Source organism: Cyclopterus lumpus, chromosome 8 (genome assembly GCF_009769545.1).
Source record: "Cyclopterus lumpus isolate fCycLum1 chromosome 8, fCycLum1.pri, whole genome shotgun sequence".
Classification (NCBI taxonomy): domain Eukaryota; kingdom Metazoa; phylum Chordata; class Actinopteri; order Perciformes; family Cyclopteridae; genus Cyclopterus; species Cyclopterus lumpus.
In genome coordinates, this window is record NC_046973.1 from 20,693,789 (window position 1) to 20,751,950 (window position 58,162).

General features: G+C 42.9%; 9 protein-coding genes across 16 annotated transcripts; 3 read left to right on the plus strand and 6 right to left on the minus strand.

Moving 5' to 3' along the window:
- Positions 1–1,882: 1,882 nt before the first annotated feature.
- Positions 1,883–14,311, minus strand: mosmoa (modulator of smoothened a). The gene is made up of 3 exons (XM_034540335.1): positions 13,983–14,311; positions 6,351–6,563; positions 1,883–2,283 (listed from the first exon to the last, which is right to left on the minus strand). The coding sequence occupies exons 1-3, from the start codon at positions 14,086–14,088 to the stop codon at positions 2,099–2,101; spliced, it is 504 nt and encodes a 167-aa protein (XP_034396226.1). The 5' UTR covers positions 14,089–14,311; the 3' UTR covers positions 1,883–2,098.
- Positions 14,312–15,723: 1,412 nt separating this feature from the next.
- Positions 15,724–21,338, minus strand: LOC117735575 (cytochrome b-c1 complex subunit 2, mitochondrial). Its single transcript, XM_034540268.1, has 14 exons — positions 21,205–21,338; positions 19,942–20,043; positions 19,695–19,844; positions 19,481–19,545; positions 19,312–19,368; positions 19,095–19,219; positions 18,567–18,664; positions 18,419–18,476; positions 18,002–18,097; positions 17,683–17,882; positions 17,494–17,574; positions 17,329–17,405; positions 16,807–16,960; positions 15,724–16,041 (listed from the first exon to the last, which is right to left on the minus strand). Exons 1-14 carry the CDS (start codon positions 21,235–21,237, stop codon positions 15,958–15,960), a joined length of 1,380 nt encoding a protein of 459 aa, XP_034396159.1. The 5' UTR covers positions 21,238–21,338; the 3' UTR covers positions 15,724–15,957.
- Positions 21,339–21,868: 530 nt separating this feature from the next.
- On the minus strand, positions 21,869–26,740 carry si:ch211-256e16.3 (kelch-like protein 20). Of its 2 annotated transcripts, XM_034540399.1 has the most exons (12): positions 26,561–26,723; positions 26,103–26,381; positions 25,860–25,994; positions 25,565–25,756; positions 24,841–24,984; positions 24,549–24,735; positions 23,929–24,075; positions 23,659–23,787; positions 23,266–23,442; positions 23,024–23,170; positions 22,775–22,940; positions 21,869–22,488 (listed from the first exon to the last, which is right to left on the minus strand). In XM_034540399.1, the coding sequence occupies exons 2-12, from the start codon at positions 26,358–26,360 to the stop codon at positions 22,365–22,367; spliced, it is 1,806 nt and encodes a 601-aa protein (XP_034396290.1). In that variant the 5' UTR covers positions 26,361–26,381; positions 26,561–26,723; the 3' UTR covers positions 21,869–22,364. The 2 variants fall into 2 exon arrangements, with proteins under 2 accessions (XP_034396290.1, XP_034396291.1); XM_034540400.1 differs by having other exon boundaries at positions 26,103–26,740.
- Positions 26,741–27,356: 616 nt separating this feature from the next.
- Positions 27,357–29,953, minus strand: anks4b (ankyrin repeat and sterile alpha motif domain containing 4B). The gene is made up of 2 exons (XM_034540094.1): positions 29,793–29,953; positions 27,357–28,488 (listed from the first exon to the last, which is right to left on the minus strand). The coding sequence occupies exons 1-2, from the start codon at positions 29,951–29,953 to the stop codon at positions 27,357–27,359; spliced, it is 1,293 nt and encodes a 430-aa protein (XP_034395985.1).
- Positions 29,954–31,210: 1,257 nt separating this feature from the next.
- Positions 31,211–35,674, plus strand: LOC117735065 (peroxisomal membrane protein PMP34). 2 transcript variants are annotated; one of them, XM_034539483.1, is made up of 9 exons: positions 31,211–31,592; positions 31,702–31,762; positions 32,152–32,218; positions 32,436–32,590; positions 33,153–33,269; positions 33,362–33,507; positions 33,856–33,951; positions 34,311–34,393; positions 34,481–35,674. In XM_034539483.1, the coding sequence occupies exons 2-9, from the start codon at positions 31,717–31,719 to the stop codon at positions 34,626–34,628; spliced, it is 858 nt and encodes a 285-aa protein (XP_034395374.1). In that variant the 5' UTR covers positions 31,211–31,592; positions 31,702–31,716; the 3' UTR covers positions 34,629–35,674. The 2 variants fall into 2 exon arrangements, with proteins under 2 accessions (XP_034395374.1, XP_034395373.1); XM_034539482.1 differs by having other exon boundaries at positions 31,212–31,600.
- A 438-nt stretch (positions 35,675–36,112) lies between these two features.
- On the minus strand, positions 36,113–39,835 carry dxo (decapping exoribonuclease). 4 transcript variants are annotated; one of them, XM_034539481.1, is made up of 8 exons: positions 39,580–39,835; positions 38,852–39,094; positions 38,625–38,749; positions 38,290–38,516; positions 37,249–37,468; positions 36,994–37,129; positions 36,726–36,820; positions 36,113–36,633 (listed from the first exon to the last, which is right to left on the minus strand). In XM_034539481.1, exons 1-8 carry the CDS (start codon positions 39,589–39,591, stop codon positions 36,498–36,500), a joined length of 1,194 nt encoding a protein of 397 aa, XP_034395372.1. In that variant the 5' UTR covers positions 39,592–39,835; the 3' UTR covers positions 36,113–36,497. The 4 variants fall into 4 exon arrangements, with proteins under 4 accessions (XP_034395372.1, XP_034395370.1, XP_034395371.1 ...); XM_034539479.1 differs by having other exon boundaries at positions 38,625–39,094; positions 39,628–39,835; XM_034539480.1 differs by having other exon boundaries at positions 38,625–39,090.
- A 110-nt stretch (positions 39,836–39,945) lies between these two features.
- Positions 39,946–42,791, plus strand: LOC117734493 (serine/threonine-protein kinase 19-like). Of its 2 annotated transcripts, none has more exons than XM_034538530.1 (7): positions 39,946–40,205; positions 40,909–41,004; positions 41,136–41,226; positions 41,333–41,568; positions 41,705–41,802; positions 41,932–42,079; positions 42,525–42,791. In XM_034538530.1, the coding sequence occupies exons 1-7, from the start codon at positions 40,186–40,188 to the stop codon at positions 42,568–42,570; spliced, it is 735 nt and encodes a 244-aa protein (XP_034394421.1). In that variant the 5' UTR covers positions 39,946–40,185; the 3' UTR covers positions 42,571–42,791. The 2 variants fall into 2 exon arrangements, with proteins under 2 accessions (XP_034394421.1, XP_034394420.1); XM_034538529.1 differs by having other exon boundaries at positions 39,954–40,205; positions 41,084–41,226.
- Positions 42,792–43,431: 640 nt separating this feature from the next.
- LOC117734495 (ras-related C3 botulinum toxin substrate 1) lies at positions 43,432–48,556 on the minus strand. The gene is made up of 6 exons (XM_034538531.1): positions 48,160–48,556; positions 47,140–47,211; positions 46,664–46,781; positions 46,342–46,404; positions 45,203–45,362; positions 43,432–45,117 (listed from the first exon to the last, which is right to left on the minus strand). The coding sequence occupies exons 1-6, from the start codon at positions 48,192–48,194 to the stop codon at positions 44,987–44,989; spliced, it is 579 nt and encodes a 192-aa protein (XP_034394422.1). The 5' UTR covers positions 48,195–48,556; the 3' UTR covers positions 43,432–44,986.
- A 938-nt stretch (positions 48,557–49,494) lies between these two features.
- Positions 49,495–51,524, plus strand: LOC117734496 (small integral membrane protein 10-like protein 2A). Of its 2 annotated transcripts, none has more exons than XM_034538532.1 (2): positions 49,495–50,123; positions 50,790–51,524. In XM_034538532.1, exons 1-2 carry the CDS (start codon positions 49,876–49,878, stop codon positions 50,836–50,838), a joined length of 297 nt encoding a protein of 98 aa, XP_034394423.1. In that variant the 5' UTR covers positions 49,495–49,875; the 3' UTR covers positions 50,839–51,524. The 2 variants fall into 2 exon arrangements, with proteins under 2 accessions (XP_034394423.1, XP_034394424.1); XM_034538533.1 differs by having other exon boundaries at positions 49,673–50,055.
- Positions 51,525–58,162: the final 6,638 nt, after the last annotated feature.

The window sequence follows — 58,162 nt, forward strand, 5'->3', positions numbered from 1 at the left end:
AAACTCTTCGGACTCCGTGAATGATCCCACACACACACACACACACACACACACACACACACACACACACACTTCAGGGCAAGATCTCTTTAAATTGTTATGAATGCAAACATGTAAAGAGATTGTTTTTATTTGGTACATATCGTACGTGGAGGAGCGATCAGAACAAAATGAATCTACAACAATATCGGTGATGGATTGTGAATCTGTGGGTTACGGACTGGTCCGCTGACAACTGAGCGCAATTCAGTTTAAAATAAATCTAGTTGTTTGAAGGAGATGTTGTTACAACATAAAAAGATATTAGAGATGGATTATGATCTAAGCAGCTTATTAAAACTACTCGTGACAAGATTTGTCTTAATCCACCAATATACAATCTTTTATTTTCTTATCATTTGAAGTGTTTTTATAGGAAGAAAACACTAAAAATTACTATAACAAAGTAAAACAATTATAGTTGTTGGTGGTTTAAAGAAAAATATAGAGTATGTTGCCTTGTAGACCAGCTGTATAATCAAACAAAAGGGATCTGTATCTACCAGTATGGAAAATCAATGATCATCAATCAGTATCGGTGACAAAAAAATGTGATCAGGGCTCTAAAAGTTATATTTGCTCCATTTTGTGCCGATCAGTGACTCTGATCCACGACCCGAACCGTGGGTTCTATGATCCATTGAGCCTCTACTTAAGATTTTAAAACTACTCTGCACCTGTGTGTGTGTGTGTGTGTGTGTGTGTGTGTGTGTGTTTCATTCACGGGCCTCCAGCGCAGCACACTGAGGCCCAGCCTCATGCACGGGCCTGACCTGCAGTCCCGCTGCCTCCACGGTTACCACGGTTACACTAAACAAAACAAAATGCTCCTCGCTCGCTTCTTTTCTATCCAACATTAAAAAAGGAGAATACCACCAATATTCAGCATTCACATGTTATTTTCACACCTTAATGTAGCTTCCATTTATAAAAAGTAAAATACTGTCTGCTATAATTACCGATATAGATTCATCTCAACCCGAAAATGTAACACCTTTGAACAGGCCACTGCGTTTGTGGCAAAATGATTACTACAAATACAAGGTGTGTTTATGTTCAGATGATTGTTCTCTAAAGTCAGTCTTCTAGTTATTGGCAAAAGATGTGCATTAAGCGTTTAGCTTAGCGAAATAATACTCACAAGTACTCTGTTGCCATCCGTGTAATTAACATAATGCGAGGTCTTACATTGAGTGGCATTCTCCTTTATGGTACTTGACCTCCTGTCCTGCTGCCGGAGGAGGTCGCCCCTCGTTGCTGCTACCTGCTCCTGAGCTGCAGCTGGTTGGACACCAAGAGGCGTCACACCGGCGCCTTCCTCTCGTCCACCGCAGCCCGTGAGCTGGCCCAGACGGCCACGCTCATGGCCGCTCGGCCAAGCCACAGCCGCGTGGAGCGACGGCGGAGGATAAATCCTGCAGAAAAACACCCAGTTCCCCTCAAGGATTCAGCTCAGTGAACCTCAATTACACTCAATCTACTTTAGTGAAAAGGCGTGGGGTGGGGGGTGGGAAGGAAAAACAAACAAAAAAGGGGGAAAAAGAACACAAAATGTACAACAGAGAAAAAACACACACACACACACACACAACTGAAATAGCTAATCGAAGCCAAAAATAGCAACAGGAGCAGTCGTGACGGCGCTGATGTGTGCTGAGGGCGGTGCAGCGGGCGGCCGAGTTGAAGGGAGGCTGCAGTGGTCCTCAAGAAATGTGCGCCAGCATTGTGGCCGCAGTTGCCATGACAGCAGCATGTTAAGCACCCTTTTCCAGAACAACAGAGACGGCCATGTTTTAAATCAACACTGCCCCCCCCCCCCCCCCCCCTCCCCCTCCCTCCTCTCTCCACTTTAGTGTTTTGTTCGGTTTCATTATTTTTTTTTTAGCGTTCGGTACTCCGTGGTGCTGCGGTCCCTTGACACATAATCAAAGACTTCCCCGTTTCAGGCTTCTGGCCAGAGTTTGTCGTTATTGATTTTCAGTCATTGCGTGTTTTTGTCAATCCCATAACATCTTCAGAGCCTCTTGCGTCAGTCCAGAGGCGGGTCGTAGTCGAGTCCTCAGCCTGGGAGGCAAACTTTGCCTGCAAACAGAAGTCCCACTATGGTGAAGAAGATGGAGAGGACAAACAGCACATAGGAGGAGCCGACCACCGTGTTGTTAGGCAGCTTGTACGGCTGGCCGCCCACCTCGTTGATATAGAAGCCTATGGGGAAGATGAGCGCCGCCATACAGAACAGGATCACTGCAAGGAAGGAGCGAGAGACAACATGTTAGTGTGCTGCCCACTTAAAGATCGACTATCCTATGATGCTGTACAGACTTATCACACGTAAACCAAACTAAATGCACTTCAGGGCAAAACTCATTTTAATAAATGCACACTTACGGTGTTAAAGAAAGAAATGAAAACCGACACTCAAAAAAGTAGAACCTCAGTCATCATTTTGGCCTTTATTCTCCACACAAGATGGAGAAAATAAAGCGTGCGCTCACTCAACTTCAGCAGGAAGCGGAGGAATAAAATGTCGGTCAGCTAAGGAGCGACAGCGCCTTTCAAATGTCTTTTACACAGATATCATAGAACGCACGAGAGAACACACCGAAACAAACCCGCGATTTGACCTTCAGTCACATGTCATCTATGCAATTAATGTTTCAACATTTTTCGTAGATTATACATTATTCAGAATATCGGGCAACACATTTGAGTGCCGGTACATCTTTTTTTTTACTTCCTACCGGCCTGCAGAAAAAAATAAAAAGACAAATTTTACGACAACGTCTTTAATAGAAGAGAATTGTGGAAAACATTGAGTTCATGATCCCAACGGCAGCAATTGGGGAAAGACAATATTTGACACCAAGATAATGTTCAGTGCTTGAGCTGCAACTTTCTACGCGCCCTGAATGTTCAGTGAGTAAAGCAAGACAACCTCATTTAAAATCTGCTTTAAGAACTACAACAAAGAAACCTTTGAAAAAAGTTTTCCATGCAACGATATGTCGCGTGGCTCTCTTCATATTTCAAGTACAAAGGTTTTTTGCAGAGAAAACGAATACAATATCGTGGATTGTTGCATAAAGTCACGAACACCATCTGCAATAAGCTCTTGGCCTTTGCAGCGTCTCAAGTCCAGACATGTCTGTAGTTACAGTAGTTTTCCAGTCCAACTATACAGTAACTTACAAATAATGTCAAAACAAAAATGTTGCTGTAAATCCACTAACTCCTGTATAGATAACCACATAATACAAAACACACAATTCAAAGACTAACAAGTAAAACATGACGTTATGTTTACCATTCTGTTGGGTTGTTTATGCACATCCATTGTAAACTTAATATGGATGATAGGCCCTGAAGGCAGCATTCCTCCACAGTGAAATGTTTCCCCGAGGATGCTTTGATCTCAGCTTTTAAGTTCGTAAAGTCAAGCTTTTTAATTGGCTTTTTAGAAGAACACATGTGCATGACAACAACTTCACAGAGGAAAAGTACCCCTTTAAAAACCAATGAGCACGCTGTGAGGACGTGCACAGCGTGCTCACCGCCCGGCAGCGTGAAGCCATTACAGGCTCTAAAGTCCAGGAAGTAGGCGTCTTGTGATTGGATAACAAAGTTGTGACTAATGAGGATATCTCTCTTTTTCCTTTGATCACGTCACCACAGACGAGTCCACTAAGCCAACCGTGTGACTCTTCACAGATCAATGGCTGATCACTTCTTTAATGCTGCATTCAGAGAGCACCACAGGATGTCATCTCTGCATTTAACTTAATCCTTAGGAGCAGTGGGCTGCTGTGAAGCGCCCGGGGAGCATCTGGGGGTTCAGTGCCTTGCTCAAGGACACATGCAACTACGGGACGACCTCTCTCCCCCAGGATAACAGTGACCCGTGTCGTGACAGCAGCTTTGACCTTTTCACTCCTGCTCAGCACCTTTTTGTCTCAAAGATCTCACTGATGTTAGTTTGGTAATGTCCTGCAGCTAGGAGGCATTTACAGTAGTATTGGGATTTAAAGACAATTTGTCAATATGAGAGATTCAATATCTAATTAGGAATAGGAGATATGAATCAAATAAACAGAAACAGGGATACTTCTTTTTGCTAATCCAGCAATAAATACCTAACAAGTCAAAGTGTTTTATTCAATCTTTAAATCAATGATGAAAGTATAAAAATAAAATACTGCCATCAGTCCTACTCGTGTATTTTGTTACACTAACTACATGGGATGCCAATCGTGGTATAAATGGTATTCTCACAATATATAATCATAACATTTCCACTCAGTTATTTTATCTGAATATGATTAACTGGAGTGTGACATTCAGGATTCTACTTGCTTCACTAATAAACTGGTTTATAGTGTTATGGTCATTTTAACCATTTTTGTCAAAGTTATTTCTGTAAAACTTTAGATATTTAATAACGTGTTGAGAAACAATCCAATCAAACTAATGTTGTGCGGTCAAACGTCCGCGAAGCTAAAGCGGAGCCAGACATTTACAGCTCAGCATTATTCCTGCAAGCTTCACCAGAAAGTTAATTGAAGTGCAGCTCGCGGCTTCGCTAACGGATTTGAACCGACGACACGCGGCGCCTTGCTCATCTTAGCCGATATGAGTAAGTAGTTACTAATATATGGAACAGAAATGACCCGAAACAATTAGTCTATTGATTGAGAAGACAGGAAATTAACCTTCAACTATTTTGATCATTTCTTTTTTATGCTAAATTATTAAAACTAGCTTCTCAATACTAAGAATTTGCTGGTTTTCTTTGTCTTACATGAAAGCAAAAGGCATATTTTTGCATGTTTATGTTTAAAGAATCAACAGATAGTGTAATAAAATGACTGTACAGTGGATTTAGTGTCATGTTACTCTTTAATATAAAGTTTATTGACCGACCATACAGGTATTTGGGGCTGTAGAGGGTAAGGAAGATATTTCATCATTAATAACCACATTTTCTGAAGTTACTGTTGACTCATATTTATCAGCCCCACTTTGAACCCACTGTGTGTGTGTGTGTGTGTGTGTGTGTGTGTGTGTGTGTGTGTGTGTGTGTGTGTGTGTGTGTGTGTGTGTGTGTGTACACACAGAGGTGGGTCTGTGCTGGTCATACAAAGCTGGCCATTCAGGTGCCAGAGACCTGGAGCCAGTTACACCACAGACTGCCCACCTTCTCTCGACCTTCACCTGGTCGACCCGACTGCACCGCCCCCAGATCCGGAATACAACCAGCTTCACTTCATTCCGTGTCCACTCCACGTCCATTCCTGTCTTTACGTTTGGCTCTTGACCAGCGCAAACATGAGTATTCACTCAACTCACCTTCTTTACTCCACTCTTCCTAAACCCCCGGCCATTTCACTGACTTAACCGCTCATCACAGCTACATGTTCAACAACATCAGAGTGGAAGAAAACGCTTATTTAAAATCCCAATTGTACCTTATCGTGACTCTTACACTTTAAACAGGCTCTTGAAATACAAGAGGATCGCAGTCTCTAGTGTCAGCTAATGTTTTAAAACAAAATAAAAAGATTTACCATCTTTTCTTTCTCTTAACATACTCATCTCAACATCTCCCTTTCACCTCAAATATATCAGCATTACTTCCTGTGTGATAATCATCATACTTTAACCCCCTTAAAAATAGCAACAACAATATACCTCTTGTCTAACATGGCCCAACGGAAACTTAACAAGGGGACAACGGCCACAACTGCTCGCCGTTTCCATGGCAACCGCTTTATTCCCCATCAAGTGTGATGGTTAAACAATAATGTGACTTGTGACACAGATTTGTGTTTAACCGGACATACAGACCCGTCTGTGGAGAGGGCGGTGACTCATCGGGAAGTGATTAGGAAGCATTATAAAGCCTAATTATGAACCTGCATTTAGCATGGTACAAAAAAATAAAAACTTGCAATGGGTGTTTGTTCAAATCTGCAGAACAAACAAGCCAGTGTCCTAAAAAATGCACCCAGCTTTCAAACAAGAATACAGAGCATTGTGTCTTCACGGGCTGCTCCATCCAATCATGCGCCGCCCTCCGACACAGCCTCACGAAACCGGCCGCGCCGCACGGGGTGAATGCCGGCTTATTGTCGAGTGCTGGAAGTGAATCTTATAGCGAAAACACTTGAGAAAGCACTGCGGCACACAAGCCACCTCCTCGGGTATCAGAGGAGCTGCATTGCTCAATAAATTAGCTTAAGGGAGCAAGAGGAGTCGTTAAGCATGCAAGAGAAACGCTGCCAACGCAGCAAAGTGGGACTGTCGGGCTCACTTACTGCCAGTGAAGGCGATCCAGCGGGCATATTTGGTGGCTTCTCGGCGCCAGTGCGACGCCACGAGGAGTCCACAGGTGACCGTGAGGGAGATGATGCCCATGATGATGAAGAATAGAGTGGTGACCCACTCCGGGGGCAGCCGAGGTGGAATACAGGTCCGGTCTCGTCCGTGGATGGTCTGGCATTGCCGGACTAGACCGACTGTGAGGGCACCTGCAGCGAGAGGAGTTGACCGTTTTAATTCAGCCGTTATAATTAATCGTTTGCAGCACACAAAAAACACTGATTATTAGTGTTGAATGATCAGTAAACGTAAACACAAGAGAAGCAGCTCCGTCTACACTGTGGGGGCAAATGTCAAAATATGGAGAGACATACTGCCCCCACGCTTCTTACATGAGGGCCAACTTTTGAGCATTCGCTCATAGACGACCCGATATCCTTCAGGGTAACCTTTTAAAAAAAAGAATATAGGAGAAAAACAGCGAGTGGAAAAATAAGACTGAAGCTCTCATGCTGAACAGTAAAACCTTGATCTACCACAAGAGTCAGTGAGGACGGGAAACGAGAGAGAAGCTCCTTAAATCACACTGGGGGGGGCTTCTCTCGTCACACTTGGGGGGGCCCCAATTACGCCAGCGAGTGGCCAACATTTCTTCTTGCACCTCCACACTCCACAAGAGAAAGAGAGGATTAAATCCATCCTGCCAATTACTGAATCTATCCCACGCAGGTACGTGAAAAGGACACTTAACACCGACACACATCTGTGAGAAGTTGCAATGATCACACAGATTTGCAGCAGCTTTCGAGATCCAGTACTCATAACCATCTCTGCCTAGGATATTATGCACATTGGCGGCTTGCTGTACCCATCAGTGATCAGACGGGGAGTCGAGGCCTCACGCCTCCCTCTGAGTCAGGAGCAGAGCGCTGCTAAAGTTAGAGTGTGAAGTACTCGGAGCAGAAACACGCTTCAGTGGTGCAATTCAATTAGAGCGCGTCCTCAAGGGGAGTTTCTACCCGAGTAAGCAGAACAGCGTCCCATCACTCAGGCCTCAGAGGCCGTGAAGCGTTCATTTGAAATGTATAGTGCTCTACCTGGATGGCAGAGGAGCTGCCCTATACCCTAATGCGTTGACACTTAGCATATGCACACACATAACAGGCCACTGAGAGACAACAGCACTGCACTCAAAAGCCACAAGGCTGGTGCACAAGGCTGCGGCAAAGAAAGCAGATTAAGTTTAGCCCCGCTCAGATTTTGCATCATCATCATCAACCAAAGCGAAGCAAACTCTTCCAGGACATTAGTTTGAAAACGTGAACGAGATAATTCTGACTCTTATGTGCGTCTCACCAGACGTTAAAGGACACAAACACATTTTCACCTTTAAAAAAGGTGCCCTGTGGAGTTTTCTTGAGAACGAACAAAAGTGCATTCAGTGTTAGCCAAACTCATTGTGTGTATCCTTGACTTTAATCCCTCCACATATTTGGGGCATACAAATAAATTGCGAGTGGTTAACACTTTTTTCCACTGACCACAAAATAACCCATTCACTGAAAACGTAATTCTTTGTGGGCAACATTATAAAAGTTCGACAGCGGCTCAGCAGGTAGACGCGAGCATGAGGCAAGCTGGAATGTCAGAAGGTTAATTTCATAACTGGTGGACTATAACCCTCTCTCTCTCGACACATTGAATATATGACGCTGCCGATAACTATATTGAGTCTAAAGCACTTACATACAAACAGAATAGCAAAGTGTGTGAGAAGAATGCTCTTCTTGCCTCAGGGGTGTGGTGGGCTCTGCAGCCAGTCCAGAGGAAATCCTGTCCCCTTTGTAAAGAACTGCTTTTACAGTCACAACCCACACAAACAATGCAAATGAGTCAAAAGAAATGCCTTTGGAGACTGTAGATGTGAAAGTATGATAATAAGGACCTGCAGCTAATCGTACACACACACACACACAAAGAATTAAAAAAGTATGTTCTCAGTCTCAATACTTATGCTATAACATTGAAGTAAAGAGTGATAGAAGACGGTCGTGGCTTGAGACAAAAATGGCACCTGGCTGTCGGGTAAAGGCTCACCAGCCTAGCCCTGAAGTCGGCACAGCGTTACCTCCAGCCAATTAAGTACAGGGGGCGGAGCAAAGAAAGCAGCAACCGGTGCTGGGAATAAGGTACGTTTAAAAGCTGCAGTTAATGGCGCCAGTTTATGATCGTTTCCTCTGGATCCTCTGGCCTCCTGCTGTTTCACTAGCTCTCTGTGGAGCCTTACAAGAAGCAGGCACGCCATGGCACACGGACACAGGTAAACAAGTCAACAGGCGCACACACACAGAACGTTCTGGTTAATGTCCGACCGGTCGTGATAAGTACTTCTCATTCATACGCGGGAGACTTCACTTTAGCCGACGCCAAACGTTCAACTGTGCCGTGCAAGAAGAATGTGCATGAGGATAAATAGTTTGATAGTTTAGGAAATACGTTTAGAGTCACTGGAAATCATAGACAGTATATTTTTATATACACATTTCACTGTGACGTCAACCATTGGTTACGGTTTTAAAGCCTCGAATTTGGCCATTTTGGCCGTCGCCATCTTGGTTATTTTCGCCACCAGGTTTAATACGAGAGGCTGGAGGTAAATAGAAATCAGACAAAATGTTACAATTAACTGTCAAAAACTGGTTAAAGTAGTAACAGGACAACTCACAGGCCGAGATTGGCGCGATAGGGACTTGTCAATCCCCCCATGTAGCCACGCCCTAATGAATACACTGCTTTTATCCTCCGTTTTACTCTAAAATGGAACCATAATTTACTAAATGAAAATCAAAATGTGTTGAAAACGACTTGAAACCTGCGATTGAGACCATGAACTCAATGTTTACCGAGTCGTGATGCACCAATGACACTTTTTCCCCATCCAAGTGCAAAGTGGTTACATTTGAGTATTTGCGAGACCGAGACGAGTACTTATTATTAGTACTTATTATTAGTACTTATTAATATCATTACAGTTCCAACAAGGATTTCGAAATCTTTTATTTTTGTTTTCATTTGATCAGATGATGGGGGAAGACTAAAGCAACATTTTTGAGGTTGACTTGACACGTTGCAGTTCTGGTATCGGTTGAGGTTTACGAGTACATGAGTATCGGACGCTGGTATCGGTATTGATGCATCCCTCGTACTGAGGCAACAAATTAAGCAAGAAGTAGGTTATTTTTCTCATAAACTTCTATACATATAGACTTCTTTCTGATTGGCTATTCTTACGTTGGCCAATCCCACTCCAAACCCAACCAAAGCAGAACTATTAAGCAGAGAGATCATAGACAGTCTGTGAGAATGGAGTTGCAGTGTGCAGTCTGATAGCATCTCTATAATAATAATAATAATAATAATAATAATGACCAAAAAAAAATCTGTATTTCTATTGGCTGATCATGCAAACTCCCACCAATGTTAAACAAAAGGTGAGCTCTGACCTACAGGTTAACCAAAACAGGAAAAGAAATGCTTGGACTCGCCTGTTGCACAGGCTTCAATTGAAGTAAATGGGAGGCTGAGCCTGCCGGAAACGGTCAAAGTCGATTATTTTTAGAAAACAAACTAATCTGTTTTGGTTAGAAAATAAATGGACCACGTCTCCATTTTGGGCCCCTGCATATTTCCACGCCCTCATCGTGCTCGATTAGCCTACGGTGAGCTCACAACGATCAAAAATACTCCTCTCAGCGCGCATCGGTCCAAATGAGAGGAAATGAGGACCGTGTCTGCACATCTTCAGCATGGCGATGCCGTCATCGGTGGAGTATAGAGGGGGGGTGCTGTTGTTTTAGAAGCTCTGGAGGGATGAGTCAAACAGGCCTCTGAACTGTGGTGGGCGGCATACAGGCAAGCTAAAGCTGCCGACAGCTGCATCTTCTGCTGCTGGAGGCTTTTACAGCGCCCGCTTGCATTGCAGGGCCACTGGAGCACGGCTGATGTGCACGGTCCAAACGTGCACGGTAGACAAACCCACGAGAGTATCGAACTGAACCTCAGTGCTAAATGATGAATCTAGTCTAATCTACAACCCTCAACTGTGTCAAAGCAAAAATAAGCAAGTAGGCAGCATTTGAAATGCTTCCACCACAACAGACAATGAAAGTAATGTCTGCTTCAATTATTTTAACACGTGGGCCACTTGCAGGAAATGAGTTTTAGGCTCACGATCAACACTCAAGTAAACATCTCAATGTTCTAAACACCGTCATGTTTACATCTGCAGTTCTGAATCAGTGTTTCTGTACACAGGGTGGACTGAAGTGCTGAATCTGCATCTCTGGACAATATTACTGTGGCTGGTTTCAGTTGCTTTGCATCAATGACACCGTGTGTCCTTGTGCTTTGAAAAGGGATGCCTAAAATAACAATGTAATATTCTCCAACGTTATCTATTTTAGACATCAGAAAAGCATACAGTAGCAGTGAGCACCAATTCAATTCACTCGTGTCTCTTTAAATGTTATCGTTTCTGATATGCCCGTCACCAACATCTAACTACAACCAGCTCCAAGAGTTCCTTTAGTATCTGGTGTGGCGATTATTCATAATCAATTATGAAAAATGGTCAAAATGCATTCCGTCATATTTTAAAGAAACTGCTTGCTTGAAAAGAGAAAGTGTCCATCACAACGATCACCTTGTGGTCTCCATATTTCATTCGGCAGCTCACTGCATACAGTAAAACCTGTTGCAAACTAAAATCAGGTGATACTAAGTTGGAATAGTACACAAAGTTTATTCTTAAAATGAACGTTAACTGGCCAACGACCCAAATGAGGTTTGAGACTTTCTAGGAAACCTACATCTTCTTGAAAAACCGCGGCACAAGTCTCACGGTTTGTTTACTTGCGAAACTGCCCGGGAGAACATGTCTGTTTCTCCACGCTCGGAGCACAAAGACGACTCTTTGGACTAAAAGAGGGCAGGTTGTGCAGCACTGAGCCCCTCTGACTAGACAACAACACCGCTGGGTCAGCTGATGGAGATAACACAATGTGGGGAGTCACCAGGGGTCCTACTTCAGAACACGTTCAAGCGATTCACGAGTCAGTTAACGGCGTGGACGAAACAGCAAACAGCTCATGCTAAACAACTCTGAAATAACACAAACACAGCAAGAAATGTCTCTTAATCCCATGTAGCGTCATGTCACCTGTGACAGAGGACTCACACTAAAGACTGTTTAACAGAGCCCCAAAGAGAAGCTGTTAAATTATGTAATATGCCATCTTAAAATACCCAACAGGCCAAAAAGAGGAACCAAGGTCACAAGAAATGTGAAATAATTGGGCAACATGCAGAGGGAATGAAAGCCAATCTTTAGCTTTATATGTTTGTTGTTATGCCTATTTACCTGCTGAGAACACACATGTGTCCAGGGAAGCAATATGTACAAAGATAAAAAATGGTACAATACCATAAGCATTTTGTTTTTAAGCATTTCCTTCAATAAACACAATTTGAAAAGAATCCTCCATTTATAATCACTATATAATCATTAAATAAATTGTTCACGACAAGGCATCAAGCAGATGAAGTCTTTGTTTGTATCCAGTATTTGTTCTACTGCGAAAATATGTTATATTACAACTGTTTTTTAAATTTTATTTATTATCCGTTTACTGCAGTCTCGACTACACAGTTATTAGCAAATAAAAACACTTGTTTATTTCCGCTTGCAACATATTTTAGCTCGTTTAATTTTCTATTATCTTGTAATGACGAAATCAATTCCATTTAAATGCCCTTTTAAAATCAGTTTAATTTGCATGTTGCGTCAATGCTTTCTGATGTTTTATGTAAAGCGCTTTGAACTATAAATAAACTTGCCTTGACTTACAACTACATTATATTGATTCATAAATAATTAAATGTACTATTCATTTGATAATTTGGTTTAATAAAATAGGTACCACGATCGTGTGTGACGGCACACTCAACCCATAAAGATATAACATCTTTAAACACTCAAAGTCTGTCACAAATAACTGCATTTCTAGTTATGTGCACAATCTAATCTAAATAGACTGTTAAAAGACCAAAGATGAAAATGTACACACACACACACACACACACACACACACACACACACACACTTTCCTTTACAAGCAAACTAACTGCCTTTCTACACCAAATACCATTACATAATATGGACTGGATTAAAAACCTGTATTCATTTACTAACATAATGTAATCCAAAACCGAGGCTGGTACATTCTTAAAATGATGAGAACAGGGTGTGAACCCGAGTTGTAGTCCATTGCCTACGTGTCTCATAAAACCATAAAAGAGAAGTTACATCGAAAGAGGGCCATGACAGACATGTGGGAAGTGAGGGGAAGTGAGGGGAAGTGACACAGCGACAGCAAGGTGGCAGTCGGTCGCCGTTTGAAACCCCCTCGACAACGCCCATGCTCAGCACAATGCACAACACTAACTTTAGATGGGAACTCTGGTGGCTTTATCGTATTTCTATCCCATTAGCACTACTTTCTTAGTACAGATGGCGCATTCTGTAGAGCCAATGCAGCCTGGGTGTGCGCCGGTGGATGATGGACCCTCCCTGACCCAGTTACTAAGCTGTCATCCTGCCCAGGGAACAAAGAGGAGCAGCTGTCTATCAATAGCCCGAATGTGTTCTCGGGGACTGACACAAATAAAAGAGAGGACTGGCAGCATGAGCTTCTGTCCAAAAATCAGCAGGGACGCCACAAATAAGCACCTGCCTTGGATCCTCAAGTGAGCGCTGATTGGATCGATCACATGGAGGTCACTTCAAAATGTCAAGTCGCCAGAGAAATACAGGAGGGGAAGAACTTTCAGTGCTTAAATGATAAGCCGCTGAATCAATAAGTCAGTTGATAGAAAGAAAGGCTGTAACTTGTGATTAATCTGTTGCTTTTTACCCCCCCCCCCCCCCCCCCATTAAATCAACTATTAGTCTATGGCTTTTCCCCTGGAGCACATTGTCAAATCCCAACAATGTATTTTAGTTTCAACAGGTTTCCAAACGCAAAATTGTTTGGCAACATAAAACATAGAAAAGCAGCAAATCCTCCATCGAAGCAGCTATGACAAGCAAGAGTTTGGCATTTTTAGGCTGAATTCATTAGTCGATCAATCACTTACCTGCAATGAATTTCCTGATACTTTGATTAAACAAAATTTCAGCAAAATGTCAAACATTATCTGGTTTCAGCTGCTTTACCTTTTTAAATATCATTGCAAATTAAATGCGTTTACACTGGTTGATTATAATACACCGCTTGTCTTTTCACTACTTCATAACCTTTTTATGGACTAAAGATGCATTTATTTTTATTAAGAGTCCTGCAAATAATATCGAGTTGCTGGCCTCAAAGCAACATTAGGCCCGTGATGCTGATCAATCAGGTATGAAATTGTAATTATCGGTCTCATATTTCAAGAGTGCACAAAACAAACTGCTGTGGAGACAAAAGATGCTGCTGCAGATGACCCCCCCCCCTACAATGGAGCCACTGGCAAAACAAAACCCCCTTAAACCATTACAGTAGTTCTGAATCGGGGCCTGCTTCGTTTACCTGCCGACTCGCCAGTGTTGATCCAGTCCGGGTTCGCAATGCTGGCTATCGCAAAGATGTCTGCAGCCAGGAACAGGCACCCTGAAATGATCGTGAGTTTATCCATCGCGCCGGCCGGACGTGGGTGAATGTGGCGGTTCGTCCGTCCGAAGCGTGACCCCGAAGTGCGGGGCTGGTGTCGGTCTAACCTCGCCCCCCTTCAACGGGAGCCCGTTGCGGTTCTGCTGTGCATTGTTGCAGCGACGTTAGCTCCTTCGCGTCAAGCAAGCGAGAGCCTCCAGCTACAAACGACTCAGACACGAAGCGCAAAAGCATCACATCTCAGAACCCCCCCCCCCCCCACCACCACCACCCCTCCACCGCCCCCACCGCCCCTCCCCACCCCCAGTCGTAGTCCGGCAAGGTAAACCAACAGCTCACTGGGCTCCGGGGCCCCTGCACCGCTCGCGTCGTCTTTCGGATCCGTGTTCAGCGGCAGCGGCATCGGGCACCGCTGCGGCTAGCGGACGGCTAGCCAGCTAGTTCCCAGATTCGGGCTCGGTGTGCCGAGCTGCGGCCCGGAGGCTGCTCGACGGCCGAGACCGCAACATGCTCCGGCACCAATGTCACACAATGCGGGGGAGGCGGAGGAGAGGAAGCCGAGCCAGTGCCCCCTCGCGTCGTGGTATCGGTGCTTTCTGCGGGGAGGTCTAGCGCATCACCGCTGGAATAGCCTCCGGTGCTTTCTGTCCGTTAGCTTCACCTCGGCTGCTTCTTCTTCTTCTTCTTCGGCCGCTTCTTCTTCTTCTGCTGCTTCTTCCACTTCGGACGAACGTTATTTAGCTCCCACGGAGACGTCGCCAGTCCCGGTGTCCGGTAAAGCGGTCACGTTATTGTTGTGCTTGCCACCCGTTAGCTCAGCCTCCCTTTCTGCCAAATGACATCAGGCGAACACCCCCACGCAGCGAGTCTCTCTCTCTCTCACACACACACACACACACACACACACACACACACACGAGCTCAGTATCTTCACGTTCAGGAAGGGGGCTCCCGTTCTCTTCTCGCGATACTACGCAAACATCGGGGTTCAACCAGCTCAAGACAAACTATCGCCAGTTCCAGAGTAAGTTTTGTATGTATGAACAAAATAAAGTATCTTGAAATTAAACGAGCTCTGAGAAATTATGATTTGATAATTCACACCTAATCTTGCATTTTATTGATAAACAATTAAACAGCTTAATCGGTAATACTTTGTTTCAATCCTAAATATATTTACCATAAACTAATAACATTGTAGTATTATTCCATCACAAGTACTTTGAGTCTCTGGGCAAAAAGGCAGCAAATTGTTTTGCTCCAGGTGCACCAAACACAAATTAAACATAAGAGCTTCTTATTTTTAGGGTACACCTTGTATTTTATACCTGTTATACTTGTTTAAGTAAAGCACGTATATTTTGATTGTTTGAATATATTTAGCTGGTATTTCCTTTTACTTTAGTAAATTATACTCTTACTTATTCCACAACTGTTCTGCACAAGCAAAAACAGGAGAATGTTCAACATTGGCAACTTTCAATCCTGCACGTTTGTTTTTGGGGCCCCCTACTGGTCACCGAGTGAAACAACATATCTTGATTGCTAAAAATAGCTGCAGCCTGAACAGCTCTTTAAACCACTTGATGACCCTCATACTCTTTATGCAACAATGAATATCTGAATTTATGCCAAAACACAAATCCATGCAACAACCAGCAGTTATTACGGTCTTTAATTTACATAGATATACAGTTAAATTGACAAAAACAAACCAAAAGAGAAATTGCATCATGATCGTCTGGCTCTCCGTTGGTGCTTACAGGACGGACTACAAATGATTGGTGACATCAAATGAATTGTTGCAGGAGACTGTGGCTTTAAGGTCCTCTTTCCTCTGCAAGCAGCCAGGCACAGCAAGACCAAGTTAGAAATCAATACTTTGACTTTATCTTCATACTTCATCCACAAATGGTGTATTCGCCAGTTGTCCACTAGCTGCCATGGTCTTCTTGCCATCAACAAATGATTTTGCAGCCTGTAAATAGAGAAGAGAGGGTTTTAAAATGTACTGCTTAGTTAGTCATGTTGTGTATTATAACTCAAACAGTACATAACTCCATTTACTGTCATTAAAAGTAGTATGTACAGTATATGTAAGTTTGAACACACAAATACATCTGCATTCTTGGATTAATACATTTTTGTAACTACATGTTTCTGCATTTATCTCAAGTTATTTCTGTTTTAAACACACACACTGTTACGTTCGTCAAAAAGCTTTGGAGTCTTTGACTAAAAGTGAAAATAAAAGACACACATAGGAGAGGTTTTCTTACAGGGCTTTCTGCCAGAAATCACCTTAGGAATATGCAACAAATCAACTTAAAACTAGCTTTAGGAAAAGATCATGGTTTGGGTTAAAACAAATATTTCTGGTAGAAAGCCCTGAAGACAAAATTCTCCCATTTTACATTAAAGTCTGGTATGTAAATAACGTAAAGCTGAATTCATTGTTATTTTTTCTGTAAGCACAACAGCGACACATTATCACCATATAAAGCTGTTATCATGAACAGGTTAGCAAACACTTGCCTATTTACTCATTCAGCAGATATGAAGCAACATTGGCATGTGGACTCGTGATTGAAAAGCTGTTTCTGGGCTCCACCAACTCCTCAGAGAAACACCTGTTTCTTTAGCTTATTAAAGCTCCACTATGTTCACCAGCTAGTCGCTTAATGTGGGCGTCTATGTGATTTGAACACGATGATTCAAGATAGGCAGGAGAGGAGACACTCACCATGATCACGTCGTCATGGGTAACGGCATCTACAGCCTGGAAAACCGCATCAGGGAGCTGGTACGCTGCGGTGTTCAGAGCCTGAGCTCCGATCTCCTCCAGCAGACTGTCAGAGCTTTCTATTGACATCAGGTACTCTGATTTCACCTGGTTCCTATGCAGAAACACACACACACACACACACACACACACACACACACACACACACACACACACACACACACACACACACACACACACACACACACACACACACACACACACACACACACACACACACACACACACACACACACACACACACACACACACACACACACACACACACACACACACACACACACACACACACACACACACACACACACACACACACACACACACACACACACACACACACACACACACACACACACACACACACACACACACACACACACACACACACACACACACACACACGTTAATATTATGGTATACAGCTGCTTCACCTCCATGTCCAGCGTTACCAAGTGGACTCACTTTGCTCTGGTGACGTCCGCCTCCGATACGTTCCCCTCAGCCACGCCTCTCACTTGAGCAACGGCAGCTTTGATCACCTACACAGACGACGGCAACAAGCAACACATTTTAGATGCAGTTTCATTTGTTTCGTTTGTCTTCGAGAGGAGTGGATTTAAAAATCACCTCTCCTGCAGAGTCAGCTTGTGCAATGGTGTAGACGCCGAACAAGCCGGAGTCAGAGTACGAGGTGTTGAAGGCTGTGGCCTGAAAGACATCTGACATTAGGAGACAAACTCTGCATCTATAACTAATGCAACACACCCTCCTACAATAAACAAATAATGCCTTACTGCTTAAATTGTTTTTACTTACATCAAAGGGCTGTGTGGTAGCTTTGGCAATACCCTGGCTCAGTTTGCTAGTGATGTTTGAGCCCCTCTTTACATGTGGCCCAGCTCCCAAGATCCTGTGCAACACGCTGAAGGCATTAGCCTCCGCGCTGCCCATCACACCACCCTCACTGGTTATCAGCGCGTGCACCAGGTCGTCATTGTTCTGCACCCGCAGCTCCCCTACACACACACACACACACACACACACACACACACACACACACAGACGCAACATAGCATCATGACAAATCGATAGATCTCAAAAGATGTGATGTCACGATTGAAGTTAAGAGTTTTACCTCCACGGTACACAGCCTCAGCCACAGGCCCTCCAGCCCCACTGCGGACACTCAGGAGCCCCTCCCCCATCTGCCTCAAGACGGAGTGCTTCACACCTGAACGCACAGATCAGATGAAACTAACTTTAACATACAACTGAAGTGGAACACAGATCACCTTCGCAAACTGAAACACACCCATGAAACACATCCAGAGGAGCATGATGGGCTGAGTCGGCATTGGGACATGTTTAAAAACCCACATTATCACTGCTTGCTTTGTGGATCCTACACCTCTATGTCTTTGGTCAGAGGCCTTATGACATGTCAGAGGAGACAGTTTACTTATTATTATTTTTAAAAGAGCAGTGAGAACCAAAACCTGATGAGTTTGGGAAGCAGCAGTGACAAATCCATGCGGTCCGACGAGACACTCACCAAGTCCCACAAGAGCCATTCTGCCAGTGGTGAAATTGTCCTCCACAAATGTCTGCAGCTACAAGGAGGCGATACGGAGAGGTGTGAGAAAGGTGTAAGAGGCCCCGTTCGGATTATTCACACGCCGTGCAAACAAAGATATCCATACCTGTGTGGAGGAGACGTGACCGACCATGAAGTCTGGGCAGTAAAGAGAGTTGGACAGGGCGTTTTTGTACGCTGCTTCATGCAATTTCTCAATTACACCTGCGAAAGAACATAGAAAAGTTATTACACAAAGCAAGTCACCCTTAAAGTCTGGAGTGTCTTTAGTTTCAGTAACGAGACATAATTCTCCTCATCTCTCCATGGTTAGGGTTAAATGAATGAATTACACCTCCAAAATTATACTTTATTATTATTTTTGACACATGTAACAAGAGAGAAAACAATTTGAAGTTGGAACATTAACTGTGTTTAAGCATTATTGTTAACATGATCATCAACAACCCACTATGCACAATTTCTGTTCCCTCCAAAATTAAGAGGCCAAATGAGAAATTGCCAGTAAATAATGGACATGCGTTTGTCAGATCGGTAAAATGTTGCTCCAATTCAACTGAACATGCTAGAAAAACCCCAAACAACAATGTTTTGCTGAAGTTGGTTAGGAGCTGAACTGTTTACCGTTACTGACCTATCTGAGGACACTGCTGAGCCAGAGCCTTGTCGATCTTCACCCTGGACGTCAGGTCGCTCACCTCCCATGGCCGGAAGTCCTGAGCTGCAGTCACGTTGACCAAAAACTCAAATAATGAATCTCTGCGCACACATACAGATAAAGCAACATTAAAGCATACTGAGGCACCAACACTGTAGTAGAACGACATTAGAGACTTGACATAAGGACTCACAGGTGATCTCTCAGGCAGTCTGCCGTGTAGACGGTGGTCTCCCTTGATGATGTCACACTGGAGATAAACAGATGACGACACAGTTGGTTCAATGTGGTGGGCTAGGTCACACTGGTATGTATTTATAGCAGGAACGCAGGGACGTTCAGTGTGTGCATGCGTCAGTGACCTCAGGCTGCCCCCCAGTGCTTCTACACCGCGACAGATCTTGAAGGCAGACGTACCCCGAGTAGTCTACAAAACAAAAAGTTGTTGTACAACAAGATCTAAAAACAGGTCGTGGGCTGGGAGACCCTGTTTTACGATACACACTGCAAAAGGTAAATGAGAGCAAACTGTCCCCCACAATAAGCCGCCAAGAGAAGACACGCTCACAAAATTACCAGGTTTGCTGCCAGTCGCAGCACATGAGCGACGCCCTGATTTTCCACAGTCTCGTATCGACTCCCGGCTTTTACGAACACGCCGACGCTGGACAGGGGAGAATTGTTCTCCAGCGATGCGATAACCAGACCGTTCGGAAGCTTGGACACCTGAAGACGCAAATAGGAACATGTTACTGAAATATACTGAAACACATACATGTTCAGTTTGACGTGCAACAGCCGCATAAGCGAGAGCGGCACCTACCTGGACATTTTGGGGAGGGAGCGGTGCCGGTGAGGGCGACGCGCGGCCCGTGAGGGGTTCAGTCAGAGAGACGCTCCTCCTGGCAGCGGCATAGCAGCGTTTCTGTGGGAAGGGAACACCAGAGCCCTCAACTCAACCAAACAGTGTTTCTGGGAGAAAGTGGTGCAGCTTCAAGTTGTGCAAAAACATTTGGGTCCAGTTCAGTAGCGGACTGGAAGAGGATTTTACTTTCTTGCAAGCGCTGCACGAGAGCAGGCTCACATTAGATCCCTAAAGAGTAACATGACATCTAACGTTTCATAGCAGCAGCTGTCGCCTACCTAACTCGGATTTAAGGACACAAGTGCTTGAGAGATTCCAGAGGTACCCTTTCCCCAACACCTCCTCCAAGTAATAATATATTTTTTTAACATTACGTTCCTTTTATCTTACTTGATAAGTGCACCCCCTGTTGCCTCTGAAGGTTATACAGATGAGATAAGGACCAAAATAAATAAATCCCTTTCCGATTGACCTGGTTATAACCAACATACAAGATGTAACTATACAAGGGAGACACCGATTATGTTTGATAGTTTTACTTGTTGTGAATCAACCCAATGAATACTAACGCTTATGCACCATATAACGGTCTATATATGCACTATATAAGGCTTAACAGACATTGACAGCCTCAACATTAAAAGGAGGGTAACGCCTACACCTACACACACACACACACACACACACACACACACACACGCACACACACACACCTGTCGTAAAGAGTTGGCTGCGTCAGTATAGTGCGACCCAACATGACCCGTGCAAGCTTTAGACACGTTACACCAAGACGTGCACGTACGTGTGTCCTGTAAACAAGGCTGCCAGTTTAAAATACCCGGATGTCACTCAACTACAGAGGGTGGTTTACCTCTAGACATCTCGATCAAAACAAGTGATGCGTGAAGTTCAGAGATGACCTTCAGGTCGCATCCGGATGAACCACGAAAACAAGCGACAGAGCTAAACGCAGACTTCCCACACAGCACGCGCGCCTGACGGCACATCCCGTGTCGGTGTCAGGGAACGAGTCCGGGGTGTTGTACGATAACCCTGCATTCAAACCTGACGTGAGACAGCTAGCTAGCTAGTTATCTAGACACATCGCGAGCTAACTTAGCCAGCAGGCTAACGTGGAGCTAAACGCGCCTCGCGAGCAGGACGAGAGGAAACCAGCGGAAAGGGGTCAGCTCGGATCGGACGGGACCCTACGAGACTCACGGGGAGGACGTTTAGAGACCGTATTCCTCTCATGGCTCCAGACTCTCTCCTTCGACCCGTACCGAAAGACAAATATGGCGGCGGACTGACGTCTACCCACAACCCACTGCGTCTCGTAGCCGATCAAAGACGACAGAGGATCTCAAGATAAACTCTCACGGCAGGTGGAGGGTTTGTCGTGTCTGGATGGTTAACCGTCGTTTCAGACATCTGTTGAATGCAATTCCTTCATCATGCAAAGTAGTTTCAAATTAATAATAATAATTTAAAAACCTGCATGTTTACAATCCATTTGTACTTGTCACGTCTCGTTTATGGTCTCTTACGTGTAGAACAGTGTAATATTCTGAAACCATTGGTGTCCACTGGCTGTTTAAATAGTCAAAGTTTAAATATATATGTATATTTTTTTTTTTAAATAGTCGGTCTAGGTTAAAACAATTAAAATGAACAACGCAGGGCTCTTGGATTACATGCAATGACAAACAGTTATTTGCATTTCTTGACCAAGTCCTGCGTTTGTTGTTTTTAAGCCATTTGTGAAATAGGGGAACATCTTTTAAATAAAAGAAATCTTTATTTATTAGAGTCCACATTTAAAATTATTAAAATGTATGACGCACATTACAAAAATATACTCAACATATTACAAGTGGCAAGACAATCATTCGTACAAAGTTTAATTACAAAACACTGCTCATGTTTAAACAACTTTTTCACAGTTGACCTTTGAAAAGTAGATTCTTTGGCAAATTGAGCATCTTTTGACAGAGCAAAAATGTTTACTTTTTTTTAAGTCTTCTTCACAGGTAGTAAATAAATACAGCACAATATAATACAAAAATAAACTTTAAATAAGCTTTTTGGCTGAGAAAGTGCTCAGACATTAAAACAGCACCATAAACATACAGCGTTAGTTTGGACTGCTCACCGAGTTGTCAGTTACTTACTTCACCGTGCCAAAAGAGGGTTATTCCACAAGCAGTCGGATTCTTTTTTTAAAAAAAACTTCTACTCTTTGGCGCCAGTAACAGCTCAAACAGCGCTGTGCCGAATCCAGGCAGCATCTCCGTTGCTGAGCTTTATGGTGTACCGTCCCTTGCGGATGGTGCAAAGAATGACCATAAAAGAATTCCTCCGACGCCGACGCCGCTCAGTTGTCACTCGGCGTCCTTCCTCAGCTGGAGGGACACACAGCTGAGCCAGCTGCGACTGGTGGGCATCTCCCCGACGATCTCCCACGTGTCCGTCTCGTCACAGTACCTCTCGATAGTGTCGTGATATCTGCGCGCAACAGGTGATCAGCATTAAGAGTTGTTTTTTATGCACAGGAACTACTTCAGCACCCTTTGCACACTTTTCCTTTGCATTTAAACTGCACCATGAAGATTAGATAAATTAGTCAGATTTCCAAACACAATTCTTTATATTTCTTGTTGCGTGACTTTGATGTTTGAGTGGATGCACAGAGGTAAAGCCAGTAAATTCCTCCTGCACAAGTTCCTGCTGGCATTAGAGGAGCATTAGATTCACAAGCACATTTTTAATGTTTCCCAAATTGGCCCCTCACCTGTCCCAGCCTTCTTCTCCTCCCAGGACGTAGATCTTTCCATCTACCACGGTAGCGCCAGGCCGGTAGCGTCGCTCCTTCATGGGGGCGCACATGGTCCACTGATTGGTCTTAGGACTGTAACACTCCACCTTATCGGTGTTCTCCGTCGAGGCGTGCCATCCACCTGGGAGAACAAGAGATTTAATTGGATTTCATGAAAGCGGTTGCTGCGTTGTTGTTGTTGTTGTTGTTGTGCGCATCACAGACCTATCGCATAAATCTTTCCTTTGAGCATGCAAGCAGCTGAACCAGAGCGAGCGATCTGCATGGGAGCAACCTCTGTCCACTCAGAGGTTTTAGGGTTGTACACTTGAGCGAGGTCTGTGCCGTCGCCATCGTCTAGAACCGCACCACCTAGCGGGACAGAAAAAAACAAATGTGTGAATCCAATAAGTAAAAAAAAAAAAGACAACCAAGAGAAAAATGTGCGTGTAGACTGCATTTCCTACCAGTGACGTAGAGCAGTCCGTCCATGGCCACCACAGCGGGACTCGTGACGGCCATCTTGACAGACTTCGTGAACTGCCAGGAGTTGGTGTGAGGGTTGTAGCACTCCACCGAGTCCAGACGAGAGCGGCCCTCCCAGCCTCCCACTGCATACACAAAGCCGTCCAGCATCACCAGGCCTGAGTGTGAGGAAGATTAAAGTCCAGTCGCTGATGACACCATTTTACATAAACTACCAAGAGAAGGCTCAGTTTGTTCCAAGGCTTTCTTGGGAGAGATTATAGACTATTGACAGTGAAGATTTACATATTTTTACAGTTAAGAGAGTACTTTAAATGAGTGTAAATAAGGTCAGAACTCGTGGGTTATGACACAAGGTACGACGACTGCCTTACCCAACTCAGAACGAGCGACATTCATGGGAGCCATCTCCATCCAGGAGTCGACGCAGGGGTCGTAGCGCCACGCCTCCCGGCTGGCCGAGCCGTCGGGGAACTCTCCTCCAGCCAGATACAGGGTGGAGTCTCCAGAGACGCAGAGGACGGGAAGGATAACGTCACCGTCTGAGCATCGCTGTTGCTCATTTCACAATATGGATCTTTATCCACTCAGTCATTAACTTTTTTAAAAAAAAAATTATGTAACAGAACCTCGCGTTTCCTCACCTGACACGACCAGCCCGTGTTTGCTCACAGCGAAGGGCAGGCAGGCCAGATTCTTCCACCGATTAGTCACGGGGTCGAAGCTCTCGACGCTGCGCAGCACCACCTTGTCATCCTCCCCGCCTACTGTCACGATCACTTCAGCCGTCCCTGTCGTCATGGCAACAGGGGTAGAGGAACAGAGGAGTGAGCCGAGGCATGCTGGCCTCTGGACATATAAATTATCCCTCTAGGATGCAACATGCTCGTGTGTCGGGCTGCAACTAATGATTATTTTCATCCATCGGTTTTTTTGTAGATTTTAAATAAAAACATTTAAAAACTTGCGTGTACTTCTTTATATAGACATGAAACCAAATAGGTCTAACTTACGTCACTTGGACCTCATTTACACCAGACAATAAAATCCAGATTGTAGCCACGTAATTCTTGAATGTGGATTGAAAATGAGATTACATTTACACTTCGGTCTGGTGGTCAAGCTCTATCAGATTTCAATTCCATCACCCAAAATACATTATAGTGTAAGGTGCGAAGGGGGTCTAAGATATGAAACTAGAAAGTTAAGCAAACGACGCAGCCTCTACCCATAATGAAAGCACATGCGATTAGTAGGTAGACACCTGTGGACCTGCGTAGCCTCGCTCTGGGGCAGTAGAGCTCTCCACGGCGGTCCTTCAGCAGCATGTAGTCCTTCGCCTCAGAGATGAGCTTCTGGCACGCCTGGTTCTCCTTCACCACATCCAGAGACTCGATCACATCATGGAGGTAGTACGGGCTTATGAGCGGCAGCCGGATATGTTCGAGCACCTTTGAGGAACGGATAGAGATCTGATGACACTGACGGGTATCAGTCACAGGGCTCAGTCAAAAGTATGTTATAAAATGGATGCACCCGAGCTTGTGTGAACTGACCTTTTCAAAGCTCTGTTTGCGAGTGGTGCATTTATTCAACCACGACATGGCGGCCTCAAACACCATCTCCTCTTTAGGCACATTTAGAAAATCACTAGCAATGACTTCTGTGAGTTTGTCCACACAGAGAGACAGGAACTCCTCCTGGTGGAAAAAAAGGCCCGAGAGAACAAAGAAGTGTGAATGACAACCGGTTTGACTGCTGACCACCAGGTAGAGCATCTTTGATGAGCTCCTTTCACACATGAAACCCACGACCGGGTTCAATCATCCTGTTGAGATCAGCCAACACATGTTCAGGGCTAACACAATCTTATCGGAAGTATAATTGTTAGGTGTGAAATCTTTACATTGAAAAATGTCCCCCACAAAAGCAAAAATAATGCCTTTACTTGTTTTCTCTGACCATCAGTTGAAAACCCAAAGATATTCAACTTCATATCGAATGGGAAACAACAATGAAAAGCAGCAAATCCTTCACATTAAGACGCTACTTTTGCTTTAAAAAAAAGGACTTTTACCACGATTCATTTCTGAGAATCGGACAGCGGCAAGCGAACGGCACTCGTTCGGCACCCCTGGTATGTTAGTTTAATTGTATTTTGTCTTTTATTAAATGGAAAAATTATTATTATTATATTTTTTTTAACTAAACTAATCACCCGTCCAGAAAATGTACAATGACAGAAGAGGCATTAACCATGTCCCTCCGTCGGCGTCTCACCTGCTGAGAAACGCTGCTGAAGTGCTCGTGGATGTAGTCCATGCTGTGTTTCTCCAGCACTTTGCAGGAATGAGCCTCAGCGAAGCAGTGGATGCCCACACAGTTCATCTCGTCCATCTGACGCTCCATGAAACGACAACAGGCTTCCTGCACGGCCATCACGTCCAGCAGGTTAGCCGCTGCCAGCAGCGCCTGGACCGAAAGAATACAGCTTCTGCAAACGCTCGGGAACAGTGACACCACAACAACAACAACAACAACAACAACAACAGGATGATAAGGGCAGCAACTTTACCTGCACATTTGCTTTAGAAATGTAGACCTCTGACGTGTAGGCGTAGCTCACCAGCATGCCAATCATCTGAGGCTCGACTCCATTGATGGCTACACGCTCCTGTTTGGACTCAATCAGGTCAGTGGAAAACATGGCCTGGGGAGAAGAGAACGACTCAATGCAGAGAGGATTGCATGTTTAAAACAACTCTTTAACATCCGGTTTCCTCGTGCCCGCCCCTGACAGACAGACAGCGGGGTGTACCTGGAAGTAGGAGCTGAAGGAGGCCAGCACGATGCGATGGCACGGGAACTCCTGCCCCCCGCAGCACAGGGTCACGTCACAGAAGGCGTTGTTGAGCCGCAGGCTGTTCAGGCCCTGCAGCACCGCGTTGGGGTGCCAGGCCTCCACGAACAGGTAGTCCTCGCAGCTCAGATGGAAAGCTCCGGCGGCGGCGGCGGCGTCGTCCTCCTCCTGCAACACCGTGGAGGGCGAGGGCGGCCCAGCGCTGATTTCAGCCATGTGTCCCTTTGCGAGCGAAGCCTGGGAGGTTAGCGGAGGCACACGAGACATGACAGTTACGGACGGTCACTGTGGATGAAACCGCCGGCGTGGAGGTGGCTCTCAAGCGCTCAGCGACGGGCAGCGAGGCAGAGAGAGGAGCCGAGGTTGTTTATTTGCTCACTAATGACGCTCTGCGGCGGAGGAAGGAGCCTCGTTACCTGTCGAGTTAAAGTAGTCCGTCGGCTCAGCGACACACACACACACACACACACACCGGGTGCGGACAGGTGAGACCAGGCGGCGACCAGCTGTCACGGTGACGCGTATTATCTGGTGGACATAGTCGTGACCGCCGCGGCGCGAGCACACTCCGGAAGGACCAAGATTTAAAGGCTCTCACGCCGGAAGTCCCGCCCACGGGTCGAGAGCAGTTGCGTCGGAGTACTTCCGGCTTCGCTTCGGCGCCTGCGCGTTCATTTAATTTGGACCTTTTGATTGAGTGATCACTCGCAGTTCTGTTTCTCGCTCAGTTGAAGTTATTAATAAAGTTACAAATCTGTTTACAACCTGTTTTCAACTCTTTATGCTGTGCACGTGCAATTGTCTTTCTTTCTTTGCTTGTGCCTTCCTCACTTGCATGTTGACCCCAAATGGTCACAAAGTCCCCACAAAGTAGTGAAAACTAGACACAGACACGTCTATTAACCAGGAGGCAAAACGATTTGAATGTTTCATTTATTTGACATCGTGTATCAGTACAAATCTCTCTGTTATCTCATTTATGGTGAGGACCAAAACATCTTTACAATGATAATGTGGCTTTAAGGTCATGCTGTTTGTACGTTGATTTTTATGTTATGGATTACAAGGGTTATACTTTTTGCAGTATACATAGTTGTTGAGAGAAACAGTTTGTTTTATACAGAAAATTAAACTCTTGGCTCTATTTACAGTAAGTACAGACTCATTTTAGGATTCAAACTGGATTATAAATCTCTGGTAATGTGTTTTAGATCACATGGAGCTGTCCTTTACGATGCCAGGGGTCTCCAATATGTTCTTTCTACGGGAAACAGCTTCCATGATCTTCTTCCTGGGTCCCAGCTGGATGCGAATGCCTTTCAGGTCTTCATCAGAGCAAAGCATCAGCGCCTCCAGGTCTAGGTGTTCTCTGCTGAATGCAAGGGCAAACTCTGGCAAGGAGATGGCAGACAAGAATGCATCCAAAGGAGAAGTTTCCTCATCATCCTCATCATCCAGTCCCAGATCTTCTTGATCCCAGGGCAGATCAGCATCACCATTCCCCTCGAAGCCAACACCGTCTTCCTCTCTCTCAAACAACTCATTCTGAACGAGGTAGCCGAGACTCCCGTTGTTCTCACTCGGGATGTCCTCTGACTCCAGCCCTATTTTATTCATGAAAATCAGACCTCCAAGACCGGGCCGATTGAAGATGGACTGTTTGACTTGGCCGGTCTCGTCGTTGTCATCGTCATAGCCTGCCATTCCGTCTTCGTCTAACATGCTCTCATCCTGCTCATTGAAGACATCCAGAAACTCTGGCTGCTCAGAAGCTCTACTCTCCGGTTTGAGGAAAACAACGTTCCCGTCCCCTCCCAACCGCTGCAGTGTGCCTTTATCTTTCTTCCCAAGCTTCTTCTGGAGCGTGCCCTTAACCCGGGCTGAAAGGGAGCCCGATTTATCAGCAGCACTAAGTTTGGAGAACTGCTCATTGACGCTGGACATGGTGCCGCCGTCTGAGAATGCTGATGTCCTGCTGGCCTCTGAGAGGGACCCAGTATTGCCCGCTCCGCGTTGCATTTTATCCATCTTGCTCTGGTGTTTCTTCTTCACCTTCTCACAGAGCTTTGCACGCTTCTCCGCTTCTTTGATGGCCTCCTTCTTTAGATTGGCGACCTTCTTGGGGTTTTGGTTGGTCTGCTGTGAGGCGGCGGCGTCTAGAAAGCGCACGCAGTCCATGCGGTCGCGAGACGCAGCCACGTCCATGGCTGTGTGGGATTCATTGTCCAGGGCAAAAAGGTTGGCACCAAAGTTGACCAGGAAGCTGAGGATGTGCATGTGGCCGTTCACCGCGGCGTGGTGCAGCGGTGTGTTTCCCCAGATGTCACTCCGGTTGGGGTCTCCTCTGTGTGACAAAAAAGATATCTAAGTCAAAAAAGTTCATTTTTGCCACTCTCTATCGTATAATAATATATAATATATTTATCCAGTTGATAAGGATTACAAAAACAAAATGTTTTATTTAATTTATGATTTGATCTACAAAACACACTTATTAAAACACAATTATAAAGTAGGAATATGTATTCATAACATCCTGAAATCTAAAGTACCTCAGATCAAACTTTAAGAAAGAATACACGCAAATACAACAACAAATACTTCAAATTATTCCTTTAAATGTAAGGAAACAATTTTACATAAAGTATATTATACACAAAATATACTCACAACATAATAACTAAATAATATCCAACAGATAGCCTAATAAGTAAACTATTAAGATGTAAAGTCCTCCTGTGCCGTGCCTCATTGTCACAGCCATAAAAGTTGATTGTCATAAATTCCAGTGACCGAAGCGGAAAAAGCTTCAGTCAATTTTGGCCACGTAGGTTATGAGTGTGTTCCACCCCAATAAATATCCGACACACATCTTTACTTAACCTAATTCTTCAGTAAGAACGTTGTTCTAGATGTAAGCCAGTCTTTTGTTGTGTTGAATGAAGGCAGGAGGTCGGCTGGGGTCGTGTGCAAAGATAAAGGGCTCTTTTGTTTCAGGCTTTCTTTGGCTGATTAAACATTTGGCTCAGCTCATCGGGAGGAAAGTGGAATTAAGTTTTAGCTCATTATATTATTATGAAAAATGTGTTATGAAAAACCCCAGATTGAGTCATAAACAACTGTTAAGTGGTAATAAAAAATAAAAAAAGGCATCAAACACGTCCCTTTTTCAGCCATTGTATTCGATTGATTTGAGTTTAGTTTAGTTTTAGAGCATTATACATACAATAGGGCAATTTGAAATAAAATGTATATATTTATCTGTCTTAGTAAGATAAGATAAGATAATCCTTTATTAGTCCCTCAGTGGGGAAATTACAGGATTACAGCAGCATTGCTCACAGTAATAAGTAAAAAACAAGTAGTATAATAACAGAATTAAGATAAAAGAGTAAAAAACAAGAAGAATATTATATATACAGACGGAGTAGAAATAGAATAAAGTGGATAAAGTGTATAAAATAAATTTTTTAAATGTTTTTAAAAAATTTAAAAAGTACTTAAACGCACTGGACAATGTGTAACAATACAGCCAAAAATGCAAACATTTCAATAAGCATTAGAGAACTGAGGTGATAGTCATGGAGATAAAGTGTATTTAATTGCGAAATGAAGCCCAGGAAGTAAAGAGGAGTGTAGCATGCTTACTCTCTGCTACATATGAGCTGAAGCGCATCGACATGTCCGTGGAAAGCAGCGAATAAGGTGGGAGTCATGCCATCTTCATCCGCAGTGTTCAGGTCCTTCCTCGTGGCCTCTTTTAAGAGGTCCAAGTATCCATCAATTGCTGCCTTGTGGTACCTAGACATCTCGTCACAAGAGCAGAAAAAGTCCAAACAAATCTGTCACTTTCTGTCCCTTTTTCCTCCCACACTCGAAACAGATTCTCAGAACGACTCGATCGCAGACCCGAGCAAACAAAGTGTCCACTGGGCGTCAACAGATCAGCAGCTCAGAGCCATAAAACAAAAGCAAAGTCCAGTCCACTGCTGTCATCTGCACCATAGATAGCTAATATATACATATAAAGATATAAGTAAAGCAATATAAATTATAGAAATGCACAACATATCCAACAAATAGAATTAACAAAACAATAGTGCCAAGATGTAACCAAACAAACAAGTGCAACGGTGTTATATATAGATCTGGCCAGAGGTGATTTATTATAAAGTCGAATTGCAGTGGGCAGGAATGATCTCCTGTATCTGCTCTTGTGACACAAGCTGGATGAGTCCATAGGAAGGAAGTGCTCCGCTGTCCCTGCAGCAGTGGGTGGAGAGGGTGGTTCTCCAATATGGATAACAGTTCCTTCAGCGCCCTCCTCTCCAACACCTTTCCCAGACTTTCCAGTTTGCAGCCAGTGATGGAGCCGGCCTGCCTCACCAGTTTGTTAAGTCTGTTGGTGCCTCCGGGTGCAGTGCTGCTCCCCCAGGACACGATGCGGAGAATTGAACTACTACAGCTTGAGATCATCACCAAGAGTTATTTAAAGCTTAATTATTAAGTGCAAGATTTCCAGGTGTTCTAGTACAATTCTGAGTCACCTTTACAACACTTCTTTTTAATCTACTACAGTTTTGTACAGATATAGTTAGTACTTACTTCACAGATTAAGATAATAATGTTTATAAAATATGTCACTTTATTAGATATTAAAGTGCAAATCAGTATATACTATAGTAAGAGATACTTTCTCAACTGGGATGGAGGACACACATTTCCAAAGACACGGGTCATACTGTGATGTTTAACGAAATGGATGACAAGATTGAATGTTCTTGTTATATTAATAAGGACAAACTTGCACTGAACTTACGGAACTAATTACATATGGCATTACAATTAGATATTTAAAAATAGAAAAAGTAATACATACGTTAAATATTGAACAATACAAATGCATCCGGCACTGCACTCAACCTTTCTTTTTAATGACTAAATTACAAAAAAATAAACTCTCCATTTATTTGTTTATTGGATTATTTGTGTTTATTTGTTGTATTATTTATTTGTTGATCCACGTCTGCAGCCTCGTCAGCAGGTGGCTGTAATGAATGTTGACGGCTTGCTAAACGCCATTAAAAGAAGAAGAAGAAGAAGAAGAAGAAGAAGAAGAAGGAGAAGAAGAAGGAGAAGAAGTAGAAGAACCGGTCCGAGCCAATGAATGGGCGACTGGGAGGAAACATTGACCGACACTTCTCCTCCTAAATGGCCTTTTGTTGTAACATGTTGGAGCTGCGACTGGTTCCGTGAACGCAGCTCTAAAAACCGAAGTTCCAATAGAAACCGACCCAGAACTCGCGTCCAGTCGTCGGCGACTTTCCGGGTGTGTTTGGGTCCGTGCGCGCTGGTCCGACCCCGGGACAGACACCGCAGAGATGCCCGGCAGCGGGGGCTTGGCCGACGGCCTTCTGTCCTACGAGACGCTGGTTCACGCGGTGGCAGGTGCGATGGTGAGAGACCAGGTGGACGAGACGTTCACGGACGAGCATCGGCGATTTTCACTCGACTGAGACATGCGCTCAGTTTGATGACATCGTGTTGTGTGTTTCAGGGGAGCGTGACAGCCATGACCGTCTTCTTCCCTCTGGACACGGCCAAAAGCAGACTGCAGGGTGAGCCGCACGTCCATGAACGAGCTTAGTGGGAAGTTTCACTTTCACGTACTAGAACAGGATGTCCTGACTTTTAGTGACACTTTTTATTTATTTATAATTTTGTATACAGCCTCTCTTTATGCTCTTTAAAGGTGCTCTTTAAATATTTATTTATTTATTTATTTATTTATTTATTTATTTATTTATTTATTTATTTATATTTATTTTATTTATTTATTTTAATTTAATTATTTTTTTTTTTTTTCCTGTAAATGTTGAAGTCTTACACTCCAGTCGAGATTATTTACTTCTCAGAAAGCTTCTCCGACCATTGAGGACGAGCAGAACTCCTCTCATCCCGGTACAGCTGCCTGTTTGCTGACTCATCCATTGTGTTGGTTTTTCAGTGGATGAGAAGAGGACGTCCAACTCCACCCACGTCATCCTGGCTGAGATAGCAAAGGAAGAAGGCCTGTGAGTAAAGTTCTGGGTTAAATTGATTTGAGTTATGGCTGTTTTAATTGTTGAAACAGTTGATCATTCAGTTAGTATTTAGTTGATCCTCATAAAGTAGATTATTATTATTAATCCTCGTTAATTATTGATCATTTTTTAAAATAAGAAATGCCCAAATATTGTCTGGATTTCGCGTTCTCCAGTGTGGATATTGACCCTCCATCTCTTCTCCCAGTCAGTCCCTGTACAGAGGCTGGTTACCAGTCATCTCCAGCCTCTGCTGCTCCAACTTCGTCTACTTCTACACCTTCAACACCCTAAAGAAGCTGGCGGCGTCTGGTCCAGGGAAGTCCAGACCCGCCAAAGACCTGCTCATGGGGGTCGTATCGGGTAAAAACTAATAATTATTCATGACCTGACTCAAAGGTTTTGACTGAAGGACGGTGGCGTTTTTTAATAAAGAACAACGTTTACATGTTGAATGCATATTTTAACCTGTACTGTTAAACATTAGTGCTGCAACTAACAATTATTATTTTCATTATTGATTCATATGACGATTTTTATTTTGAGTAATTGTTGAATCGTTTGGTCAAAATATTACAATTGTGAATAATATCTGTCACGGTAAAAGATGCTTATGTCTTTTGTCAAACAAGCAGAAACACAAAGATATTCAGTTCATAAGGATTTCAAACAGAGAAAATAAGTAAATCCTCACAACAGAGATGCTGGATCCTGAGAATAGTTGACATTTTGATTGACATATGTCAAAAAACTATTAATCTTCTATAGAAATATAATTTATTTTCTGTTGATTTGAGTAATTTAAATCCTTGTTTCCATGTTTACTTTAGTTGGTGCATTAATGCCACCTGTTGCTGGTCAACAACTCCACGCGGTACCTTTTTTAGGAACGATTCCAGAAAGCTAAAGTTCTGCTGTTCTTCAGGGATGGTGAACGTGATCCTGACCACTCCCATGTGGGTGGTCAACACTCGACTGAAGCTGCAGGGAGCAAAGTTCAGGGACGAAGACCTCCAGCAAACACACTACAGGGGCATCTTTGGTGTGTGAGATGTTCATAAATATATCTTACCGTTTTTCTTCTTCTTGCTGCACAGTTGTAAAACCCTGCTGTGTTTGGGCTCGCCCACTCAGATGCTTTCTCACAGATCGTAGCCAATGAGGGTGTGGCAATGCTGTGGAACGGCACTTTGCCCTCTCTTATCCTCGTCCTCAACCCGGCCGTGCAGTTCATGTTTTATGAGGCCATGAAGAGGAAGGCGGCCGAGGGAGGGAAGAAGGTGAGAGGACACGGGCGTCGTCGTGTAGAATACTTCGTTACCGAAGCTAATCGATGAGCCCCGTCTTGACTGTTGTTCAACTGTAGTCAAGGGAGTGAAAGAAAACATCAAAGTCTAACAAACAAGCATCCTTAGTTTGACCTCATGGTTAAATTAATTTTAATTTTTAATAGTAATATTCAAAAGTGGAGGACATTGACAGACGGACATCTCTGAAGCCGTCGTGTGGCTAAAGGGTCCGTTTGTCTGGCAGCGATTTGATATGATCAATCTAACAGTTCTATAAATGCTCAAGCAGCAGCAGCAGCACTGGATATGAGTGGATTTAATCTCTGTATCCGACCACAGATTTCCTCAGCAGAGATCTTTCTCATCGGAGCCGTTGCCAAGGCCGTTGCTACCACGGCAACATATCCTCTCCAGACCGTTCAGGCCATCCTGAGGGTAAATATTAAGTTATTTTGAATGTCCCCCTTTTGCTTACTTTTTCAAGATATCTCACACATTATGTGAGAGGATATTCTGTATATGATGTTGTTTTATCTATATTGTCATATGTGTTGGTGGCAAGAGAAGAATAAAGCACCATTCAAACTCGAGTAGAAAAAATTTAGAAAGAATATAGAAAATCTATGTATATGAAAGTTTAACATCTTTCTATGAGCTTGACGAGCTCCATTGAAGCGCTTTGTAATCCCTTCATGTGATGGACCGTGCAGATTTGAATGGTGCAGAATATCTTTGAGATCTCCAGTCGCTCATCAAATCTAATTGAATGAAATCAAGCTAACCTTTCTCATCAGTTCGGCCAGTACAAAGGTGATGGAAAGGGCGGCGTGATCGGAGGCCTCTCAAACATTTTCTCCCTGCTAATGGACAGAATCAAGTGAGTGCAGCAAGAACATAAAGGCATCCACTGGTGAGGCCGTTCCATGCAGCGCCTCCTTCATGCACGTCTGCCTCTCTCTCACAGGAGGTATGGTGTTCTGGGTTTGTACAAAGGCCTGGAGGCCAAGCTGCTGCAGACGGTACTGACGGCCGCCCTCATGTTTGTGGTGTACGAGAAGATCACTGCTGCCACCTTCAAAGTCATGCGCCTGAACCAGAAACTGAAGCGGTGAATACAGCAGTGCGTTGGTACATGTTTTTTTGTTTTTTTAACAATGATATGTTGAAGCCAGGAATTGATGCATTCATGTAAACGTTGCAATGAGAGGCAAAACGAACACTGTGAGAAGAGCCGGGTGCGATGCTTAGAATACCCTCTCTTTTTTTAACCTCTAACTGGTCTTGATTTGATCTCTGTTGAGATGGTGACCGTACCAGCTGAGATTTTAATCACAATACTACTCAAAGGGAAAGTGGACATCATTTGGGGAAATACCCCTATTTGCTTTCTTCCCGAGAGATTGATGAGAAGATGGATGCCACACATTAGATGGGACTCCTGGGAATTACTGATCAAAGTAATAGTTTGAGATTTGACGCTTTTATACTACAACCGGTAAATAAGTGAGCTTATGGGGTGCTGGTTGGTGGGTTTAACTAGCTGTCTTTGTGCGATATAACTGCTGCAGCTTCATTTCAACCGTTTCAAACACAAGAGTGGTCGCAATCTTCTCATCGAAATTTCAAATGTATAGAAATAAAAGCTTATTTCCCCAAATGAGAAAACTTTTCCTTCAACTTTCGGGATAAGTTAAGCTTCCCACTTCCAGTCGGGGTTGCCTCGACGTAAGCTACCCGAAACATTCCTCACACTCCGTCTTATGTTTTAATTTAACCGAGTTGATAGAATCTTCATGGAATTCCTGCCAGATGAAGGTATGATGTCATTATTACACACAGATCAGCAGTAGTCACAATAATGTTAAAAGGGAGGGAAGCTCCCAATTTACAAACTCCATGTGTAAAATCTGCTCTGAAAAGTCTTAATTTAAACAATTCTAATGTATTAAGAACAAATGAATTTAACATAAATGGGAATGAGTACTTGACAATACTTACATGTGTATAAATACTGCAGTAGGCGCCTCTAACTGTGATGACTGTTGACGATTTACACAAATCCATGATGCACCCAACAGCTCTACTGCCTGATTGTTGTTTTTTGGTATTACATGTTGCAGTAAATGAAAGTATTAGTTTTGCAGCCTTTCACCTTGAACCCGTTTCACTGGTTGTTCAATTTGTTAACTTGAGTTTTAATCATTACAGGATTTACTGCTCTCAATGTTAGTTTGTAACATCATATTTAGGACTGTTCGTTGTATTGATCGGTGCCAGTTAGTAAGAATGCAATGTCAATTTACCAAAAAAACAGGAAGGACATTATAGAGAATATAAATATATATATTATGGTTAACCTGAGAGCAACAGGTTGTTCTCAGGTTAACCACATATGTGCACATCAGCAAACTATATACCTGCAACTAAATCGATGAGTAATTGGTGTTCCCTTTTTTAAATTCATAATTTTCAAATAAATGTGTATTTCAAGATTCAGAAAATAAAAGCGAGGCACGGGAGAACATTTAACTGATTTATCGGAGGATAGAAAAGTGTGAAAAAGCAGAAAGCTCTGAAGAAAGAAACTGTCACCAAGTCGGGAGGCAGAAGGACAACGTTAGCTTTATTCAATAGTTAAGAAGGAAGCCAAAGCTGGTGAATGTGTCACTATTCATTATAAAACAACGGTAATGATGCAATGATTACAAGAATACACCATGCATATTAATTACGGTCTTCTTCACAAATGAAATGTTTTTTTTCTGAACACGTAACATGAAAAAAAACGTAACTGCGGATGCAATACTAACTTCATTTATGATTTTTTGTTTTTTTTTCAAACCATTGTTTTCTAATTTTGTTTCAATTAACATTGAACAATTGACCACTGTTCTGAAGATTAAAACGTTATAATAAAATCTGAGGATCCTCCATTGGAGGTCTGAATGAACATTAGCAGTTGAACCCGTCTCGGTTGTAAATCAGGGCTGATGGTGCTTGTCTTGACTGCTCGTCATCACCTCCACATACCAGTGGGGCAGGAAGGAGTACTGGGAGTCCCTGTGGACGGAGAACGTCACATCTCTACGGGGCTCCCAGGAGAACAGGTACACCACGCTGGAAGGGAAATAATAAGGATTCATGAAAGACTTTTTGCTTGAAATACAAATAAAAAGAGGTTAACAACATAGTCTGTCAGTGCAACTTACCTTGGATTGTCTTCAGTAGCGATTTGCTTCACAAAAGACAGGAAATCACAGCAGAAGTTCATACAGACTGTCGGCTTCCAGCAGTTGTGTTCATTCTGTCCAGAAAAATATACAGAAGACAAACAAAGTGCAAATATTTTTAGTTAATCTTTTATTAACTTGTGTCCAATAACTTTACATTGTGGTAAAAACAGATGTGAATAGATTTCTCAACGCTCAGATAAGCTTTCGATGACCAGTAGTTTATCGATGCAAACGACTTCACTACCTTGATGAGCTGTGAAATCTTAGAGATGGGAAAAGTGTCCACAGTGACGACCACTCCTTCCTCATCCTTAAAACCTGCCACAACACGGGGGACTCCCGGGAGAAAGGACTGGGCCCACCACTTCAGCAGTTTGAACCTGAGGACCACCACGAGGAGGATTATGACAGCTCTGAGTGGGTCAAATCAAACATCCAACAAACAGCATGACGTGAACAAGTGAAGAATCATGTGATGTTTTATCGATCCATCATCTACCTGTGGAAGTTGCTGCGCTGTTTCGGGGTGCAGATCTCCGCAGAGGTCTTCAGCTCGACGTAGCATGCGGGAGCAGCTGGAGCGTTGGGGTCTTTATCCCGGCAGTCCACCTCACCGGAGAACAGGAGTCTGTGGTCTGCCAGCCGAGTTTGCACCACAGTGCAGAAGCCCTCATTAGTGTTTACCACTCCGCCCGGGTCGGGTAGACTGTGGACGTTATCTACAGGGATGGACAAAGGTGAGGCGTTATCTTTTAATACGTGTGCTTAAAACCCTATGGGCTTTCATAAAATAGGATTCGTGTGTCAAATGTAATAAAATGAGATCGGGGCATATGGAAGTTACTGCGCCAAAAGTATTTGATGTAAAGTTTTCATAATCATTTCTAAATCTGGATAATTCTGGACAATATATGAGACGCAAATTCGCGAATTACTTTTAAACTTGAAAAACTTTGACTTAGATTAAGTCAGAGTTTAGATTTTATAGTGTCATAGCTATGAGATACTAAATCTATTATAGTCTTTTATGTCAATTCAAACCAGATATCATTTTAGTTTATTAGAGGGTAAGATATACATCTTGTTTTATATTTATTCTCATTATAAACCCAAGACCGTACTCATTGCCAGTGAAATAAGTCATCATTTTGAGACAGTAAGAAACTGTTAAGATACATTTTTTATTTTATTTATACTTAACAATTCTTTTCTTGACTCACTATCTCAAGAAGAGATCATAAAGTGATGACTGAGTATCTTATAATTTTGACATAACATTTAGTTACATTATTTTACATTATCATTATTTACTTGAATTACTATGACTAAATATAAGATAAGATAAGATAAGATAATCCTTTATTAGTCCCTCAGTGGGGAAATTACAGGATATATATATGACTAAATATAAAAAAATGTGTGATGCACGTGAATATTACAGCTGAGCTAAGGCAGTGAATGAATATGATTGATCAACAATCGAGGAGAAGAAAGAAGTAAACAGCAGCTAATATCATACTATATTGCATTAACTACCTACCTGCACATGTGTATTGCTCAAACTTGTATCCCCAGTACATCGCCTCCTCGTGTCTCTCTGTGCGGTTCTCTCGTTCTCGTTGGGCAACTTCTGTTTCCACTTCGCTGATGTAAAGCGTGCCCCTGAACCTGGTGACTGCCAGCAACCAGCCCTCGCGTGTCTCATACGGCGTGGTCAGCAGCTTGGTCAGGTGACCACGCCATGTCACAAAGTCGGAATCTAAAGCACTGGGAAGAGCAGAGGTAGAACCAAGAATACGTGTCCAACAGGAAAGTTGTGCTTAGAGTAGCAACGATAGATCCCAGGGGAGGTATCTATCTGACCTGGAAACTTACCATGATGAGGCTGCGGTCACCTTTGAGTTGAGTTTTGATTTATTGGCCAAGATCCATCGTAGGATGTGGTCCAGCTTCTCCTTCTTAGTTACATCTTTCTTTATGTAGCGGTCCTTGTACCCATCCTTCAGGTCAAAATTAGGATTTTTGTCAGGTTCCACATAGTATCTTAACTGCCTGCTGTCATTGACGAATCTACCGTCAGAGTCAAGGGAAAAACATCCTACTTCGACAGGCTGTTTGTACACTGGAAAGTCTCTTTCATACAACTCCCTTCTGGTGCTCAAATCCTGAGAGCTGCGTGGGTTTTGACCTGGTGTTGGCCCAGACTGATACTGGTGGGGGTTTGGTCTGGAGCGTTTAATCTCACAGGGATTTCTTCCACTGGTGTCTTTATGTCGTCTGTATGCGGACTGGGGGTTTTGGTAGGTGGAGTTGGGATTGTGGGATCTGTGCTGGTCCATTGCTACCTAGTGGGGAAAAGAGCAATGATTTATGAAACAAACTTGACTGATCATCACTTGTGTTGTCACTTAAAAGAAATGTGAACCTTTTTTAATACTGCTGACACAAGACAACCCACTATTTGTGTATCATGTATATATAACTTTTTTATTTTGTATGCTTTATATTGACCATAAAAAATGCTACTAGATACTAGTTTCGAAGGATAGTTATCTATTCTATTGTTGCAACGTATATATTATGCATCTATATATGCACATCCCATCGTGATCTGTGTAAATAATGGTCTATTGTGTCTGTATTATTTGAATGCAGACACATAATGTAAAGACGTGCTGTGCATGCCTGCTGTATGTTAGGTTAATGAAGGTTTGCAAAATAGCTGCTTTTTGTGTATTGATTTCGCCATGTGCGTCACCAATTCAACATACAAACGACTTTATTACTACTAAAACTAATTCCACGGTTATTAAATGAAAACCTAACGTACCGTAGTCAGCATGCACAACAAAAACAGCTAACGTTGAGCTAATGTTACCTTTCTGTCAAGGCCGTCAGACACAATAACAAATAGGACTTTGTGTAAAAACTATTAGCATATGTTGCAGCGTCTTTTCTAATTTACATAAATAAAAGTAAAGAAAGAAAACAACGTGTTTTCGTCTCGCTGGCTGGGAAGCTAATAGCGCCACGAGCTAACAACAACTCTCTCTGTTTAGACACCAAACTCAACGCTGCTTCCGGATGCAGTTACTCCTCCAATCCGCTTGGTGGCAGCAGTGGCGTCACTTCCGGTATAAATGCTACAATGGAGGTAAAACACAGAGAATCCAGATATTTGTTAAAGCAGCAATCCATTAATGCATTAACCTTGGGGGCAGGAAAGGTGCTGCGATATTTGAAAGAAACAGTATTGATTGGAAGGATATAGGTTAGGTTTTTAATTAGTTTTAAAGGGATAGATGACGCGGGTCCACACCCCAATGCAGTAGGTGGCGGTAATGCGCCTTTTGTTGGACGCCATAAAAAGAAGAAGAATACCTTGTAAGTGTCAGTTAGAGCTGTGCTGACCAAAGCGATGTGAATACCAATATTAATGCCATTAGCTGCCATTAGGTAAGTTGTGACTAACGTTAGTTTGACAGGTCGGATGTTGGCTCACGTCTTCTGTGTACGCACTAAGCAGTGTTAGCTAAGTGAGCTAGCGTTAGCTGCACTCGTGGATGTATAAAGAGAACGGGGGCACAACTCACAACATGAATGCACTCGTAGCAGAGTATTTATATATAGACTTTTTTTTAATGTAGTTTAAATGTAGTGGCGGAGGATTCAGAGTGTTAACCGGTGGGTCGATTTGACAATCTGAGTGTATCGTCTGGGTAACTAACTTTAACCTAGCTAGTTATCTGCCAGTGATATAACTAACATAACCTAGTTATCTGCCAGTGATATAACTAACATAACCTAGTTATCTGCCAGTGATATAACTAACTTAACCTAGTTAGTTATCTGCCAGTGATATAACTACCTTTAACCTAGTTAGCTGCCAGTGATATAACTACCTTTTAACCTAGTTAGCTGCCAGTGATATAACTACCTTTAACCTAGTTATCTGCCAGTGATATAACTACCTTTAACCTAGTTAGCTGCCAGTGATATAACTACCTTAACTCACTTTTCTATGACACTAACGGTTTCTTTCAGCAAACGCGAGGGGATGTAACTTGTAGTAGAACAATGTGTCTGATGGGTCAAATAATAAATATCTCTGTAGAGAGCGAACAGCAGTTGGTTTATTCTGCCACATGTTTCCCTCCAGGTATGAACCGGAAACGGGCTTTGATCTCAGACACTTTCAAGGTGAAGAAAAGAAGAAATGGAACGCAGAAGTTTGGAGCAGTCAACGATGGAGATGGTAGGTGGAGCGTCTAATCGGCGAATAACGTGTACGTGTAATCTCATTTGAGATTAAAATGTATGGATTGACTTTAAAGGGCCGACTGACGTCAGATCCAGCCTTGAGTATCTCATGACGCTGTTCCCCAGGAAGCTCTTCGACGACCGCTTGCCTCCGATTGTCATGAAGCACCAACTCTACAGCGTCCACGATGACAAGACGTTGGTGGACAAGGAGCTGGTAAGATGACTCCATGTCAGGAAGGTCGTGTGTGTGTGTGTGTGTGTGTGTGTGTGTGTGTGTGTATCCCAATGTGGAAACCCACCGCCCTCCTTGTGGCCCACAGAATAAACTGCGGGAACGAGGAGAACTGCTGATGTTCCAGCTCGGGTTTGATTCGGACGCTTTCGGGCTGGTTTTTGCTTCCGATTACAAGACTAAAGTGTTGGCAGGGGAGGATGGCAGGCCTACACGGGCGACAGTGGAGAGGTTCCTGGAGAAATTGCTGTGTCCTTGCACAGAACTGAGCTTCAGCAAAGACAAGATGCTCAGGGAGTTTCTCTTCACGGACTCCGAGATAACGTATGAAAGACTCATTTACCACCTGAAATGGCTTTAATGTGGGTCTTCTCCTGGGTTTGGAACTACTTCATCCGTCTTCGGTGTGTGAAAATACGTTTAGAACGTTCAGCACATGCTATATTTTCTCACCCTGTAGGCATCTGGTTAAGTCGGGGGTTCTGACTGTGAGGGATGCAGGCAGCTGGTGGCTTTCCATTCCCAACTCGGGCAAATTCACCAAGTACTTTTTACAAGGTCTCAACACTACTTAGCTTTTGACGTTTCATGTAAATTTCTAATTCTACAATGTTTTTGACAGCGGCTTGCTAATTGGAGGACTGTTTGTTTTCTAACCATCTTACCACTTACCGCTCTTCCTGTTAGGTCGTAAAGCCGTGCTGGGAATGGTGAAGAAGTCAAAATACAGTGAAGTGTTAAAGGCAGAGCTCGAGGAGCGGCGAACAACTTCACATGTGAAGTTCCACATGAAGTACCACATCCATGACATTGTTGGTGCAGAGCTGGTAGAAAGGTGACCTTTACTTGTAAACAAGTTGCATGCTATCGATTCTGAAAAAGGGTGGTTTCTTTTTTGGGGGGGTTTGCAATAGGTCAGAGTTTACCCATCTGTCATATGAAAAGGACAGGTACTTCAGGTAGTCGCCCTCATTTATAATCCTTGCGGTTCAGTAATTGAGGATTTGTTGATACTTGCTTGAGCAACCCTCTGGCCATATACTGGCTCTCTCTCGGGTGTTAAAACGCGTGCTTGTGGTTGTCAAACCTTCAAAAACCAGCCAGCTGGATTGCCGTAGTTATAAAATGTGATTGATAGAAAATAATCAACTCACAGCATCTGTTTTAGTTTTTTCATTCCATCCGCCAATGACTCATTTGATTTATTACTCCTCTTGGACTATTGGGGAAACGTTCATTGCATCTTCGATTTCTGAATGAAGACTTTGTTTTCTTCCCAGCATACCTACAACTTCAGGGGCATTGCTGCGATGCGTCGAGTCCTGAACGACAGGATTAAAAACCGGTGCGTGGTCGAAGATTTACAAAGACGGCGAAAAGTGTTTGTTTTATGACTGATGGTAAATTAACAAGTTTGATTTTGTGCCAAATGCATTATAACAAACCTTGTGGGTTTATGAATTGTCAATTATGTTGACTTGACCTTGTCAGGTTTTCATTTATCTTGTAATAAATGTTTTCTTTGCCTCCATAAGCAAACAATATAAGCACGTCTGTGATGTTTGAACTTCTCATTGAGATCCGTCACCAGTGTTTCTACATCTGACAACTGGTCTGATGAGCGTCACTGTCAAAGCTTAATATTTTATTTCAGATGGCAGTTGTTAATCTAATTAAGTCTCCGGTCGCTTTAGTATCAAATGCAACCGATCTGCCACTTAGCAAGATTACGCTAAATTGTTGGTGTTTAACTGAATTATTATTACTGGGGTCTGTTAGTGGTGACGCTGCACTTTTGATTATGTTAAAATGTTTAATATTCTTCCATCACATTTGGAAATGGGCAAAGCAGTAGTCCACTATTCAACACGGCAATCTATAATCTCAAAGATATTGTCGAATTAATACCCGTCATTCAAATAGTTTAGTCTTTTGTAAAGCTAAAAGCAGAACTGCTATATTTAATTTGATTTTACAGATTAAATAAATGGAAACTGACATGGTCAGTCTTTAACGCCATGGTTACAATAATGCAAAGTGCTTTAGATAATTCAACTGACTGTAAAAAAATATACAATTAAATGAACAGATAAAGCTTTTACAGCATAACCAATCTGACTACTTCATTCTAGTTTAGCTCGACTTTATGGAGAATCTGTGGCTGCACTGTCCAAAGAGGCAGAAGAGTCGGTTTTACTTGAATTTATTGGCTTTCAAAAAGTGACAATAGCTTTTATCCATAAGACTAAAGAGTCACAACATTGGCTTGAATTAAAGCACAGCTTGATGTCTGAATACAATACAGATGAGCAACATGTACTTAACCCCTGATCTAGTAGTTCAAATACATTGTGTAAATAGGCAAAAAATATAACCGTTGCAATTCTAATCTTAGTTTTCAGTATATGTTGCACATACATGCTATCAGCATTAATTACAAAAAGCTAGGGAGATTAAGGTAGCGTTAACTGTAGAGGTAATAAACAAAAGGATATTCATAGTGTTAGTTAAACAATACAGTGAGTGAAGTGTAACCTCTGAAGAAAGATACAAAAGTCAAATCACATGATTATAACAGAGTATGCCGTATACGACACCATAACCGACAGTAGCTTTGTTACCGTTGTTAGCCGGCATAATGCTCTTCTTTAGTGACATTGCTTAGCCAGTAGTGATGCTATTAGGAATCAAATGTGCTGCACAAAATGTTTCTGATAAATGCCCACAGAGCATTAAAGGTACTCTTGTTCCCCGCCACCAAAACAGTTCTAATCCAATATCTAATAAGGTTTTCAGCTTTGCACTTCTGGGCAGCTACACAGTTGAGACACACATCTAGGGAAATATTGCAAAGACGATTGCGGAAAAAGAAATACCATGAATGACCGGTCCGATTGGAGCCAAACACATAAAATACTGGATCATTTAGATTTGTCAGGGTTTAATAGCACGGTTGGTGTCAGAAGATCTGTTCCCGGTGTGAGTTTTCAGTCTTGGGCGTCACTCAATCCACGAGACGGAATGACCATGAATCATGTGCTCGGACTGAAAACTAACTGGTGAAGAGATTCATGGCGCACAAACAGCCACTTGAAGCAAAAAAAGAACTTCAGATGGTTAGATTCAACTTCCTTGTTGACAGTGTGATGACACGTGACCACCCTCGCAAAATGGAAAATTAATAAAATGCCATTGATTATGGAGCTGAACAACCAGCAGCACACAACAGCTAACCACAAGCTGTATTTTGAAGGTTTAAAAGGTGTGAGACAATAGAACAAAGATTTTATTTTTCTGTTAAAATACAGCACGTCTGCAGGATGTATTTGGCAATATATTTCTTCCATTTAAAACAAACAAGACTGTAAACAAACAAAAAAAAAAAAAAAAGAAGGTGGACAACTAGTGGAAGAGCAAATTGAAAACATTCCACGGTCCATTTTTACAAAACATCCAATCCACTTTAGAAGGCCTCAAGAATTTCATAGTGTTGTCTATACAGTATACAGTATATGTGGTTGGGAAAGGGCTCGGGTCTATCATCATCATCCAAGCCCTTCTCAAATCTCATGTCAAATTTTTCATGGAAACAGTTGGTAGATCTGCTGTAGCTACACTTATGGAAGGAAAGAATCTGAAGTACAATGTTTTTGTGTGTATACTGTGTGTTTCCCCTGTGTCTTTCACCACCCCTCACCACTAGCGGCCACGTTCCCCTGTAACCGTCCCAGTGGAGGAAGTCTTAGAGGAGGGAGCACTTCTTCCCCTTCTTCTTGACGGGTGGAGGGCAGAGGACGGCCCGGATGGCCTCATCGAACACAGTTTTAAGGCCACGTTGAGTCAAGGCTGAGCACTCCAGGTACTTGACGGAACCTGAGGAAACCACACAAGTTTTCTTTTAGTATTTCAGTAAAAACAAAGTCAGCGATAACCCCATAAAGAGGATGTGTGTGGTTACCGATTTCTTTGGCCATCGCCAGTCCTTGGGGATATGTAATTGGAGAGAGTTTCTTCTCCTTCAGCTTCTCTATGGTGTCCTTGTCATCTCTCAGATCCAGCTTGGTACCCACCAGGATGATGGGAGTGTTGGGACAATGGTGTCTCACCTCAGGGTACCACTGCAGAGACCACATCGTTGATAAGTTAGAAGCATAACTTTCCAAACTGGTCTACATTAACTTGAGCATTCGATTCAGTTTATTTTGTATAGCCCCCGAGGGCTTTACAATCTGTACACATACGACACCCCTGACCTTTGACCTCACATCGGATCAGGAAAACTCCCAAAAAATCATTTTACGGGGGAAAAAGGGAAGAAACCTTCAGGAGAGCAACAGAGGAGGATCCCTCTGCCCGAGTTGACAGAAGAACATGAGATTTCTAGAATGACTAAAGACTATTAAACCACAATCTGAGATGTTGTGGCACCAAAAACAAGAATGAAGTGAGAGTGAACCAAAGGAGTAAAGCGGTGGGATGGAAACGATGACACAAAAAGTGACCGCCTTAACATACTAGTCCTGTGATTCAGTGAAAGAATAAGAATGTTGATAATAGATGCTTTAGATCTGCACATTAAAACTACAGTACGGTTTGTGAAGTTGACAAGAATTACACTTTTTTATTTTAAATACCAGCTATGCTGTCAATTCTCATGGAGACATTGGAAACAATATTATATATAATTTGACAATACAAGATTATTCTCAATCGAAGTTGCATGGTGACAAAGCGTGGGGATTATTAAATACGGTCCGCAATTACATGTTCTAGTCGGAAATGAAAATAATTTAGTGCAATAAACGTGCTGCTGGGAAAACAGTCAACTTTCTTCCTCGAGTTAAAGTCCTGTTTTCAACCTATTTAACCAAATGGTGTAACAATGGTTTCTTATAGCGTTGCAAATAGTTCTCATGAGGAGCTTTATTAACTCAGTGCCTCTGTCCATCATGTTTTTAAAGGAGGACATAAGATGGTATATGGGTCAAAATAGATCTTTACAAATCTATTAGTCATCCTGGAAAACAAACGTGGGTCAATCAAAATCGCCCGTTTACAGGCTTCAGTCTTTATAATACCGGCAGTGCATTGACTCACCTTGGCACGGACGTTTTCAAAAGAGGCCGGACTCACAAGCGAGAAGCAAATGAGAAAAACATCCTGGTGAGAAAAAAGAAGCAAGCAATACAAATCAGAGCCCATGAATTAAATTTCCAGCTAAAAACAGTAAGAACTGCTCCTCCTGTGCTTTTCTTTCTCCCTTACTTCCTTATTTCTTCTTTATCCCCAAACTTTCCAAAAGTATTATGCAAGACAGCCACCGTCATCAAAGATATACTTCAAGGCAAACACCACACATCAAAGAGAACAACAATGGGTCACATATAAATTGTCAGACCGTTTCCCTTTTTTCCATTACCGTTTGTGGATAGGAAAGTGGGCGGAGTCTGTCGTAATCTTCTTGCCCTGCTGTATCCCAAAGACCCAGGTTCACCGGCTTCCCGTCAACCATAACATTGGCGGAATAGTTGTCGAACCTGACAAAAAATATATGATAAAAACATCAGGATGACTATAAACTGATGAATGACATAAATAATGACAGGAACTAAAAAATGTTTATTTAGGCAGTTAAATGGGAAGAGGCTCTTAATTAATCTGTTGTGCCCTTTTACTGAGCCAGGCCACACTGACAGTAATGCAGAGCAACACCGTCTCCAAAGCAGGTCTAGAATCAGACTTTCTCCTTTTTTAAAAAGCAACTAAAGAACGAGAGGCCTTCTTGTGGTGCAGTGTCTGTAAAGGACATAAAGGGGGCAACAACAAATGACTGCTAGTATTGATCAACTCATAGCCGTACGTAAATAAATATGGGCTGTAGCCTCAGATACTCACACTGTGGGGATATACTCTCCAGGAAAGGCATTGGTGGTGTAGCTGATGAGCAGGCAGGTCTTACCCACCGCTCTGGAGGAGAGGAACAGGAAAGATTACTCGTTTTTTGTTGATGGTATCACCCGACCCCCCCCAAAAAAACAGCATTTAGGGTATACATTTCTATGATTTCCTACTTTGTAATTAATTATATTTGATCATATTCATATATATCTTTGTGTGTGTCTGACCTAAATATATCCAATCACACTTTCTGCGGATGAAGTGTCATTGAACCCCGACAGTGGGAGAACAGACGTGGTGTAAAATAGTGTTATTTATTTAAAAAGATACGAGTACTAGTTGAGGTGCATATGAAAAGCTTACAAGCATGAAACTTAAAAAAAGTGTCGAATGAAACCTTTTTCGTCAAAAGCGAAAATAAAAAGGAGTCAATGACTCCGCTGCTGCGGTATCCACCACACCCTGAACAAGAAGTAGTGCGGGGCATGTTTACCTCGCGCATTGTCGAGCACATGAACGTCGTTCACGGGCTCGTTCTTTAATCGGTTACCAATCTGTACTTGTTGCAGACAAAGTCTACTAAATGTACTTAATGCGCCGCGTGTGTGACTGACACACACACACACACACACCTTGAGGGCTCACTCGGGCTCGGAGGGACGTGTGAACTGTGATGTGACTCACCCAGCAGTAAACTTAAGTCCAAGGATTAGCCGACCACTTGCATACTAGTAATTATGTAACGCAAGTAGCAGTTGGCTAGTTCAACAACCCTACTTATAAAACATAACGGCGAGTAACGCGCACACCGTAGGATTATAGTTAACGTAGCTAGCTGATGAAACCCACGAAGCACGAACAGGTAGTTCAACTTCGTTAGCTGCTAACTTAACTTTTCCCCGTCGAGAAAGCGGATATAACGTTAGCTCGTCTCGATTGACAGCGTCGTCACACGTCCGCTAGTCCGAGTTAAATATCAGAACCGACTCCCCGACCGGCTCGATTGTGTTGACTCACCCGTCTCCAACAACGACACACTTTATGGCCTGCATCGCGCCGCAGCGGCAGGAATGCCGAGTGATCCCGGCGAGCTAACGTTAGCTCACGCGTCTCTTTTCCTTTGTCCGGTGGAGCGTCCCGACGGTATCTTCGCTTACGGTCGTTGGGTAGCGCGGCCGGGCTCCTGTGGCGTGGAACGGAGGGCAACTTGAAGCAACTTATCGGGCACTTTTAACACGAGTTTCGTCAGAAAATCCCCCGCAACATTCCCATGCTTTCGTGGGCTGATCTGGAAGCTATGAAGCAAAACAGCGGCCACCACCCCTTAGGAGGAGAAAAAAAAAAACTCGTAGTTAGCCACCGCCGCCAGATGGTGCTTCCGGTGTGCGGCGGAGACACGCCCACAGACGTTTTAACGATCTGTGATTTCCTCCAAAAAAAAAAAGCAGCTGACGAGGCACCGTTTTTTTTTAATTTCTTTTTTTATGAAATCAGAAAATATCAGCAAAAAGTGTCGTGTGTTTTGTCTTTTTTTTTTTTAAAGCAATCGAAAGTGGATACACTCAAACAACCACGAGTAAGACGGACGATTCAGAGTGTGACACGGATTGAGGAAATCAAACGGGTAATTTGTTGCTTCCCTGAACGATGCTCTCCAGGCACTTCCCCCGATAAACCATCTAGAACACCGGGTTAAATCTTAACAGATGCATTTCAGATTCATTTCAAACCTTTATGTGAAGCAGCACTTATATGTATTCAAAGTCTGGGGGGAGGGGGGGCAGGGGTACAAAGAGGCATCACTTCCTCATCTCCTCTTCGTGATGCAACAATAGGGCCCCGTGCACATTGGCGAAGGCAACAATAACATGTGTACGTGCCACTCTGGAACGACCACATTTCCAAATATAAATGTTGTAAGTGTCAAGTTGCGCTCAACCAGTTGCTACTGTGGGAGTAACTTGACACAGTAGCAACTGGTTGTGGGCAGAGATGCGTGACTAATCAATAATTCCCGTTCCAAGGATTAATTGATTGAGTGAGAAAAAAGTGAACAGTTAATTGTTATTTATGATACAAAAACCGTAAGCATTATTTGGTGCTCAGGTGCAAAGATGTGTAGCTTTTCTCTATTTCCTTCATTGTAGATGATGGGCTCTGGACTGTTGATGGTATAAAACACAGCATTTTAAGACAAACAATTATACAATACATTTTGTTTAAATCTGTTTATTTTTAACAAAAGTATAGTTCTTCTTTTATTAATGAAGAAAATTCCCCACAAATATAAAGAAATGGACTGACTACAGACCTATGTCAACTTTTTGAGAAGAACTATTTGAATATGGCAACACTATTACATGTAAAAAACAATTAAACAATAAGGTTGTTAAAACCATTATTACCCGATACATTATTTGTATTAATTCATCTATTTTGTATTGCCTTAAAAGGCATATTCCTGGTATGAGGACAATCTGCCTTCAGACTACCATCAGGGCAAAGAAACTCCACCACCCATTCAACTTCCGCGTGTGTGTCACACCGTTACGAGTCCTCCCGTTAACCATAATAGGAATAGATAGAGAAGCCGTTGGGGTGGAGCAGCTCTGCCAACACAAATGGAGCTGGGAGTCAGTCAGCGATAGCGACATGAACCGTCTCCCACCAGCCAGCACCGGGCCCGTCTCTTCGCCTCTCTAGCTGACTCCGTGACCGGAGCAGACGGCCCGTATGGCGGCTCTGTCTTATCTCGTGCTCCGCTTTTCGGGCTCCGCTGGTCGGACTTACGGAGTGTTTTCCAAAGGCTTGACGAGGACTTTGTTGATATTTTTTGATCTCGCGTGGCGACTGCGAATCCGATTCCCTTATATCTACCTGGTCGCGTCGATGATGTTTAATGTCAGGTTACAGGTAATTATTCAACAAGTGCAACGGACGGGAGACGAAGTACCAACTTTAAACCCGTTTGTCCTCTTCAGGTCGACATCAGATTCATTTTTAACTCCATTTAAAAGCAATTGCCTGTTTAGCTTAAACATAATGCAGTTACTTCAGTCCAGGCGTAATCACGTTAATAATGTTTAGACAGATGTTACGGTCAGTTTGGTGGCTGCAGTATGTGCTGCTTCTATGTTTCCTGCAGGTGTTTCTAATATTGGGGTTCAAGTATCTTGTGAATTAAAGGATTAATACTTTGTATGACACTGAATATCCATTGTAGGCGGCCAATCCGTATCTTTTAGGAAGATGCTGCATGGACACTGATTGGTTGTAACATTCTCATAACAATGTGTGGGCTGAAACTAATGGCATCCTTTTGATTATATATATTTGTTTACTAATTGTGACCAGGATACATAACTTACTCCTAATTTGGCATTTCCTTACTGCAATTTCATATTACTGCAATATTTACTCTTCAAATGGGAACCGCTATTTGATTTGCTGTCGCTGCATACACACCGGTTGACACCATCTCATTGCTTCAGCTTCTGTTTAAATTGTATTTGCTATTATTGTTTACACGTCAACTTCTTTTAGAGCCTCCAAAATGAACCTAATAGTTGATGAGCTGGCAGCTGAGATTGTCATGAGCATGTCTGGATAGATGACTGTTGCCTGACTGCCTCCTCATCTCTTTACAGGTCCACATTGAAATCCACTGAATCTTCAACGCCCGTATTTGGACTTTAATCCATCAATCGTGGGCATCGCCATGTTTCAGCCCTCTGAAAGAAACCGTCTGGCACTGCACAGCGACGTAGAGGAAGAGGACGCTTAATTCTGTGTGACGGTGCAACAAAGTGACCCGGCTGGTTGTCGCCCAGTGCCTTCGCAGGGGGAGGACGACAGTGGAGACTGCAATGATGTGTGAGGGTGGAGGGGGAACCGAGGCCTCGCGTTAACCCTCTTAGCTCGCCACATGAGATCCAGGAGCCACCCTTCCTGTCCGCGGATCGTGAACAGTGGATTGTGACACTGCCTCTTCTCTCTGGATATTGAGGATTTTTGCGTGGAGTTGAAAACAGATGATTGTTACTGTGGTACTTTTGTGGCCACTCTTCATTGTTTCACATGTATCCTTATTAGGTGCTCAGTGTCAACATCTCACTTTAATTTAAAACGTAAATATCTACTTCGCATGACACAAACAAGCATGTTTTTTTTGTCTGTGGCTCGGACACTTTTTATGGATGTTTGCAGCAGAGCAGCACGGCTGCCACTATGGGAAGCCTCAATGGGAATCGCTGCATGTCGTCTCACTCATTGTGGTTCTTTCTGCATATCTCTGGAAAGCTGTTGGTGAAAAATGTTTTACCGCAAAGTTACTTTTTTTGCTGCATTTGTTTTTATTTCTGTGAAAAATGTGGGGGGGGGGGGGGGGGGAGGGTTGAATTCACAGAACTGAGGGTAAGGATAACTGATTTGGGGTAGTAATAAATTAAAATTATTAATGAAAGCCTCAGCCATTTCTGTCTTAATAACCATTCATTCATTTCTAGGTTTTCTGATGTGCCTTTTTAAAGTGTTAAAATATATGTTGGCATATATTTTAGAGTGTTTTGAAATACCTTTTCTGTTTTTTATTGGCATTTACAAATGCAGCCCCTTCTTCTGTTACATGTCTTCCACTTTTTTTAATTTCCCTTTTCTTTCTTATCTTCTGTTATAGATCATTTGATCTCAAATAGAACACCATGTCCTTCATTTCCGCAAAGAGAATAGAATAATGATGAATCATTACATGTCATGCATGAGAGGTTGGTCAAATGGTTTCCAGAGTTTAAGCTTCAAACTGTGTGACTTTTTTTCATATCCCATAAAAACTGTATGCACCAGAGCCTGTTTTCAACCCAGAGATATTCTATAGAGATCAAGGTGAGTTAATTTACATTGATGGTACTACGTCAACATTCAAACCATGAAACTGAAAGAAAAAACCTGCAAAGGAATATTATTTAATATATATTAAGATCATAATTCCAGTGTAACACCCCTACCAACTTGATATCCAGTCATATTGAAGCAGTTATAACGTTTCTTTCTGAACTGTAACACAAGCTTCAGTCAAAATGTCCTCTCACAAATCCAACTTCCAGGTTGCAAGCTGATGAAAAGACAACGTGTCTAATGTTACTAAATGTAACCCCTTGACCTCTAGGGGCTTCTTGTCACCGTATTGTATATTAGCCGAGGCATTTGTTTTAGGATGTATAGGACGGTTGCAGTACCAGATGTGTCCACAAGGGGGAAGCATCCTGCCACTGCTGGATCCACCTCCCGTAAGGGACGTCATGAGCTGGAGAAGAGGAGAATAAAGAAGCTGTAATAAAACATATATAATAAGAATACAGAATGCTGCTGATGGTCATGATTCATAATATCTGTTTTATTGTTCCACACTCATACGTCATCCATGAATCCACTTCTTTAGAGAACATGTACACTCGGCTTCCTTCTCCTTCATCTGATCTACATCAATTAAAAATGCATCTGTGATCTCTGAATGTAAATGAATGAATCTGAACCAGCTGACCCATTTGGCAGCAGCCTTGAAAACACACTTCTTCTAAGTAGATTTGTCAAACTGTGAAATATCCCCAGCAAACTTACCCAGTAACTCTGATGCCAGGCTGCGGAGTAAAACCATCATGGGTTGCCAAGGCAACTGTATTCCTCCATGTGACAGACAACCCCCCCCCCCCCCCCACACACACACACACACATACACACACACACTCACTCTCTCTGAAAAAGAGGATTTACTTCTCAGGGATTTGCCAGAGGAAAATATTTTAATAGGGTTATCCTAGAGGAAAGAGAGGGAGAGATCTATAGATGAAAGATAAGTCGGGTTATCTTTACTCTGTTTTTCCCAACCACCATTTGTACCCTTTAGAAAAAGAAGGAAGAAATGGGGTTGTGGAATAAAGATTAGAGAGTTTCAGCCTTTGGCATCTGCAGCTCATGTGTTTTATTTGAGTGAGTGTGAAAGAGTGATAATACTGCAAAAGGAAATGGCTGGGATTCAATTAAAGCTGCAATGCAGTATTATATAAGTCCATATACATTATTCATGAACTTTAAGCTATTAATGTGGGATCTAAAGAGTTGGTGTCTTTTAGATTCTTTTATTCAGTATTCGAAACGTAAGCGTGTTAAGTTTATCCAGAACTAGAGTGTTTTTTAAAACTTTTTTAAGCAGATGGGTTCTTTAGGTTTTAATCTTGTCCGTGAGAGAGCTAAGAGAAGTTTCCTCTTTGTCGTTATTTCCCAAAGCCTGCATTACCTTCATAAACCTCCTAATATCAATCTTCCCTCAGACTCAGGATTCACGTTTTTAACGAATTTGACTATGAGCCACTTGTGTGTTTGAAGAATTCAGGTCTTTTTCTGCCTTAAAGAAATAGTGTGACATTTTGGGAAATACACAACTTGCTGACTGACTGAAGAACAGCTCGCTTGGTTCTGGTAGAAAAAGCTGCAGCGACACTGTTTTATGCTTTGTAATGTGCTTTATTTTGACGAGTTAAACAAAGAAGACGTGACGTGTTCATTAGTGGACTTTGGAGGCCTGGAGGTGGCTGTTTTCACCTGTTTATGCTAAGCTAACCAGCTGCTGGTTCATATTGTACAGACCTGAAAGTGGTATTCTCATCTAACTGTTGTCCAACTATTCCTTTAAACCAGCCTCCTGCTTGTGGGACTCTCACCAGGTGACACCCGGAAGAGCAGCTTTAGTTTTAGTCCTGAACAAATCCTGACTTGAACCTCAAAGAAGCAAACAGTTTCTCAACAAACCCACTTTTTTATTCATCTTGCCAATAATCATTTTGGTTCGTTTTTCTATTTTCCCTGTAAAGTTGAACCAATCACAGGGAATCTGTCCGGACCACATAGCTGAGTCTTTACATCACGGCTCCGTTACACTCAGTGTTAAACTCCAAAAGGTTTGTTTGACAGGAAATAAGTTTAATGTCACATCTGCACAGACATCCAAACGAAGAATTAAACACCAATTAAACTCCACATCTTTACAAAGTTACTTGAGCATTAAACACAGATGTTTATTTGCTTCACAAACAACATTTCTATTGTGATGTGATGCATCAGCCAGTTTATAAATAACATAGATTAATACACCGTGCCCATGCTTGAATGCTAAATGTAATCAAGCAATAATCCACATGATCTTTTTTTTTTTTTATCTCTGATGCTTTTAGTCTTTAAACTGTGACTCGTGCTGACCCCCCCTCACCCCCAGTTTGAGGCTTTGGCACTACTTTGTGTCACGTCCTCTTTGCAGTCCACTTAAATAGGCCGTTGACTTGAAGGCTGCGGACCGGGGGACAAGAGGCGTATGCAAAGCGTCTAAAAAGGGAGAGATCAGGTGCGGAGATGAGCTCCAAACTGACCTCGAAAAACTGAATCAAAGGAGTGAGAGCGAGTGGGGGAGGAGAAGAGGAGGAAGCCAAATAGAGAGAAGGGAATGTGGAGGAGGGAGACTTGTGTATGTGCTGCAGTCATTTTGTGGGAACGAAATAGGTCACACGAGTAAAAGAGCGTTCCAATATCCTCTCGCTTTTGGAGGCGTTAGTGTGACTCTTTTTGTTTGTTTGTTTATGTGCTTTATGTGTTGGGGTGCAGCTTCTTAGTGTGCAGAGCATCAACAATCTGTCAACAAGGATCATCTTATTTGAATTATTTTCATTGTGTATTTTAGTAAATGAAATATCCGAGCCAGTCTCAAAGATGCAGATATGACCCATGTGCATGGTTTTTCTTTCAAGCAGCATCAATATATTAAATACAATAATAGGTTAAATGTTTCTGTGTAAACTGGCGGCTTCATTACAGCTTAATGAGGACCATGATTGTAGCTCATGCTATAGTTTGATCCAGCATGTTGCTTATGTAACGTGTGTGTTGGTGCATGTGATGACGGAGTGGATGTAAAACCTTTAGTAAAGCTCAGTAGAGAAAGTCTTAGGAGTTATAACCTTTACAGTGTGTTATGTAACCACTGCAGGTCGAGGAGGGATTGTACATTAAATGTAGCAACACACACACACACACACACACACACACACACACACACACACACACACACACACACAGCTTCACCTACACGTTCTCGGGCATACAGTGCTGCCTTTGTGCCCAGCAGACAGAAGCCAAATAAAGACTCATTTGTGTCCTCGGGTGCAGAGAATCAACTTTGCCTTTCGGTCCGTTCGGTGGTCAAGATGAAGAGCTGGATGTGAACCCAAAGAGAAGGACGGGAGGATATCCTGCTGCCCTCTGCTTCTTGTGACCCCTCTGGCGCACATGCCATCGTCCAAATTATTAACCCTTTCACCTTCCACGACAGGAAGGAGGTGTGAAACCCTGTCACGTCCCCTGAGTTATGAAAGTCCCTTTGTTTTGGGGGATAAACGCGATGAGGAAGATGCGTCACTAAACAACCTCCTTCCCTGACTTTAAACACAGGCTACACATCACTGCTCCTGTTCACAGTGTGTTTAGGGGGAAGATGATTAGATTACGATGGGAGTGATTTTGGGGGTAGAGAAACGTGGGTTGCTCGTGTGTCTCTCTGTGTGTGTGTGTGTGTGTGTGTGTGTGTGTGTGTATATAATTAGGGGTTGGGCCGTTTTAAAGGGAGGAGGTGAACACCCTGTGGGCATCGCCGTGGTGACTGAAGCATACGAAGTGGTATGACTGCTCAATCAGGTCACGTGAAGTCGGTCAGGAGGACCACAGACGTTTCCCATGATGGTCGGCCTAATCTGCCAGACGTGCATCTCCCTGAGGGGATGTGTGTGACCTCAGTGACACGGGACCCAGACCGCCCCAAAGATACCCACACATGTTCACTTCAAGCCGCAGACTTACTGGGAGGACTTTGTGGCCTTCGTTTGGCCTTCGTCGAACACACTCTGAGCCCAACTGCAATTTTGTTGATTTTTAAAGCATTAAATTCATCACCACGGATATGTGGGCCACACCGAGAGGTTTCTCTCATGACTCATAAACACATTAGCGTGACGTTTATGTGGAGTAGAGCGCACTGAGTGTGTTTGTGTGCCAGAGAGACAGACTCAGCAATCTAATTACTTTTAATGGAACTTACTACTTCACTGGGGATGCTCTGCTTGACCGGATCCAGCACTGACATAAACGGACAGTAACACCCTATTTGTTTAACAATATTCCCAAAGCTAGCGCAGAAATTATGCACATGACCTATTTTCCACTTGTAGCACAGAAAACATTCAAATCAGGGCTCGCTGTGCGTGATAACTGCTTTGCATCAATCCACCTAGTATATGTAAAACCTCATAACTGGAGGAAAGTGAGAGATTTCCTTTTCCTAAACACTTCCCTTTCCCCTCATTGCCTTTGTTTCGTTCCCCACTCACACGGCTTAGCTTTCACTATGTTTAACGTCAGAGTGCAAAGAAAACAAACACTGTCTGGATGCATGTGCCCAAACGTCGAAGATATTCACAGCAACCTTTCTTCGGCTTTCGTGTGAGCAGAGCGTTTATCTGCAGGTGTAAATTCAGGATCACGCTGTAGGTCTCCTTCTCTCTTGTGCTTGTCATTTGGCACCAGACTGCACTAGACTGGCTTGTGCCGGATTGAGGGGGTTCAGTGGATTGTGTAATCTTTGTGAATTTTTAGAAAATGACTCATTTGAACCTCTTGGTTTCTGCTGGTCCCTTATTACTATTGTGTTTTTTGGAAGATGGTGAAGCAATCGTAGGTTTTTTTGTCTAATATGCTATCAGTATATAGTACTTGAAAGTGATGATTTTATGAAGTTTTACAAATGTTCAGAATTTAAATGAATATGAAAAGGGAGGTAAATCCTTTCCTTCTACTTTAACAAATAACAAGTTATAGCCTGAACCTCACGACTACCAGAGATGGAGAGACAGTTTGTGTTATGTCTGGAGAATGTCACTCTGTTTAGGACAGAGTGCTGAGAGCGAAACATTTGTCCAAAAGAGACACCTATGAATAAACAAATGAATGAATACGTTAAAACATCTGTTCATGCTTGACCATTGGAGTAATGCACACAGGAAGTGAGACCCCCTCCTTCTCTGCGGAGGCAGGAATGCTATAATTGAAACCACGTGTGTTGTAGAAACAAGCTCTCTCTCTTTTTCTGTGTGCGTGTGTGTGTGTGTGTGTGTGTGTGCATGTGTGTGCGTGTGTGCATGCATGTACCTCATCCCACTGTTTCTTAACCTGATCGCTCTCCCTGCTTATGTAAGAGTCTCATCCATAATTCCTCATGGTGATCTGAAATCAGTTTTTTATATGTTGGATTGTTTTTTGTATTACTACAGAGTATATGCTCTTATTGCATTGGAGCAGCTGCAGCTCTAGATTAATTTGCTATATTATTTTTGTACTTGTTCGAGGGAGGCAGCTGCTGCCCGCAGACCAAAAACCTTTCAACCTTATAAATGTGTTGCCTTTACTCTCCCAGTGATATAAAGGCGTGCTGACCACAGGGCTTTTGCACCGATGAGACATTCAGAGAAAACATTGTATCACTGTGTATTACGGCAAATAAATAGTCCTCTGAGTGTGATTGTGTTCATCAGCATCTTAATATAGTTGGGTTGATAGTGGTATTTGCCTTGAGTCATGTGAATTGGATGGACAACAAAATACCTCCAAAATGACAATACAGTTTAAAAACTATTCAACCCAAACTGAACATCATAACCATCGCATAGGAGTTATTGTTTAATTGTTGCGTGACACTGCATTTGCTTTAGCTGTGTACCTAATAATCCGGCAACTGATTGTAAAATAAGTGTGCCAACAATATGCCATGTTTGCTCTACTTATTACTTATTACTCTTCAGATTAGAATTTTGCAAGCTAAACCTATAATATTCTTGTAAAATATGCCACAATCTAAAATTGGCTGCACTTTGACAATGTGCAACATGAAGTAACAAGTAATATGATGCATCATTGAAAATATATAAAA

What these genes read in the sequence shown, in the direction of transcription:
- si:ch211-256e16.3 (XM_034540400.1), bottom strand. Translation starts at nt 26,411, where the DNA reads ATGTCTCGTGTGCCTCCGCTAACCTCCCAGGCTTCGCTCGCAAAGGGA. An exon ending in GCAAACAGAGCTTTGAAAAG is followed by an intron (nt 24,736 to 24,840) that starts GTCAGTTCACAC and finishes CGTTCCTCAAAG; the next exon opens with GTGCTCGAACATATCCGGCT. An exon ending in GAGGCTACGCAGGTCCACAG is followed by an intron (nt 24,076 to 24,548) that starts GTGTCTACCTAC and finishes CCATGACGACAG; the next exon opens with GGACGGCTGAAGTGATCGTG.
- mosmoa (XM_034540335.1), bottom strand. Translation starts at nt 14,088, where the DNA reads ATGGATAAACTCACGATCATTTCAGGGTGCCTGTTCCTGGCTGCAGAC. An exon ending in CAACACTGGCGAGTCGGCAG is followed by an intron (nt 6,564 to 13,982) that starts GTAAACGAAGCA and finishes CTCTCGCTGCAG; the next exon opens with GTGCCCTCACAGTCGGTCTA. An exon ending in CTGGATCGCCTTCACTGGCA is followed by an intron (nt 2,284 to 6,350) that starts GTAAGTGAGCCC and finishes CCTTCCTTGCAG; the next exon opens with TGATCCTGTTCTGTATGGCG.
- dxo (XM_034539478.1), bottom strand. An exon ending in GTGACCGCAGCCTCATCATG is followed by an intron (nt 38,517 to 38,624) that starts GTAAGTTTCCAG and finishes TGCTCTTCCCAG; the next exon opens with TGCTTTAGATTCCGACTTTG. An exon ending in TGAGCAATACACATGTGCAG is followed by an intron (nt 37,469 to 38,289) that starts GTAGGTAGTTAA and finishes CCATCCCTGTAG; the next exon opens with ATAACGTCCACAGTCTACCC.
- LOC117735575 (XM_034540268.1), bottom strand. Translation starts at nt 21,237, where the DNA reads ATGAGAGGAATACGGTCTCTAAACGTCCTCCCC. An exon ending in TGCGACTGGCAGCAAACCTG is followed by an intron (nt 19,546 to 19,694) that starts GTAATTTTGTGA and finishes TTTGTTTTGTAG; the next exon opens with ACTACTCGGGGTACGTCTGC. An exon ending in TCAGCAGTGTCCTCAGATAG is followed by an intron (nt 18,665 to 19,094) that starts GTCAGTAACGGT and finishes GTTCTTTCGCAG; the next exon opens with GTGTAATTGAGAAATTGCAT.
- LOC117735065 (XM_034539482.1), top strand. Translation starts at nt 31,526, where the DNA reads ATGCCCGGCAGCGGGGGCTTGGCCGACGGCCTTCTGTCCTACGAGACG. An exon ending in GCTCATGGGGGTCGTATCGG is followed by an intron (nt 32,591 to 33,152) that starts GTAAAAACTAAT and finishes GCTGTTCTTCAG; the next exon opens with GGATGGTGAACGTGATCCTG. An exon ending in CGGCCGAGGGAGGGAAGAAG is followed by an intron (nt 33,508 to 33,855) that starts GTGAGAGGACAC and finishes ATCCGACCACAG; the next exon opens with ATTTCCTCAGCAGAGATCTT.
- LOC117734495 (XM_034538531.1), bottom strand. Translation starts at nt 48,194, where the DNA reads ATGCAGGCCATAAAGTGTGTCGTTGTTGGAGACGG. An exon ending in GGAGAGTATATCCCCACAGT is followed by an intron (nt 46,782 to 47,139) that starts GTGAGTATCTGA and finishes ATTTTTTGTCAG; the next exon opens with GTTCGACAACTATTCCGCCA. An exon ending in GGCGATGGCCAAAGAAATCG is followed by an intron (nt 45,118 to 45,202) that starts GTAACCACACAC and finishes TGGTTTCCTCAG; the next exon opens with GTTCCGTCAAGTACCTGGAG.
- LOC117734496 (XM_034538532.1), top strand. Translation starts at nt 49,876, where the DNA reads ATGGCGGCTCTGTCTTATCTCGTGCTCCGCTTTTCGGGCTCCGCTGGT. An exon ending in AACCCGTTTGTCCTCTTCAG is followed by an intron (nt 50,124 to 50,789) that starts GTCGACATCAGA and finishes ATCTCTTTACAG; the next exon opens with GTCCACATTGAAATCCACTG.
- LOC117734493 (XM_034538529.1), top strand. Translation starts at nt 40,911, where the DNA reads ATGAACCGGAAACGGGCTTTGATCTCAGACACTTTCAAGGTGAAGAAA. An exon ending in AGCAGTCAACGATGGAGATG is followed by an intron (nt 41,005 to 41,083) that starts GTAGGTGGAGCG and finishes TTGACTTTAAAG; the next exon opens with GGCCGACTGACGTCAGATCC. An exon ending in CACCAAGTACTTTTTACAAG is followed by an intron (nt 41,803 to 41,931) that starts GTCTCAACACTA and finishes TCTTCCTGTTAG; the next exon opens with GTCGTAAAGCCGTGCTGGGA.
- anks4b (XM_034540094.1), bottom strand. Translation starts at nt 29,953, where the DNA reads ATGTCTAGGTACCACAAGGCAGCAATTGATGGATACTTGGACCTCTTA. An exon ending in CAGCTCATATGTAGCAGAGA is followed by an intron (nt 28,489 to 29,792) that starts GTAAGCATGCTA and finishes TTTGTCACACAG; the next exon opens with AGGAGACCCCAACCGGAGTG.